We start from the raw sequence: 72,089 nt of genomic DNA, 5'->3' as shown, positions 1-72,089 counted from the left end.
AACTTTCAATTTCCAATTATATCAGTTTTCATCCTTTTTGTCTACACTTAAATAAATTAAGAGTGTCAATGGACCGGTTTTGGATTGTACCCCATTCAGTCCAAAATTAATTTGGATGGATTGGACGGACCAACAAGACATATTGGATTGGATCAATCCGGTCCAAAATATTTATTAGATTGGATTGGACCTGGTCCATCTGTAACAAATTTATATTGGATTGGGTTGGATTAAGCCAATATCTAGTCCATTGATATAAGATAAGAATATATGTGTCAATGGACCAGGTTTGGGTTGAAATCAATCTAAATCAAAATGAATTTGAACAGACTGGACGGTCCAGACATTGAATTGGACTGGTCCAAATTGGTCCAAAACATTCGTTGGATTGGATTGGACCTGGTCCATTTATAATGGACTCACATTGGACTGGACCAGATTGGACCAAATCTAGTCCAATTGACACCCCTAATTACAACCTTTATTTCTTTCCACCTCAATCTTTCTCTTAATCTCTCTAGAGAGAGAGAGACAGAGAGAGAGAGCTTATTGTTCTACTCTCAATTGTTAATTCTTGTGTAGTCTTCGTGACTTTATTAGATGTATGTCAGCATTGTGAGCTTTGGGAAGCTCATGGCCGGTTCAAAAAGATGGAATTGCCACTCATTTTTAGAGGAATGGGCCTTTTTTTAGCTTTGAAAATTGATTTTATTGTTTTGATAGTGATTCAATTCTCCATGGGGAATGAGACACAACCGAGACATTTTGGATTCCAAGGATAGAAGAGGGAAGTTGTTAAGCATTACTTTCTCCAAGCTACTATAGTAGCCCAATACAAGACTTATTTAGGCTTAATTTGTAGTGAAGAACCAACAAAAATGATTGCAGCCTTGTATTTGGGACTATCAGTGCCATAAAGTGTAAATTTGAATCACTTATGACAATTATTTTCTTTTTTCTTGGTTTTAAGTGGGATATCTTTGGGCTTTTTTTTGGCTTTTTAAGTCTACCAGGCCTAATTTCATTGGTCCAGGTATTTGGACAGGTCAAACATGGGTTTGACATAAGCCTTCACCCTTTTAAGGTGCTTAGTTGAGACAAATGAAGTGCCAAATTAATCTAATGCATCAAAATGGAATCTTTTAGATTAATGGTCAAACGGGTGAATTAGATCGTGAAATTTGACATATAGGGTTTTTTGGGTCTTTGAACAAGGTGGTGGGGTTAGATCAATCAAATAAAGCTTGGACGATGGAGATCTACGTTTGTTATGCTTTTAATTAATAAAAATTGTTAAAATGGAATCTTAACTTAATGGAGAATTAAATGAGGGAATTTTAGGATAAAATTTGGTGGGTAGGTACTTTTGAACATCCTGAATCTAATGGAGGTGATGGACCTTTGATTAGAGATGCAAAGAGAAGGCATGCAATTAATCAAGTATGTAGCAATAAGAATAACATCTCCCTAAAATTTAATAGGAACATGGAATGCAAAGAAAAGGCTTCTAGCAACCTTCATCACATGGTGGTTCTTCCTTTCCACCATTCCATTATGTTGTGGAGCATAGGAATAAGAACTTTGATGAATAACCCCAAAGGCATCAAAATAGGATGAAAGGTTCTTTCCAAAATATTCTTTGGCATTATCAGTTCAAAATATTTCGATCTAAGTATTAAACTAGGTAACGATAAGTTCAAGAAATCTTTGCACAATAGTTTGTAATTCATCCTAGGATCTCATAAGGTAAATCCATGTATAGTAAGAAAAATCATCAATAAAAAGGATATAATACTTGTAACCCTCCATTGCAAGTAAATGATATGGCCTTCACACATCAAAGTACACAACATGGAAAGGAGAAATTAACTTTTTATTACTCACTAAATAAGACTGTCTACAATGTTTTGCAAATTCATATGACTTACAATGAAGTGTCAACAAAGATATTCTCCTAAAGGAAACAAATGATTCAAAGCAGAAAAAAGTTAACTGACTAAAATGCAAATGACATAACATGACTTTATTAATTAACTCCAAATCTACTCCATTAGGTGGTCTAAGACCTCTATCAGGTGAATCCAGCAAGTATATTCCATTTGCTTCATGGCAACTCCCAATAATCCTTTGAGGTTTCTAGTATTGGAAAACACAATGAGTAGGAAAGAAAGTTATGTTGCAATTCATGGATATAGTCAAGCTACTAATAGACAAGGGTGTTTAGAGGCTTTGATATCTCTTTATCTAGGGACAGGGGCAAGGGACCCATCATCAAGGGATATCTTCTCTCTATCAGAGAGCAGTTGATATAAGAAAAAGAGGTTAGATATGTTGGTCATGCGTGTTAGACAACGTATGCCCTTAGCTCCAATTAGAATAATGTACATAAACATTTATTTGTAAATCAGGCTCACTTGCCTCATTCAATTCAAGCAAGTTGGATCACATTTTTACGGAAAACAATGTTGTTAACCCGACTTCATCTACAAACTGCGCCAGCTTCAGTGGAGATTGGTTTTAAAACTGGTTTGGGTGTGAATTTTTACCTTGGGATCTATAATTTTGGTATCAGTATCAGGTATAATTCTCCTTTCTTCATTTAGTTTCAAATTTAGTCCGGTTCACTGCAAGATCGATCCAGAAAATTCAGTTTTCAAATTTACCGAAAAATCGATTCTTCATTTGAAATTTTGCCTAGCCGTCTAGCATGGTTTGGTCATCCACAAGATGGATCCTAACCTTTCCAACAATGGTATCAGAGCACATGGTTCAATTCTTGAATTGAACTGAATTAGATTTGAAAGAAAGATCAAATCGGCAAGAACTAGTCTAGCCGATTTGACCTAGTCAACATGAAAAACTGAGAATTTGGTTATCAAATTTTGGGTCAATGATCTGAAAATTAATCTTTCTATTTTATGATATATTATAGAATTATTCTATTCTGAATTCTTGAATTCTTGGATGAAAATGTGATGGAGATCGAAATCTTTGGTGGTGGCAAGATTTATGCGCACCGTTTGATAATTAAATTATTTCTTCTGTAATTAATTCTTTTTCTTTTCTAGAAAAATGTATTAGGTTTTTTCTTATGTAAGCATTAAAAATTAAGGCTTTTTTATTTTACTTATATTGGAGAAATCATTGGAGATCGCAAAGAAAGAGAAAGAGAAGAAGGTCAATCTAGAGATAGCAGTTCGATGGATTCCTACATTCATCCGGATTGAATTCGAACCATCACACTGCCAGCCTTAGTTATTTAATTTTAATTAATTGCTGTTTATTTTCTGATATTATTGTGAATCAAAACTGAGAATTTTCATATAATAATTTATGTGGATTGATGCATGTTTTGGGTACTAAACCCTAGGCCAATTTGACCTAGTTTTGGCCCAAACTTACATGGGCCGAACCTATGGTTGTTTGGGAACTATTAACAGCCCCTTGGATCATCATATAAGTGATCAATTTTGGATCTAGGCTAGGTTTTGATGGGCCATTACATAGACCAATTTGGCCCATGATTGTAAAGTCTAATTGAGTTAGATTAAAGCAAGCTAAGCCCATTTCAGCGTGGATAGTTATATGGGCTGAACTGCCTTTTGTAGTTGGGTTCATATACCAAGATAAATATTATTTGATAATTGTGTCCATTAATGGTCTGATCATGTGTTAATATAATTGGATTTGAAATTTACAAGTTTTTTATTTTGATTTTGATCAAATTGTATGTGATGTGCTATGTGAATGTGATTTGTATATGAACCATAAGTGCTTGCCTATGAAAAGACTTATGTGGTTCCCCATGCCCATCATGGCTGAATGCACATCATTACCATGTTGTTCATGTATCATTGCATGACCTTCCTTTAATGGGTGGGCGGAGAAGCACCATAAAATTAGGCTATCTGATTTAGTAAGACAGTTAGTGTTATTGCTTCATAGGATGATAAGGGCATTATAAACTAGTGGGAGGGGCCTATCCTAAAATGAAAGATTCTTTCACTGTACCTTGGGCTCCCGATATGATGGGTCAACACTTACCAGTTATAAAGGTTTAACCTAAAATGGCAATGAACCTTGTCTGATGAAGGCCAAAGGGAAATCTCATTGGATGGATGAATATGTTATCCTTCATAGAAAGTGGTGGGGTTATCCAACTGAAACAGTTGGCCCCATGCACCTATGTGATTTTCCATATATTCAAAGATATGAAAAATGTCTTCATCCCTGAGATAGAGAGAAATCTTAGAGATGAACAAATGGAAATGAAATGTAGATAAAAGTCATTTTGTGGTACATAACATGAAACAATAATTAGATCATGGACTAATATATCTATGCTATTTGTCAGAAATGGCACATGAACAGTTCACCAAATTGTTAGATGACAACAAACTCAAGGGACCAAACTACGTAGACTAGTTTCGTAACCTTAACTTGGTTCTCACATCAAAGAAATTAAACAAAATTACCACTAACCTAGCACTAGAATGCCTCCTAATAGAGTCTCTGAGGTAAGAATAAGGAAATATCAAGAATGAGAAGAGAAAAACTCTCTTACCCGGTGTTACATCATTACTTCGCTAGACAACTCTATACAAAGACAGTTTAACAAAGTAGAAAACTGCAATGATATCATGAATAGTCTAAAGACTATGTATGAGGAGTAGAATCATTCTGTATGGCAAAAGGTCATCAAATTGTTGATGACCACCAGGATGACCAAAAACCAACTAGTTCATGACCATGTCTTGAAGATGATAGGTTTTATCAATGAACTAGAGGCTCTTGGTTCCAAACTAGATGATGACACCAAGATTGATGTCATCTTAAACTCTTTACCCACATCCTTTAATCAGTTTGTCATGAACTACAACATCAATAAGCTAACAACTAGTTTGCAAGAGCTTGACAATATATTGTAAAGAGACGCAAACTAATTAGAAAGGATAAGCCAATGGCTATGCTTATTGAAGGAGGCAAATATGGTAGGAAGAAATGGAATGGCAAGAAGAGGCCTTAAAGGAAGGGCAACAAAAAAAAGAAGTAAAAGAAAGACAAGTCATAAGATGAATTTCATCTGAATGGGTGATCATTGTGATAGGATCAGCCCCTTTCTCGGACAAAGTGAATACTAGGGGTTACACTCTTTATAATGAAAACCTAAACTCCCAACAATGGATTTCACCTATGTTTGAAATCTGGTTTTGCAAAATGTATTTATATGTTATATACTACTATTTTATAAAAAATGTTTGCAAAAGGTTTTAATCCTGGGATCCATTTGAGCAAAGAGTGTGGCACTGCACCTTGCAACCAAAGGAGAGGTCATTCCCTGTTGGGCAGTGTTTTGATCATTATGGGCCGAGAGGTTAAGTGTAAGAGACCATTACAAGGTTGATTACCTGGTGGGCTTTGTCTTACATGAGTCCATTATCCTTAGGTCTTCATAGGGTGTCTGAATCCAATGATCATTTAGGTGTAAATGTTGAGTCCAAATTGGACCAATACTGATTGGATTAGGGGTTTACTACCCTAAGCAGTGAATTCGGTTTAGCCTCTTTCAGAGGTTGGGCCAAACCCATGTGGGCTTATGTGATATCATTGTGGGGTCCCACACCATACAATATTATGCCAAAAGTGGCTTTGCAACACCTTGGGTTGTGAGCCTTTGAAGTAAATGGGCTTAAGGCCCATAATTAATAAGATTAAGTAAGTTGTCAAGTTGTCATGTGCTCTGGGTTGAATCTTGGCTTGGAAATGGATATGGAGCACCCATCAACTTAAGAGGATAAGGCTTATCTCTTAATAGAGTCCAGATCCAAATTATATTTAGATAATCTCCTAATTTGATTAGGAGAGTATTCCATAAGGAGATAAAAGAAGAAGAGGGTGAACCAGAACAGAACACCTCTCTCTCTTGTTCTCTTTTCTTCTCTTTGTCTCCCAAGAAACCTTATCATGATTTAGGATTTTAAGAACTAATTTTATATCAGTTTTTCTTCTATTTTTTACAAGAAACATTGAAAAAATCAGGCTCACTTAGCTCATTCGATTCAAGCAAGTTGGATAACAGTTTTGCTAAAAACAGTGTTGCTGAACTGGCTTCACCTATACACTGTGCCATTTTCAGTGGAGGCCAAGTTTAGGACTGATTTGTGCATGAACTACCTTGGGATATGTTCTTGTGGTATTCGTATTAGGTAGAATCCTCCATTCTTTATTTGGTTTCGAATATGGTCTGATTTAGTGTAAGATCAATCTGAAAAATTCAATTTTCAAATTTTTCAGGAAATCGGTTCTCGAAAGGGTTAAAACTTTTTTGAAATTTCGCTCAGCCATCTTGCATGGTTCAGTCATCCACAAGATGAATCCTAACCCTTCCAACAATACGGCCTAATGCACTAGAATCAATAATCTAAGGGATTTTATGTTTATCTGAAATAGTAGCATGATTTGCATAAGCACGAGTAGTTGAGTGGGCAAATGCAGATAAAGAAGTATTGCCTAAAGAGTTGGATGCTGTAACAATGGTCTCCAAATGATTAATTAACCTCCATACCTTTCAAATTCTGCATTTACTATTGCCAGCTGCTCCATAGTTGATTTTCACCTTCAGGTACTATAGAAACATTCGCATTCTTAGGCTTCCCTATCTAACCATTCTTCCTAAGATTATTGTTATAATTATTCTAAAACTTGTATGTGATAAGTTCTAGATGAAATTTTCAACAAGTACCCTTAGTATGTTTTAGTTTCTTGCAGTATTCACAAATTACTTCTTCTTAATTGACCCTTTTGGCTTTATCCCAACATATGCAAAATGCTCTGAAGGTGGTCCCTGTAACTATACTTGTCACCTACTTTCTTCACTACTCACCATAGAATATGCTTGTGCAAGGGTGACCTCATCCTTGGCAAGAATATTCTACCTAGCAATGTCAAACTCAAGGTTGAATCTTGTAAGAAACTCAAATCCCCTGTTTCTTTCTACCAATTTCCTAAGGTTGTATTTAGTTTCAAGGAAAAAGTAGGGAAAGGAAAGGTAGGGAAGCCTTTACAAACCCTGTATAGGTTTCCCTACCTTTCCCTACTTTTCCTTCAAACCAAACATAGCCTAAATGTCTCTACATCCTTGATGCTCTCCTACACAACTGTCTCTATAACATCAATCTCTTACCACAATGACTTTAACATGTAGTAGTAAACTACAACACTCTTCTCCCCTTGTCTCAAATTGTTCACATCATTCTTTAACTTATAGGCTCTTACAATATTTAATTTATGAGAATATGCTTCTGTAACATTGTCCTAAATCTCCTTGCCTAAAGTCATCCAGAGGTAATGTTGATTTATGTGAGGCTGCATAGAGTTGACTAACCATCCAATCACTATGTAGTTCTCCTGCATCCATTTTCTTATATGTATGATTAGTCTCTTTAGGTTTCTTCTTATTGCTAGTAAGATACCCCAACTTACCTCTATTGCAAACATAAATCCATATAGATTGTGCCCAAGCTAGGTAATTTGTTCCATCCAATTTAATTGTAGTTACATTAATAAAAAAAGGAATCTTTTGGACCAACCCCAAATATTGAAATCTGCTTCATCTGACTTTCGTATTGTTCCATTAATCAAACAAAAATAAAAAAATAAATAAGTTTTTTAGTTTTTATGGACCTAACTAAGATTAGTCTAGTACTCGAAGACTCAAAATCTAAGGTTTCACTACACCCGACTACTTGGGAGAAAGAGAGAAGAAGTAGCCTCTCCAACCAGAGTTCTCCAAACTTCTTCCAACCTGAACCACCCTCTTCTAGAGAACAAAAGGAACCCCCAAGTCTTGAGTGCCACACCCAATCCTTCTTTTTAACTTGTAACTCTGAATCTCTCTAGTCGGCTAGGGTATGGGCAAAAAAAAAAAAAAAAAACAGCTTCACTTCTTGGCAATCTATAACTAGTTTTGACTCTCCAAATCCTCTATCAACTAGGTAAAAGAAAGTCCTCTGATCAATTAAAAACATATCTCTCCATACACTCTTCTAATCAAAGGGTGTATGGGAAAAGAGAGAAACAAAAAGGGGGAAGGACAGCTCTGATACCAAGATGTGAGTCAGTCATTTAAATTTGATATTAATTTCTCATTACAACAATAAAAAAGGAAGAAACAAAGGGAAATACAAACCCATAAAGAGAGTTTGATAGATCCCTCACTCCCCTCACTAATCTTGTATTAATCTGATTTAATCAATTTTAATTACAAGTCATCCCTTATGTGGGCAGCCAGCTCATCAATAACTTAAAAGAAATAAAAAAGAAGTTAACCGACCCATAAAGAAAAGGCTCATTAACACCTAAAAAGTAAAAAGAACACTACTTAACAAAAAAATAGCACTATGACCCATTCTAAATGAAGAAATATTTCCTTTTCTAATCTAGCACCTTGGAAGGGAAGCCACCCAACAACTTACATCCAAAGTAGTAAGATAAATAAAAATAGCCCTCCTTGTTGGCTAGCTTTTTTATCTGATAGAGGCCAGTAAAGGTCTTAACGTTTAAGGGGAAGTTGTAGTGGTGGTAGAAAAACATGGTACCAACCAAAGTCCGAATCAAGTTCGAGTGAAGCTGACCTATGGTAATGTCCTAATATCGAGTGAAGATAAATAAAAATAGCCCTCCTTGTTGGCTAGCTTTTTTATCTGATAGAGGTTGGTAAAGGTCTTAACGTTTAAGGGGAAGTTGTAGTGGTGGTAGAAAGACATGGTACCAACCAAAGTCCAAATCAAGTTCGAGTGAAGCTGACCTATGGTGATGTCCTAATATCTGAAGATCTCGGGAATCAAGGGGTGAAGTGGAAATCTGAGCTCAATCACCAAAGTCTGCTCAAAGACATAGACCTCAACTAGCTGATAGACATCGGCAACCGACAACCGAGTTGGGTCATACTCAATTTTTTTCTTCTAGGAGGTTGAGGCCCCTTTGTGGGAACTTCACTGTTCTTGGGCCAAGGACCCCTCCCTAGCGCAGCCGACAACCGAGTTGGGTCATACTCAAATTTTTTCTTCTAGGAGGTTGAGGCCCCTTTGTGAGAACTTCATTGTTCTTGGGCCAAGGACCCCTCCCTGGCTGGAATGATCACTTGCTCCTCTCACTCCGACTCAAAACTAGATGACCTAAACATAATGGAAATGAAAATGGGAAGGAAGGGACTCACCAGAAAAAGCTAAGAAATCTGACTAACTCTGCTAACTTCACTGGACTCACCAACAATGTGTCGAGCTCTCTGACCTCTCTACCACGCAACTCTCACCAAAGACTAGTGAAAATGGACCCTCTAGGCTCCACTATATATAGACAAGAGATGCAACCCATTAATGGTTGTGATCGATCTGATTTAATGACTCTAAAGGGCACAATGGTTCGACTTCCATGGCCTAAAAATCAGTTTAGCACGCTTTTGACATCTGTGACACCTAAACTTTGCATCAAGTCCGTGTGTACCTACCACATAACCTAACACACAATCTTGAACAAACGAATCAGACTGGCATGAATCTACAATCTGACGAAATCATACTCGGAGCACCTAATAAAAATCATCTAAGACCAAGCTACTTCCTTCACCCAAACTATTCACTTCAAGCTTAGCTGGATGTTCCTCGATAGATTGGCTTGTGCCACCCAAGATAACATTGACCTTGCTAATAGCATACCAACAAATGAACACGCAAGACCTCTTAGGTAGTCTAGAACAGTTTTGACCTACCTCTTCGACTTGGGTAATAGACGACCTCGAGAGCTCCGACCTATGTGGCACGTCTTCCCTTATCTGTTCACATCACTTGACTCTGAAACACATGGCGATATGTCACCCACCTGGCAACAGTAAGCCCAGTTCCTTCCGCTTCGTAGGGAATTAGATAAGGGTCAATGTGGCGTTGCATTGGAGTACTCCATAAGTAATGGAAGAGTAAGGCCTATCACCTCTGAATGTGTTGGACACGCTTTGGCCGAACCTTACAGTCTATATAAGGGTAATTCCTTGCCCTCCAACGGTACGTTTACACTACCCTCTCTCTCTCTCTAGTTCTTTGCTTTGAATTCTTGTATACCAACTCTCGTTCTTTTCAGCATTTTGGTACTAACTTGACAGTCGGAGTCCCCTAGCCTGGTTCATCCTCCTAGGCTCTCTGACGTGTTCTCTTCTTGTAGAACTGGCTTGCCAACCTCACCAACCTTCATTTGAGTTGTCATAGACAATAGGGACTCAACGCAGTTCGTACATCATTAGAATGTGTTGAATGGTTATAAATGGATTGAATGGTGGATTGGTGGTGTACAATTTTGAATGGAAAAGAAATGGTAGTGAGTGGTATGACAGGTTATGATAAGTTTTTGAATGGTTGCTATTGACTTATTGTATATTTATATTTATTGAGAAATTTTCATAGCTCTTAACAGGTTTTTAGATAAAATAGAGTAGGATACTCTGAGAAAAGATTAATTTTTTTGTGATGATTTCTTGATAATTGTTTAGGTTCTCTTATTCATTTTGCATTCTTTTAGAAAAATTCACAAGTTATGATAGGCTTTTTTGGATACTCAAAGAAAAAAATAAACTCTTGTGGTGATTTCTTTATATTTTTTAGGATGTCTTTCACTTATTGTATATCTATACTTTTTGAGAAAATTTTATAGGTAATGACAGGTTTTAAGCTAAAATAGGGCTGTGTGCTTAGTGAAAAAAGTGATTTTTTTTTATTTTAGGTTGAATATTCTCAATAGGTTAATAATCAGATTCGAATCGAATATCTATTAAGATTAACGGATCGAATTTGAATCAACTTTTATAAAATCCATTGAATTATTAACAGATTCGAATCACTAACAAAAGTTATTGAATCAAATCGGATATTCCTCTCACTGAATATGATTCGATCTATTTACAACCTTATAGGTCTTCTAAGCTAGGTGTTCATATTTGGAGCTTGTGGGATATCTTCCACTACTTTTGAACTCTCCTCATCAAGAACAATTTCCTGATGATGTTTGATTAGAATATAGTCATCTTTTAAGAAATGGGCATTCTAGCTAACAAATACTTTTTGGATTCCAATTTGTTTCCACTTATTTTCTTAAAATGTGTTGGACAATCCCACACCTTAAAGTGTCTAATACATGGTTTCTTGCCAGTCCAAAGCTCATATGGGCTTTAGGGAATTAACTTGGTTGGAATCTAGTTTAGCACATAGATCGCAATCTCTAATGTGTGTTCCCAAAAGGATATGGGCAACTCTTAGTGGACAAAGAGTGATCAGACCATATCTAATGAACTTTGATTTTTTCTCTCTGATACACTATTTAGTTGTGGTGTAGAAGGAGACAGTTGTGACATAATTCCTTTATCCTTTAAGTAATCCCTAAATTTGTTAGAGAGTATTCACCACCATGATTTAATTGAAGTGCTTTGATTTGTCTCCTTAACTATTTCTCAACTTCATGTCTAAATTCTTTGAACTTTTCAAATGATTCAAATTTATGTCTCAATAGGTACAATTACCCATAACTATGAATAGTCATTGGAAAATGTTATAAAGTATGAGTGTGCATTATGTGTCCTAACATTCAAGGGACCACACACATTTATTTGTATTAAGTCAAGTATGTTTGTATTTCTTTCAGGCTTAGCAGTAAATGGCCTTTTAGTCATCATGCCTTGTAGGCAAAGTTTACAAGATGGTAGATCTTCTATTGTGAGAAAAGCCCAAATGATTGTCCTTAATCAATCTTGTGATATGATCTATGTTATGTAGCCAAATCGATAATGCTAGAAGCAAATAGGATTAACGATTTCTCGTGTTCTTTTCATAGGGATGTGTTCTAAAGTTGTCTCGGTCACATTCATTTCTAGAGAAGGGTGAAGTATATAGAGACCATTCTAAAGTTCTCCATATGTAAGGAATTCATTATTTAACTAAATTGTAATCTTATTATAAAATAACCATCCTTACATAACTTAGAAATAGAAATCAAAATTCTCCTAAGCTAGGGAACATGAGGACAATCTTTAAGTTCAATGACACCTTTCCTAAAAACTAAAACTATTGTTCCTATAGCAACATGTGCAATTATTGCAAATGAACCCATTTAGAGCATGACCTTGTCATCATTCAACCTTCTACTTTCTTTGAACCCTTGCAGAATATTACATGCATGAGTAGTAGAAACCAAAGAATCAATACACCAAGAAGTAGAAGTGGCCAACATATTGGTTTCAAAATTACCTTCTTTCTTTTTCTTAAGGAAGTCTAGATACTAAGGGCAATTACTCTTCTAGTACCTATCCTTCTTGCAGAAGTGATGTTCATCTAATGATTTCTCTCTCTTCTACTTTTTGGGTTTGTCATCCTTCTTATGAGGCCTTTTTTTGCCTTTTCATTTCTTCTTGTCAAATTTTCCTCCTTCAAAAGCATGGATATTGGCTTCTTCTTATTTAGTTTCTCAGCTCGTTATAACATATTGTCGAGCTCTTGCAAATTAGCTTTTAGCTTATTCATGTTGTAGTTAAGGACAAACTGATTAAAGGAGGTGGCTAAGGAATTAAGAATGACATCAGTCTTGGTGCCATTGTCTAAGAGCCTAAAGCCTATAATTCTTTTATGAACCCTATTATCTTCATGACATGGTCATGAACTAGCTGATTCTCAAACATCTTTGTGGTCATCAACAGTTTGAGGACTTACTAGGCAGAACAATTATACTCTCTATACATTTTTTTAAGATTAATCTGAATTATTTTGCATGATGCGACTTTCCCAAATTGTCTCTAGATAGAATTATCCAATGATATTATGATGTAACACCACCCAAAAGAATTCTCTTCTCATTCTTGGTATTTTTACTTTTTGGTCTCGAAAACCCTTTCACCAAGAGGTTCAATGCCTTTTTGATGGAAATCTTGTCCAATTCCTTCAATGTGAGCTCGATGTTAAGGTTGTGTATCTAGTCTTTATAGTTGGGTCAGTTGTGCTTATTGTCATCTAGTATTCTAGCAAATGGTCCATGTGTCATTTCTGATAAATTGCATGAAAACTAAATAGCCCATGACCGAATTATTGTTTTATGTTATTAACCATAGAATGAAATTTATCTACAATCAATTTCCACTTATTCATCTCTGAGATCTCCCTTTATCTCAGGGATGGAAACATAATTCATATCTCTGGAAATGTGGGGAATCGTATAGGTGCATGGAGTTCAACCACATAACTCCATCACTTTCTTTGAAGAATAAACAATCCACTCATGTCTCATGAACTTCCACTTTAGCCTCCGCCAGACATGGTTCAAAGTCATTTTAGGTTAAACCTTTCTAACTAGCAATTGTTGTATTATCATATTGGGAGCCCCAAGGTACTGTAAGAAGGTCTTCCATTTTAGGATAGACCCCTTTCACTAGTCTATGATGCCCTATCATCATATGAGACAATTCAACTAACTATCTCAGTAAAACAAAAATGCCAATTTTATGGTGCATCTCTGCTTACTAATTCAACCCATTTTAATGCTAATGATGGAAGGTATTTATAGATATATCTTATGTTAATCTCTATCATTATGCACTTATATTATTCATGAGGAAACCATATTTATAGTCCCTAATTCAATTTTTGGTCTTGTAGAGTGGTTCTCGTTGATTTTCATAAAGTTAGATTTGTATGGGCCCCCGTGTGCCAATTACCATGGGGTTCCCCTCTTTGGAGAGGAAGCAAGTAAGAGGCCCATAGATATGGAGATCGTTTAATGATCTGTAAGACAATGTCAGGTTCCCCTCTTTGGAGGGAAAGCAAGTAAGTAGCCCATAGATAGGGAGATCATTCAATGATCTGTAAGATATCATGGCAATGATGTTCATTCAGCCATGGTGGACGTAGAAAGTTGTCATAGCCTCAACATGGGCTAAGCACTTCACATAGCACAAAACATCATATATAATAAAACAAATCCAATTTAAAACTTATAAAACCAAGGCCCATTTAGATTAACACATTATCAGTCCATTTATCAAATAAATTTTGACTTGGTATATAATACCAACTACAAGTAGTTTGATCCATATACTAGTCTAAACTGAATAGACTAGTATTACTTTAATTTAACTTAATCTGGGTTTTTCAAGCATGGGCTGAATTTGTTCATGCGTTAGCCCATCAAAACCTTGACCCAATTTTGATTTTGATCACTTAATAGTGATCTTTAAGGGATTTTAACGGTCCCCAAACAACCTTAGGTTTGACTACATATTTTGGATGAAACCTAGGTTAATTCGACCTAGGGTTTGGTAGACCTGACAAAAAGTTGCGACAACCCAGGAACTCAACCCCTTCCAACCCCAAAAAAAAATAAACAAGGTTAGTGCCTCATATTTAGCTACATGAATTTGAGAATGACCCGACCCAACCCACTAACCCAATTGCTAGGTCTAATTGGTACTATTTATATATTGTTAGAAGTTTCCACTCTTTAATCTTTACTATTTAGTTTATACTCTTTATCATTTACTCTTTGAATTATTGAATGTTCAAGTTTTTTATTTTATGTTTAGAATTTTAAAGTTAATTCCTTTAATTTTGGCATTTTCATGTATTTTTTCTCTATGTTTTAAAATTCCAATTATTTTTAAGAATGACTTGAGTTGACCTCTAGGTCAACCTCAACCTAAACATTTAGGGTTAGGGTCTAGCATTTGCCATTCCAACCCAAAATTCAACCCCACCTAAAATCAATTTGAAGTGTCTTGATGCAACTCAAACTCGACTCACCAACCCAATTTCCAAGTCTAGGGTTTGGTGTCTAGGACATGCACCAACTTAGGATTTTATGATTTGAAAACTTCACCTCTGGTTCACAGTCAAAATAGTAGAAAAAAGAACATAAACTATATGCAAATAAAATAATAAATGGCTATGGGTGTGGTGGTCTGAATCCGATTCAAGAAAAATGCAACTCCCATCTATCTCTTCTATGTGCATCGAATTTGTACTTTTCCAAGATTTGTGATCTCCAAATGTTTCTCCAATGTAAAACAAAAAGAAAAAAAAAAAACTAGTTTTTCTAGTACTTACATCAGGAAAAACCTATTACAATTTGTCTAAAAAATAATTAAATAAGGGAATTGCCCCATTCAATAGATCTTACAAATAGAAAAGAAAATCATCTCCACCACACTCCAACCAATAAATACAAGATTCTATCATAAAATTATTCAAAGTAATGGCAAAAAATAGAAATATTAAATATTAAAATCATTGGTCCAAACTGAGAATTGAATTCTCAGTACAAATAGTTTCTATGTCAAATTGGCTAGACTAGCTTTGGTTGATATGACTATTGGTTCATATATGCTCAAGTCTAGTGTTAGAACTGAACCTAATGCTCTGATACCACTATTGATTGGGATGAAACTTAGTTGTTTAATGGCCAAACCTATTAGGGTTGATGGCCGAATTACCAAAAGAAATAGCTCAAACCTAAGAACCAGTTTCTCGATATTTGAAAATCTGAATTTTCTAGATCAATCTAGCACTAAACAACTGATTTTGGTCTCCAATAGATATGAATTAAAGCATATGTATGAGCCACTTAATCTCTGATAATTTTTCCCATAAGAAAAGTAGAAATTAAATGAGAAATAGTCCCCTCCTTGGCTGGTTCAAACTAGGGTTTGTTGGAAACTAGAGAGAAGATAGAGAGAGCAAGAGAGTGTCTAGGATAGTGTAGGTTGACCTCTCATTCTTGTCCCTACATATAGACCTCTTTCCCAATTTAATTAGGATTAATCCAAATAAGATTTGGGTTAGGACTAATTCAATTTAATTAAGTTGTCATGTGACTAGTTTAACTATCTAGTCTTATTAGTAATTGGCTAAGCCCCATTTCCTTTAGCAATTCACATACATAATTGTTGCTAGGCTTCTTAGGTCTGAGTAATGTATGGCATGGGACCCACAAAGGTCTTACGTCAGCCCATATGGATTCAGCCCATGTCTAGAAAGAGACAAGTTAAATTTTCTATACAAGGACAGTGAATTCCTAAGCCAATCAAGTTAGGTTCAATATGGGCCCAACACTTAGTCTAAGTGTGATCCTTGGTTTTAGCCACCCTATGAAGCCCAATGATAATGGATTGATATGAGATAAAGCCCATCAGGTTTTCAGCCCTATAATAGCTTCTTGCGCTTAACCTCTCAGCCCTAAATAATCAAAACACTACTTGTAGGAAACGATATCTTCCCTAACTATTAAATGCAGTGCCACACCCACTACTCAAATGGATCTCGGGATTAAAACCTTTTGTTAACCATTTTTTAGAAAATAACATAATACAAGTATAAATACATTTTGTAAAAAAAATTCTAAATAAAATTGAAATCTACTACCAGTAGTTTTAGGTTTCCATTAGAGAGTGTAAACATTGATATTCACTTTATTTGACAAAGGGGTAGATTCTTTCACAACGATCACCCACTCAGGTAATATCCTAAACTGCTCCAACACACCTAGGTATTTGACCCTAAAAGAGTCTCATTGGTTGGCATATCAAAAGCAACTCAATCAAAGACCTAGTGCAATATCATCATCAAGTTTGGTGTTAAATTCAATTTTCTAGTTTTGCTCATCTTTCTCTAAAGACTAGGGCATAAATAGAAATTGGTCTAGGTTCAACTTACAAACACCCATTGACTATACTTAGGGTCCAACCTTAACAACTAAGACAAGTTGCTTCATCAATTTGGTAGCACATTAGTGTCAACCTTGTTAGGATAAACTCCCCAAGTTTATCCAATGACTAAGAATTTTCTAAACTAACACAAACCTCATAACTATCCAAATTAAAGGATAATTCACAAAAACATACCAATCTGAACATAAAACAATAATATACTAATATTATTAATACATAAACCCAGTATACATCAATTTAATTAGAGCTAAGGGCATACATTATCTAACACTCTTTTCTTTTTTTTTTATGGGTTGTATTATTAGCATGTTGTATTTCTCATATATGTTCAAGTTATTGGCAATCCACTCCTTCCTAAATTTGAGGTTCCGAGAGTGCATATTGAAGTACTATTACGAGGCTAAGTGCTTAATGTCTCCAACAAGATCCTTCGAATATGAGCCCAAGATGCCTACATTCTCATTGGCCATAGCAAGGATAATAGTGTAGAAAGATGTTGGTGGTTAAGAGAAAATGATTGCAAATACCTTGCTTGGTAATATAATAATGAATTCAATTCTTGTCAAATTTGGAATTCAACTTTTAAATAATTTTGAAGAATAGCATCTTTGAATATAGAGTTATCTTTTGTTGTTTCTACTAAGATATGAATATAGAGTTCTATTTTTTGTTTCTATCATAGACATCTTCTCTTGCTTTGTATTCTTTTTTTTTCATTTTTTGGTAGTATTGTACTTTTTTATTTTACTTAAGAGAGGAATTTGGTCCTTCCCCTTGTGTCCCATTATAGATGTCTTCACCACTAGCCTACTAGACCATTTTTGCTTAAGAAGGACATGACAATTCACTTATGTGATGATAGGCTTGGGAGGGGAAAGGTTTGGGATCAAGGGTGCTTCGGTGGGTTTGGAAATGGGAAGGGCAAATTCTGTGGGTACCTTATCTACTATCATCCCTAATCAGTGAAGATGCCTAGGCATTAGAAAAGCATAGTCTCTTATTTCCTATCAAACCCAATATAGAGACAAATCTATTAGCCTTTGGAGGCTATAATTTTGGACTAGAAAATTAAATTTTTTTATATCTACAGTGAAATTCCTCATTATGTTAGAAGTGACTGTTTTGATATATAGGAGTGATGTTTTTGATTTCAAATTGTTAACTTAATCATTAACAATTATCAAGGACACTTATTGATTAAAGAAGATAAAGGGTAAGGGGAACATACTACTTGAAAGATGAATGGTAGACTTTAACAATATGAATACATGAATACAAATCAACCTTTCAAGTTAATTGTATTCATTAATTAATATTTTTCCTATCAAATAATTGTAAATATCTATGATATATCAGAATTTATAGACAGAAATTCACAAATAATTACAACATAACATATTTATAAAAATCAACACAAACCTAACTTAAATTTAGTAAACAAGAATAAATTACTTTAAGCAGTAATTTTTGGTTTGATTTGGTTGTCCAAAATATTTTGTTTTATCTATTGTAGTCTTCATTTCATAACATATTTTTTTTTGGAAGTAAAAGAAAATATAGTTTAACCCTTACCTTAGGTTGAAATGAAGCTCCAAGAAACTAAAAATACATGATGGATGGAATTAGTGGAAGATGACAATGATTTGCAAGAAAATAGATTCAACTTAGTAAAACAATGGAAAGATTGGTTCAACACAAACCTAAGTGTACATGTTCTTTGCACATGACAATTTCTATGATGATGATGATAGTAAATAATATATTTCCAAATTTTTTTACAATTTTTTATATTTCTATGTCTATAAAAATTATTCGTATTTGCCACGCACATTTTTGTTTAATATGATGAATATGCAACAATTATTCTTATTTTTGCATATTTCTATGGCTTTTCTTATGATGGTGATGATAGTAAGTAATATGTTTCCAAAATTTTTATTTCTATGTCTATATAAAAATTATTCTTATTTTTCACACTTATCTTTTTATACTTCCATGAAAATTATTCTTTTTATACTTCCATGAAAGTGTAGGAGTTAATACCCTAAATATAAGACTTAATGAGAGAACTGAATTAGGAGAAATGTAGTAGTTCAAATTACATTTTGTTCCCTCTCAATAAATGTCAATTGAAGTTTTTTTTTTCTTTTTTTGGTAATACTCAATTGGAGTTAATACCTTAAATATAAGACTTGATGAGAGGGATTTGAATGAGGAGAAAAGTGATTGTTCAAATTACATTTCTGTCCTTACAATTAAGAGGGACCAAATTCAAAAATTGGGGTATTTTAGTCAAAAGTTCCACGTTCTTATTCACACATACATTGATTTGAATTGAATGGAAACAATGACAAAATTATAAGACTGTTACTTCAATTGAAGTGGGAACAAATAGAGCCATTCATTTTAAATAGAAATAACAAAAATAAGTAAAATATAATATCTAGATAAAATCTAAAAACTAATGGAGCAATAAAGAGGAAAAGGGAAAACAAGAGAGATTTGGGCGTCTCTTACCCTGTTCAATCTCTTGAAGCCTTTGTAGCCAGAGGGTTGTGAAATATAAAATAATAATAATAATAAAGATTTGAATTGTAGTAGAATACAAGGAAACAACTAGAAGGAAAATAAGGGAAAAGAATAACCAAATTGGATAAAATCAAATCTACAAGAAAGACCTTGCCGCCAATTGCAACTGGAATAGAAGCTTTTCAATTGAATTTTGTCATATTTCTTCGTTGTTTCTTGGAAGTGCACGGATTTTTGGCTCTCTGTTCTTTGGGCAGAATATTTTTGAATGACATAAAGCTCCTCCACAAAAATGGGCTGAGTATGTTTGGGCGGTTAAGTTAATTTTTTTATATATTTTTGGGTTGGAAAAAGCATAAAAAGAAGTAATGGGAGTGTTAACTCCATTACTTTTGCATTTTTCCCTGGTTATGTTTGGTTTAAAGAAAAAGGTAGGGAAAGGAAAGGAAAAGTACAAAAACTTATACAAGATTTATAAAGATTTTCCTACTTTTTCCTTCCTTTCTCTACTTTTTCCTTCAAACCAAACACAACATAAAAGATCACACGGATGGGATTGTAGTCCTCACTGTAACTACAATGTGTAGCCCATCCAAACTCGTTCAACCTAATTACATGTATGAATGGATTATCACAGTCCAAAATAATCGAATTGGATTTTGTACTCAGACAATTAGTGGGAAATTGGCAGCCCTATGTGCCCCATCTATTTTCTTCTTAAAACCCTCTAAAGAAAGAGAAGAAAAAAGAAAAAAAAATGTACTACCCATTCTAATAAAAGATTTATATATCTAAGATGCATAGAAACATCTAGTGATCTTTTCCAACTTATCAATTATCGTATACATGGGGCGGAGCCAAGTTATTGGATGGGGGGTCCTTCCCCCCAAACTTTTCCCCCACCCTATACCTTTAATCCCATATACCAATAACCAGGTTGGGTTATTATTTGGTCCAATGTCATTGGGTGGGCAGAGTCACATTAATACTGATTTATCTCAATCATGATCCAATCTGATTTCTTGAAATTCTAATTCTAACATTAACAAAATCCATTATTTTTTCCTATGTCAATTTAAATTGTTTGAATTGATGTTTTCAGTTGGGCTTGAATTAGAATGACTTATTTACTTATATAATATATAGGGTCGGATTGAACAATGTCTCAATCTTAACTCAGCCCAAAATTTAATAGGGTTCATATTTTTTAACTTTAACCTTAAACCTTAATAAAAACTTTGAACTGAACTTTCTGATTGGATTTTAGTTGTAGAATACATTTCATAGGTGCATTATAGAAATTTTCACCTAATCCCCATTCTCCATTCCTCCTCATCTCCCGTTCTCTTGGCCCCCCTAAGAGAAAATTCCTGGCTCTGCCACTGATCATATTGTATTTTCAATCATTTAACCTTTCTTCAACATAAAAGGGTGAAAAAGATTTTCATTACGAAGACATTTTAATTTTATCTCACTCCTTTTATGCTGAAAACAAAATTGTCCTCCAATTCAACTCAACTCAACAAAGCCTTTTCCCAACTAAATGGGGTCAGCTGCATGAATCCCTGTCCCACCCTTCCACTCTTTTCAATAGCACAACCATTAATTGTTAAATCATGATTCTTTCTTTTATTGCTACTTCAACTAGTGTCCTTTTTCTGGTCTCCCACTTCACTTCTCACCGGTACCGGCATCTAGTCTTTTACGATCATGCATGTTTAATTGTACTTCACTTTACTTCAAAATAAAGGCAACCTAAAGTGATGCCTAGAACATGAATTCTCATATGGAGGTTGTAATGTAAACCCTAATGTGTTTATTACTCCACTATAATGTTTTAAAAATTCATGGATGGTTTCATATCTCCAATATATATGATTATACAGTTATCAACTCCACCGGTGTGAGTTTATCTTACACCTCCATTGTAAGTTTGTACGGTTGTCAACTCCAATATTATGAACTTATCCTACACTGTAGGTCCCAAGCCCAGATAAAAGAAGAGGGTTGTGTCAGGTTGGCAGCAAACAGAACAGAATGGCAAAACAAGATTCGTGTAACTGACCCCATATAGTTGGGATAAGGCTTGAATGGTGATGAGGAATACAACCCTTCAATTTCTTTTAACATTTCTTCATAACTCTTTCATTTATCAGAATTCCATCACATTGGAGGGTGTGATTGTGGATCAAATTGTAACCAATGTTCATTAATTTCCTTCTTGTTTTCATTTTTGGTACAATGAAAGAAAAGGTTCAAACACACATGGGAAAGAAAAGGTTCATTGTTGTCAATATGATATATTGATATCTCCCGAATGGCCTAGGTTGTAAGATAGGCCTATTGGCTTCTTTCCATGGAAGCATATGCTTGAATCGGATATTCATTCCACAAATATCTACAATCAATTGGATATCATGGATAATGTTCGAAATGTTAATGGTGTGTGATCTTTCAACTTCATAGTTCTCCGGTCCGCCACTCTCCCACAATGATCTCAAACCACCCATCCGATGATAGCCGATCCATTTAACTTTGAGTTGGCTATCATTAATCTTTGGTGTTTGTTTTGGTAATTGTTTGAAAAAAAATTTGAGACAAAAAAAAAAAATATCTTACATTGGCATATTTTGATGGCATATTGAATCCCATCGATCATGGATTGTTAGTCAAAAAAAAAAAAAAAAAAAAAACCGATGGTATCTTGTGCTCAAATAATTAGGCTCTATTTGGGAAGAGTGCAAATACAAATATGTTCAGCATCATTCATATTTGTATTTCTAAATTCCATCTATTTGTACTGAATATATTTGTATTTGCAGTCATTCCAAACAGAGCCTTGGGGGAAATTGGAAGCCATATGTGCTCGATCTATTTTCTTCTTAGAAACCTTTAAGTTAAGAACAAAAAAAAAAAAAGAAAAAAGAAAAGAGAAAGAAAAAGAAAAAGAAAGTAATTGGGCCCAATGCACCATCCATTCTTTTATAGGGTAAATTGCTTAAACCTCTCCAGAGTTTCTGATTGTTGCTGAAACTCCCCCCCCCTTTCCCCTTAATTTTTTTTTTTTTTTGGTATTTGGTGTCATGCACCATTAATAACTTCCCCCTTCACCCCTTTTTTCCCAAAATTCTGTTTGCAGGATTCGGTTCTGCACTGGAACAAACCAGCTAATACACCAATGAGCCAGCCCTCGATTGGTCCTCCCCTTAAGTTTAGTAATTGTAATCACTTCCCCTAAACTTTCTGATACAGTTGCAGTTAGAACTTCTTTGGTAAAATCTTCTAAAAAAGACATAAAATGTCCAAAATACCCATAAAATTACTATTGAAGTTGGTTCCTATAAGAAATAAACAATAAAACTTTATGAACAACAAAAACAAAGAGAATTTAAAGTTGCAGCTTTACCTTTGAGTGATTGATGATATGAAGGACATATTTGAAAAAAAAATGATCTTAGAAAAGAGATTGGAAGGGTTTGGGATAGTGATCCATATAAAGAGAAAACTTGAAAAATAAACATTTTTGTTAAAAATAACTACACGGGTATTGTAGATATTTTTGTGCCTCTTTTTAAAAGATTCTACTAGAGAGAATCTATTTGCAACTATGTCAGAAAATTTAGAGGAGATGATTACAATTGCCAAACTTCAGAGGAGGTTTCAGCAACAATCAGAAACTTGAGGCCAGGTTTCAGAAATTTACCCTTCCTTGTACAAAGATTTAATAATATTGTTTCAATATTGTTTAAGATGTAAAGAACCGACTTTATCATACAGATGCATTTTCAATTATTAGGCCTCTCTTTCAACACGAAAGGGTGAAAACTAGTTTCATTACGAGAACAAAATTAATTATCCTCAAGTTCAACTCAACTCAACAAAGCCTTTTCCCAAGTAAATGGGGTCAACTCCATGAATCCTATAACCCACCGTTCCACTCTTTCCAGTATCACAACTAATGTTAAGTCATGGTTCCTCAAATCATTTCTTGTTATTACAACCGACGTCCGTTTATTTTGTCTGCTATAAATCACCTCTCCGTAGTGCAAGCAACTAATATTCTATACACCTCCACTCCACTTTACCTCAATAAAAGCAACCTAAAGTGATGCTGTGAACATGAATTCCCACATTGAAATTGCCATGAAAACCCTAAGGCCCCATTTTAAAGGAGTACAAATACAAATGTATGCACAAAATCTTATATTTCGTATTATTTTTATATATATTTATATTTGTACTTTTTTAAACTAAGACTAATATGTCCAAAATTAATGGATGCATAATTTCACGTCTCAATTATGGTTATACAGCCTTTTACGTAGTGCTTTAACTTTTTCTTCCTAACTGTTTCATTTATCAAAGTTCCATCACATGGGAAGGTTCGATTGTGGACAGTGGACACCAAATCCCATCTGACACCACAATTAATGTAGCGGCCAAAACTTGTCTTTCATTTTTGTGAGATGGATTTGTCACTGGATTCTGATGCTTATAATGTTGCTTTTCAATTCCCCATCCCTCCAATTCATTACAGTCCAAACGTCCAAACAAGCTTTTTGGGCCAATGCTAGCTTCTTCCAACATTATGGCTAGTACCAGAGGTGTCAACACAACAAGTATGGCACCCACTAAATTCCCATATATAATTTCATCTAAGATGAATTTATCAACCATCTTTGTAATGGTAAGGTTTGAAAAGCACTCCCTTCATTGAAATTCTAAATTATCTTAATTAAGATTGTGACAACCTACTAAATTAATTATTTATGTCCAATAAGTTGCTTGTACCAAAATTAAGTCTATAATCTAATTCAACCATTTCATTATTAGCTTCTATTTCGTTAGAAGCTTTTCTCTCTAAATTTAATTCATTTGTATAGGATCCATAGCTACTTACAAATTTAGTTCGTTATACTTACCACAAATCATTTATGAAATTGAATTTTAAACCCGATAAGATCTCTAGTGCTTTTAACTCAAATTTAAATCTGGTAAGGTTTTCGAGGGTTTGATCTGGATAGGATCGAATCTAACTTCAGTTACATTTCACTTTGCCTCAAAATAAAGGCAACCTAAAGTGATGCTTTGAACATGAAATCTCACATTGAAGATGCCATGGAAGCATTAATTTGTCCAAACTCATCATCCCTGTAAAGCTTTAAAAGTTCAAGGATGATTTCATGTCTAAGTTAATGTTATACAACCTTCCAAATGTTTTAACTTTCCTTCATAAATACCCATTCATTTATCAGGTTCTTTGAGAGGGTTTGATTATGGCTTTCAATTCCAACTAAGAGTCATTTAACATGTATTAATTTTCCATCTTTTGTAAGCATGAATGACATATGACACCAAAATGTAGCCAAAACTGCTCTCTCATTCATTTATCAGGTTTCCATTACATGGGAGGAGGGTGTTTGATTGTGGATTTCAATTCCAGCTAAGAATCATTTAATATGTATATTAAGAATGAATCCCAAATGACACCAAAATGTAGCCAAAACTGCTCTCTCATTCTTGTGAGTATGATGACATCTCATTGAATTGTGACCCTTATAACATTACTTTTCAATTCCCCATCCCTTCAATTCATTACAGTCCCTAAAGCTCAGCCTGGAAAGAGTATAAAAGTTGTATATTTTATTATTTTGTATGTATTTATACTGTATATATTTGTATTTATAGTACTCTTTCCAAACTGAGCCTAAAACGTCTAAACTAGGTTTTTGATCCAATGCTTGCTTCCAACTTGAAGGCTAGAAGAGGTGTCACACCAAGTGGGCATCCAATGAAATTATTCCATTGTTTAATTTATCACCCTGGTTATATTTGAAAATCACTCCCTTTCTTGAAATCCTAAATTAACTGAAGTTTTAGACCAACCGCTAAATTATTTATCTGATAAATTGTTTCTACCAAAAATAAGTATATAATATAAGGTCTCATTTGATAAGTCTTTTTTAGGAACATCTTCAAACAGCTTTAATGACCAAAAGATGTATTGCACTTTTTGGGTATTTTCTTTAAAATTAAAATCATTTCAGAAGTTGCTTGGTCTACCAGGCTTTCAAAAACATCTTTTGAAGGCTATTTATCATGTGGAAAAGACCTAGAATTTTCATTTAAATCTTTTCGAGTCTTTTACCAAACAGAAAAGACCAATTTTCCGTCCGCACAGGAAAACTTTTCAATATGGTTTTGAAAATTGGACCGAATTAGACAGTTGGCCCAGAAAAACCAGGAACTGGTCAGGTGATCGGTTCCGTTTTACCCCAGAATCATTATTTCCCCCAAAACCATTGATTTGGTTAGAAAACCGCTGATCCGAGCGGTTGAATCGTTCAATGGTTTGGCTGATTTTTATTTTTTTAACTTTTTAATTTTTTTGTCAGAACGGGCCATCCGTTCGGTTCGAATGGTCAGACCATTCGACCCAGGAACCAGACCCCTGACCGGTTCGTTGTCTGAATTAGTTTTAAAAATTAATTATTAGCTTCTATTTCTTTGGAAACTTTTTTCTCTAAAATTAATTATTCTTTTATTTTTTTTTCATACAATGATTCTTATATGAGCATTTTTTGTTGAAAAAAAAAAGATTTATTCAAGGTCAAAGAGCTGAGGAGAAGCACCTATGGGCAATTAAGATCTTAGGTTAGACCCATTTAGAAAGGGGTCCTAGTCTCCCAGTCCTCTATGCATAATGTACGCAGGAGTATCTCTAGGGTTATTGGGTTGAATTTGGACAGGAACCATATCTACTTCCAAATTAAAATTCTATCAATTAGTACAAATCATCTATCAGATCAAATTTTAAACTTGATATCTAGAGCTATCAAGTGAAGTTTAACCTAGGCCAATTACTCTAACTTTTTAAAGGTGAAAACAAATGTTTCTATAAAAATATATACATAAATTTATACACTTGGAATTAGTTTACATAAAAGACTAAATTCATGAATTATAAATTCTATACAATTGTACGTACATGTATACATCTTGTTGTTGTTGTTGTTCAGATCTTGAGCTCAGAAAACCCCAAAAAATGAAAAGAAAAATAAAAAAAGGTAATTGGGCCTAAGGCACTACCCAAAAAGATTAATTCAGTGTCTAAGATAAAAGGATAAAGAAGTCTTAATTTCTTTCTGAGACATTTCCACCACATTTCACCTCTTTTATGCTGACAACAAAATCATCCTTCAAATTCAACTCAACTCAAAAAAGCCATGTTCCAATTAAATGGGGCAGCTGCCTGAATCCTATTCCACCATTCCACCCTTTTTAGTATCACTATCACAACTATTGTTAAATCATGTCTCCTCAAATCATTTCTTGTTATTTCAACCATTGTCCTTTCTTTTTGTCTGCCACCATCTCCAATGGACCCTTCAATTTTTGACAAATCATTTTTTCTTACTTGTATAATCAGTGCACCTCTTCAGCTGCACTCCACTTTTACCTCAAAATAAAGGCTATCTAAAGTGATTTTGATCATGAATTCTCACAATGAAAATGCCATGAAAATCCCTAATTCATGGATGATTTCATATCTCAATTATGGTTATACAACCTCTCAAATGCTTTAACTTTCTCTTCTCAACTCTTTCATTTGTCAGAGTTGCATCACATTGGAAGGAGTTTGATTGTGGACACCAAATTGCAATCCATATGCTCCTTTCATCTCCAACTCTGAATGATTTGACATGAATCTTCCATCTCATGCTAGCATGAATCCCATCTGAAACCACAATGTACCCAAAACTATGCTCTGGTTCTTGTGAGAGTGACATCTCATTGGATTAACCCTTTCGATGTTGCTTTTGAATTCCCTACCCCTCCAATTCATTAGAGTCCCCAAACGTCCAAACAAGGTTTTTGGACCAATGCTAGCTTCCAACACATCAAGTGTGACCCAATGAAATTATTCCATTTGGTTTTCCCCATAATTTCATCCAAGATGAATCTATCACCTATTATTGTATTGGTAAGATTTGTGAATCACTCCCTTTCTTCAAATCCCAAATTAGCTGAAGATTGTGACCAACCACTAAACTATTCATGTGTAATAAATCGCTTGTATGAAAAATAAGTATATAATCTGATTTAACTATCTTAGTATTAACTACTTTATTAGCTTCTATCTCTTCACAAGCTTTTCTCTCTAAAATTATTTATTTATTTGATTCTAAGGGCAATTGAGATCTTAGGTGAGGCCCGTTTACACATTCGTCCCATCCCATATATAAGACAAGCATCAAAGATTCAGTGGGGCTGGCCCAAGAGGTGTGGGCCCTTCTTTGACCCTGCCATCATTTCCCTTAAACAAAGAAATCATAGAACATACAATTTGTGATTATCCAATCAGGTTGACTTCTGATCTAAGAAATTTGCCCCATAAGAAATTAACTATATATATGAGAAAATTCATATATGCCACGTGTCATAACATAATACTTAATTATATATAGATATTAAATTAAAGAATTAATTTTATTATATTAATCTTTTTGTTTGCATCTTCTCCAAACTGATGATCTGGAACCCCAGTATTTTATAACCTTGATGGCCCTCCATTAATATTAAGACAATGAGATTCATCACCCACACCTAGCAATTAGCTCAGTGGACTCCACCCAGATATCTCATGTGTCTAACCTAAGCAACAGCCTAACACTTCAATAACTTATTAGAACAATGACAGGGTCACCACTCACCAGTGGGTGGGTGGGGTCACTCACAATGTGACGTTACCAAATGCATCGCTTGTGGCAAATGAGAGCCGTTGGAATGGAAGGAGGCTCTTTGAGTAGGCAATTTGTAATATTTGGGCCCAATGAAATACTGCTGTCAAATTTGGACCGGATCAAGGTTCAAAATTTTGATATGTATCGGGGGTTTTTCGATACAATCTTATAGGGGGTGTTTTGAGGTTTTGACCAGTTTAGGGGGTTGATCGACTTTAAACTGGCCTCTCTGAATTAGATTTGAAAAAAAAACTATCAATATTGCCCGATTTGCCTCTATCGGCCGGCATATCAGATATATCAATATTTTGAACCTTGAACTGAATATAAAATTAACTGTTTTTGTCACTGAGGCTTAGTTGGTTTGTAGTGAGAAATTATTTGCATTGGTGTAAATGCATGATGGTGCAAATAGACTGTGTATACGTTCACTTCAGGTTTTACTTAAAAACAAATACCAAATATATAATATAAATACAAATATAAGATTTAGACAATAGTGAATATAAGGTTTTGCTCTGTCATACTTGTATTTGCACTTTTTCCAAACTAAAAAAAGGAGGTAAGAGAAAGGTTATTTGGTTGAAAATGAGGCAAGAAACATGATATCAAAGAAAACTTATGTAGGAAGAAAGTTTTGCAAATTTTGTATCCCTTTTTTGAGATGTAAAATTTGCACTGATATTGAAGTGGGACAAAAAGTATATATTTAATATATGTAATAGTGCAAATCATAATTACAAACAAATAGGTGCAAAACTGCACTATGAATATAAAGTTTGCATCCAGTTCAGATTTATACTACAAACAAGCATGTCCTGAGTCACCAGTTGAACATTTTGAGATCATCCGGTCCGATCGTTTGGTTAACTCGGTCAAAATTTGTAAAAAAAAGAAAAAAATGACAAATAATTCCATATTATTTATTAAATAATAAATGAGTCAATGTTTTCAAGAGCCAAGCAGCTTCAGCCTTCAAATCCATTTTAGCTGCTTATTTTCCAATTATATTGGTTTAACCGTCTGAACCGGTCTGCATAATGTGGCCAACGTCAAGCCACCGGTGACCCACGGTGACACTATCATTTTATTGTTGCTATTGTGATTGTGGACTTGTGGCTTGTGGGTTAACAACGCAACCCACCGGTGACCCACGTCCCACAAGATTATTGGGACGTGAATGATCTAAACCCTCTATGAATTTCGATTCTTTTTGGACGGTTAACAACGCAAGTCTCTGGAGTGAGAATTTCATCAAGTGGTGAAGTGGGTCCCAGATCTCCTTGTGTAAAACGTGTCAAGATCCCAGATATTTATATTGTAAATGATTTCCGTAAATAAATCCAGTCAATACTTCTTCTTTGTAATTAATAAAAATAAAAGGGTTCGACTATGTGATATGAAAAAGATACGAAATGGGAAAAACGTTTCAACAATGAAGTAGAATCATAAAAAAGCTATATAATGTATATAAGGGTAGAATTGGAAACTACCACGTAATTAACCTACTACGAAAGAGATTGACGGAGTCGGGCCTACAGTTATGATGCTCCAAAAAATTCATGCCACATCTAAAATAGTCATTTGGCGGGAAGCGGACTTTTGCTGGATGCTTCTCGTAAGCTGTCGGCAAACGACGCTTCGCTGTAAGTGAGAACCAGCTGCTCGATTGACACGTGGAGAAACATCATTGCTTAAAATAATTCCTATTATTTTCCGTCATGTGAATCCAGCGACACACGACTATATAAACAACCTGGAGAGTGGAGAGGGTGCGTGCATGTGAGGGCTCGAGGGAGGCGGGGAGAGAGAGTGTGTGTGTCGGCAACGAATGCCGTAGAAATTCTTTTTGCAGGGAGGTAGAGAAGAAACCGCCGGAGCCGGAAGCAGCTAGATTTTGGGAGTTTCTCCGGCGGAATTTAGACCGGAAATATAAGAAAGATGATGAAGAAAAAGAAGAGCTTTAATGGTAAACTAAGAGAGAGCTCGACGACGACGACGACGACGTCGTCGACGTACAAAGAGGAAGAAATAGAGTGGGAGATGCGGCCGGGTGGAATGCTGGTGCAGAAGCGATGCGAGAAATCTGAAGTTTCGGCTCCCACCTTCCGGGTTCGGATCGCTTACGGCGCCTTCCGATACGATATCTCCATCAATTCTCAAGCTACCTTCGGTAAGACTCTCTCTCTCTCTCTCTCTCTCTCCCTCTCTCTCTCATCTTACCTAGGTCTGAGTTTCTCAGGATTGGCGTCCCTTTGCTTATTCCTCAAATTTTACAAGTTTGTGGCAAAAAACGTCCAAGTTTTCCAAATTTTAATACGAATATGCATCTGAAAAGTGAAAGTGGTTAGGAGTAAGATCATTTTCGGAAGTTTTGGTAGAAATTGGAATTTTGTTTGTTTCGGAAAAGTATCGATTACCAACCAAATATACTTTCTTCTGTGACCATAATGCCTCCTGGTAAATCGATTGTCACGAAGACATCGACCAAGAAGGTTGCTGAGATGGGCAATATGTCAAGATGGTTTTTCTGTTAATGGCAGGGGAACTGAAGAAGCTGCTAGCGGCGGAGACGGGGCTGCAACCGGGAGAACAGAGGCTGATATTCCGGGGCAAGGAGAGGGAGAACAGCGACTACTTGGACATGTGCGGAGTAAAGGACAGATCGAAGGTGGTGTTGATCGAGGACCCGTCGAGCAGGGAGAAGAGATACATCGAGATGCGAAGGAACGCGAAGATCCAGAGCGCCCACCGAGCCATCTCCGACGTCTCCTTGGAAGTCGACAAGCTCGCAGACCAGGTACGTCGAAGTCACTATTAATCCAGTTTTTTTTTTCTTTTTTTAATCTCCAACAAATTCGTTCTGTTCGACTGGCGACAGCCCAAATGCTTCTTTTCAGTGCCTATGTAGAAGAGTTAACGTAGGGGTTTGTTTGGGTTTCGCTTTTCGTTTTTATTGCATTTTTTTTTGACAATGGAATGCAAGTATGCAACCCATTTAACCTATTTGAGTTCCAGACTTCCAGTCTTCTATCTTCCACACGCATGCATCTATGTGAAGTTGGGTAATTTGGGTGAACCCAAGCCGTTGATGGGTCTGGTCCCACATCAGACCCTATCAATTAATTGATTTGTTTGATTTTTTTGATCAATAGGAGAGGCTTTTCCCATGTGAAACTGTAGTGGTTGATTCTTTTTCATTTTCTTTGGAGAAAGGGAACATAAATGAGTTGTCACAAAGATGCAAAACACGGTCCTTCTGATCCCACCAACTTGTGGCCGCTAGTAAAGTCTTCACTCCCACATTAAATAGAAAAAAGAGAAAAAGTACTTTTAAGCTCTGTTTGGAAAGATTACTAACATAAATATAAATATGTACAGTATAAAACCTTGTATACTATATTTTTGAACCTTATATTTTCATTGTACATATTTCTATTTGTAATCTTCTACAACAGAGTAAAGTATTTTTTGGGGTGATGCAAATTTCAATCAGATACAAACTTAGCATCCAGTTTAGTTTTGCATCTATTTGATTGTAACTACAATTTGCACTCTTACATCATAAAATTTATACTTTTGTTTCATTTGCATTTTACTGGTAGTGTAAATTTTGCATCTTAGGCTCCATTTGGAAAGGGTACAAATACAAATACGTAGAGTGCAAAACCTTGTATTTTATGTTATTTTATATGTATTTGTACTGTACATATTTGTATTTGTACTCCTTCCAAATTGAGCCAGGCTTAGTTTGGAAGAAGAACAAATATATAGAGTGCAAATACATTCAAAATAATACAAAATACAAGGTTTGCACTCTATTTGTATTTATACTCTTTCCAAACTGAGCCTTATGATCTAATGCAAAAGTTATTTCAATTTTCTCTCATATAAAGTGAAATCGCATCATCTTGCATTACTTCATACCTCACTCTCAAACAAATAAGGTGAGACACACTATTTTGTTTTTTATCAAATTTAAAGTGAAAGTTATCAGAATTTATACAATCTATTTGTACTCATGCATTTACACCAAATGAAATTCCCTCTGGACCTAAACACATCCTAAATAGAGAAAAATGGGTTACTTTGTTTACTTATTATCTATGTATTTTTTGGAGGTAAAAAAGGTTGTGGGCCATGTGGAACAGTTTCTACTTAACATGAAATCTAAGTTGTTGAACGAGAGAGAGAGAGGGGTTTCCTTATATTAAGTTGACCGACATTGTTGTCCAGGATGCCACCCAATGTACAGGCATGTCGCAGTTGTGATCATTAATAATGGTAGTTGGATACATCAAAAAAAAAAAATAATGGTAGTTGGATCTGATAAAGACAACATGGTCCCATGAAATTAATGAATCATTGCCACCATAATTTAGTGATGATGGAATTACTGCTTCTATATTTGAGAAGGTGGGGCTTTCATTCTTCCTCTTAGTTCTTATTATCTCTTGTCTCTTTTTTTTCTCTTCTCTCAACAGGTTTCTTCTATTGAGAAGTCTATAGAAAATGGGACTCAGGTGCCAGAAGTTCAAATAACAACTTTGATTGAGATGTTCATGAGAGAAGCAGTCAAGCTTGACAGCATTGCCACAGATGGTGAAGTTTCTGTCCAAAAGAATTTGCAGGTAATATGCTCCTCCATTCATTCATTCATTTTGTGTCTCAAGTGCAAACTAAATTAAGTGATTTATAGTCAATGTCTTTTTTGGTCTCTGGTTTCACTAGTGCTACAATGGAAGCCCTCCCTAATTCATTGGTTCATGAAATTATGCAGAGCAAGAGAGTGCAAAAGTTTGTTGAAACCTTGGATGTGCTCAAGATAAAAAATGCCAGAGTAAATCCTGTAGTTGTCACAACCAAGTGGGAGACATTCGACCCCCCAGCCACAACAAATTGGGAATTTTTCGATTGATTTCCTTTTATTTCCTCTTCTTCATTCTTTTTCATGTACTTGTATTGAAAAAAAAAAAGAAAGGAAAAGCGACAAATGTAGTTGCATTTATAGATTTTCTCATGATACACTTACCAAATAAGCGTACTCTGCTTGATTGGTTGGAAACAGAGTTTTGTTGAGCTAGATTTAATCATATTGCTAAAACTAAGATGTAGACCTCTCTAACGCATAGGGATGGTAACAATGCGGGTCAGGGAGGGTTTTGTAAATTCTACACTCTACCTGTCTCCCTAGACCTCCCAACCCCACACCCTCTCCAATACCCATGGTTGGTTGGATTTTTAGAACCCAAACCCTTTCCATACTTGGAAATGCAAAACCCTCCTTGACACTACCCTCCCCACATTAGAAGGTGAGGTGGGTTGGATTGGTAGGCTGGGTCTAAAAATCTACATCTAACTTTCTATTATTTCTTATCATATAATAACTAAAATAGCATGAAGAGCCACCAAATTTTCCAATTATTTGATTAAATATGTAAAAAGCACATAAATTATAAATTATCTTTTACATAAAATTCAAAATAGTAATACATTCAACACCTTATATATAAGTACATATGCCTTCCATCAATATGCGGGTTGGGGAGGGTTGGATTTAGCCTAATACCAATATCCCACCCATACCCATATCGATTGTGAAATCACAAAACCCCTTCCTGCCCCAAGATTCATTTTTAAGGGAACCGCCCCCCACCCCACACACACACACTGGTAGGCTAGAAATTGCCATCCCTAATACGGTTTTTAATTTGATAATGAGGCAAGGAAAGGTAAGAAAACCTGATCCAGATTCCCTACCTTTTTTCTTTCTGAAAGCCTAACGGCTAAATTCACTAAACAACTGAATTCATCTCACAACTGATTAAATGAAAGATGAGGGAGAGGACCAAGTAAAAGTTCGATTACAGGATAATGCAAATTTTGCTAAGTTATGAACAACGTTATTTGCTCCTCTCTGCACATGGGTAATAGTGTGAGATGGAAGGTTGGATAAAAGACTCCTGCAACAGTAATAAGTGTTTGGATACGCCACGGAGAGACAATTTCTCTCCAACAGAAGCGAACATACAATTTGAGAGTCACCTTCAATGATTAAAGGGGAAAAAGTAGGGGTGATCATTTCAGCGTCGCCCAGCCCGACCTACACAAGTTCGGCCCGGAAATTTTGGGCTTGGGCCTAGGTTTTGTGTTTAGCCCCGGCCTGGGCCCACATTAGGCCTGCAAATAAATGTATACATGTTATTTTATATTTTATTATATATTTTATATATAAATATTATAACATGACATGTAATATTTTATATTATATAATGTATAAAATAAGTTTATACGCATGTTATGTCATTTAATATATAGATATGTAATGTTTTATATATGAGTGACATTGGCCCGGAATTAGGCCCGGCCCTGTCCGAGCCCGTATAGACATGGGCTAGGGCTTATGTTTCAGGCCTGGAACCCTGGGCCTAAGCTATAGCCCTTATCATAAGTGCAAAGCCTGGTCAGGCCCATGATCACCCCTAGGAAAAACCCATTTCCACTAAGGCCTCGTTCGTTTTTCAAACCCGGGTAAATGCACTGACCTCAAGTGTTCCCAGAAAATATTTACCTAGGTAAATACATTTATCCATGCACATAAGTGATACCCAAGAAAATGAATTTTTCCTGATTCCCACATAAATCTAAAAAAAGAATATGAATTTCTTGGTCAATCAAAATCAAAATCTCATTGACCAATTTTCCCCCCTCTCAAAATCCAAAAAAAGAACGCCCCCTAATAATTTGAAATCTTTTCAAACAGAATTTGTTCGACTCCAACGCTATCATCAAGTCCAAGGGAAATCGATGGAACAAACAGTAAAAAACCACCGTGATCTCCGATGAAAAAACCAGCACCAACTTTTGTGTTGCTCATTGCACCGTCAAAATTTAGCTTCACTAAGCCATAGGGAGGCTTCAACCATTGATGAACTGGATCCATGATGGACGGGGTGATAGAATTTCCCAAAGATGTCTCAAAGGTGCTCTGGAGGTAGCTATAGTATGCATTGCCGCTCCAAAGATATTACTTGGGTGAAACGGTTCATGTTTAAAAATCTGTTCATTTCTAACACGCCATATACTCCACACATGACTGTACCATACATGAAGGGATACATGAGAATGCCATGGTTTTCTAGCAACATCATTCACCAAGAATATAGCCAGTCCACCAGATAGATGTCTATTACTATATGCCTCCATACATATGTTCATCCAAGAGCCAAACTAGATGGCTCTGGAAGTAGGGGTGTAAACAGATCGAATTCAAATTGGATCAAGCAATATTCGAATTCGAATTCAATTAAAAAATCTGGTATTCGAATTTGATTCAATATTTGACGGATATTGAAAATTAATATTCGAATTCGAATCCGATTAAATATTTGATTCGATTCGAATTCGACTAATTAATTATTTTAGGTAATTAATAAATATTTTATTTATATAAAGTATATAAATATATAAATTAATTATTATATATATATATATAAATTACATAAAGCATTTAAAAATTTTATATGTTATATATAAGAATTAAATAATCGGTCGAATTTGGATATTTATCGAATTGAATCAGATCATATTCAAATTCGAATCTAATTAGCTATTCAGTATGAATAGAATATCCGAATTCAAACAATTAGATATTCTAATTATCCAAATTCGATTCGATTATGCCAAATCTAGAATTCGAAATCAGATTTTCGAATACTATTAACACCCTATCTGTAAGCTTTACAATAGAACATTATATGATTTAATGATTTAAATTCCTTTTTGCATAGACAACAAGACGGATCAATCTAAGTTACTTTATTGTGGAGGATGTCTCAAGTGGGAATTGCTTCCATGACCAATTCAAAGCGATTATTTCTACTGTTGAGGATGAGACATACATATGACCCAACCATTTCATTCCCAAAGAAGTGTATTTTCCATGAGGGGTGTGCATCCATACAAGTTTGTCTTGTGCCTGAGAACCTGGCCAAGGTAACCTTGTCTTTCAAACCAATCATGAAATTCAGCACCGTTTTAATCCATTCTTTAATTATAAGTTTATTTAAAAGTCTTACTTTATACACCTATAATACAACAAAAAAAAAAAAACCTAACATTTTATCTACCCTTTTGTCCATGCTTTATTTTTACTAGTAAGTGTGTACATGCTTTGCATGTGACAATTTTTTATAATGATGATAGTAAATGATATGTTTCTAAATTTTTTTATGTTTTTGTTATATTTCTATGTCTATAAAAATTACTTTTTTGTTACACTTGTTTTTGTTTTAGATGATGCACGGATATATGATATTAGAGATGTGCCCAAATGTTTTCTACAAATTTTATTGTATTTTCTATACTTTTGTGTGTTTTCATATTTTTTTAATTTTTATTATTTAATTATGACATCAAGAGTTGACACATTTGACCTAAAAAGTTAAATTCTTGATTCACTACCAAACAGGAAAATAACTCACTTTTTGGGTTGATTTAAAATTTTTATTTTATTTTCGTCATCAATAAAACCAATTATTCTTTGTTAAACTTATTTTTCTTTAATATGGTTAATTAATATAAAGTATTAGATATGCCCAAATGTTTTCCACATAATTTATATTTTTGTGTTTTTATCTTATTTTAATTTTTATTATATATTTAAAAATGACATTACAGGTTGACACATTTGATCTAAAAGATTGAATTGTTGGTTTACAACCAAATAGGAAAACAATTTCACTTATGGATTAGTTTCAAATTTTGTATTGTATTTCCATCATGAAAAACAATTTTTGTTTATCGTGTTTAATTTTTAATATGATTAATATAAAATATTAGAGATGTGCCCAAATGTTTTCTACAAACTTTCTATATTTTTTATAGTTTTATATTTTTATCTTTTTTTAATTTTTATTTAATTATGAGTTCATAGATCAATGGTTGATACGTATGACCTTAAAAGTTAAACTATTGACTCGCCATCCGGAAAACAATTTCATTTTTTCTTCAGTTTTACAATTTATATTTTATATCCAACATCAATAGAAACAAATTATCATTTACCACACTTATTTTTTGTTAAGGTAATTATTTTAAACAAAATTTAAATTAATAAAAGATAGTTTAAAAATTAATAAGTTTCTCATAGCAAAATTAATGTTATAAGGTTAGTATTTTTATTAATTTTATTTATAAAACTAATTGTATTATAAATTAATTTATATATAATATTAGTAATTTAATTGAATTTTCAATTTATAAAAATTACTATAAATTATTATTATTATTAACCAATTTTATTTAATTTTTACAATTTTTGTAATTTTTAAATATGACTTAAATGGACTAAAATTATAGCTTTTATAGTTTTATTAGTAATAACATTTATTAATTACGCTACCTAATTAAGTTAGTTAGGATTGCTTCACCACATAAATAAGTTACCTAATTAAATAGGTAACTTAAAGCACAGGCTTTGTAAAAAATTTGCACTTACAACTATTGTATAACATATAGATTAACTAGCGGGGACCTGTGCAATGCACAAGATGGGGCACCCTTCCTTGTCCCTCACTCCCATAAGTCATGACACTCTACTCCATCCCCACCTTAACCCCAATGGGAGGGCGGGTTTGGGGCGAGGCACCCATTCCCTATCGGGGATGGGGAATCCCCAAATTTTCCCATCCTGAGGTAACCACCTAAAATGTCTAATTTATGGATATTTTGTAAATAGGATTATGGGAATTTAAGGGTATTTTAGGAATTGGATTATGACAATTTGGTGGTATTTTATATATGAAATTATGAGATCCTAGGATTATAAGAATATGAAGAAAACTTAGAGATATTTTAAAAATAAATATTAAATCTATGGATATTTTACTAATTTATCATCAGGTTCGGGGAATTATATTCAAATCCCATCCCTAATTTGGTGCAAAAATATTTTCCTTGCCCTCACCTTGTCTCTGCCCCGTCCTCGTTTAAGATTTGAGAAAACTTGGGAGGGGCAAAGTAGGGCCTTAGTTTTATAGGAAAAATTGTCATCCCTACAATTCTAATAATTTTCTATAACTAATTAACTAACAGTAAATTAAATAATAATAAATTACAATGTTTTATGATAATTTCCAAAAAACTTTTGAAATTGCTATTGATTAGTAGTAATATATAGTAAATTAATTATTTACAATAACAATAATGATAATAATAAATTAATGGAAGATGCCATGAATATATAGGAAACTTTGAATTCCCCTTATTTCCCTCTCTTTGCTTGAAATCATGTCTATAGATATAAATATTGTTTGATTTGGAACACTAAATCATAATAAATTATGGCCTATTTTTATAGGAAAGTGGAGAGAATAGAGGGAAATTAAAGATAAATGTGAAGGAGATGATAAAACATATATTGAGCTTTTTAAGGAGAGAAGCTAGGTTGTTATAAAGAGTGAGAGGTGTGATGTGTGAATTGTGGGGGGGAAAGAGAGAACCCAATGGGAAGGGAGAGGAATGAAGAGAGAAAGAGAGAGATAGAGATAGATAGATAGATAGAGAGAGAGAGAGAGAGAGAGAGAGATGAAAGAAGGCTAGATCCATCATATGGATGGCCGAACCATTCTAGATGGTTGGGCAAAATTTTAAAAATTTCTTGCAACCTTATGGGAATCGCATTCCCAGTTTTAGAAAAACTGTATTTTTCAATGATCATTCTTGCACTGAAACCGGACCAATTCTGAAACCAAAAGAAAGGGAGAAGTATACCTGATACAGATTCCACAAGTGTAGCTCCCAAAGTAGTAGTTCACGCCCAAAGTGAGTCCCAAAACCAGCCTCCACTAAAGATGGCATAGCTTGAGATGAAGTCGGTTCAACAATGCGGTTTTCAGCAAAACTACAATCCAACAGAGTGGATTGAACTGGGAAGGTGAGCACAGTTTTTCTCTAATATTTTCCTGAAAAATTTAGAGGTCAAACTGATCAAGATCAGTCACGAGAAGGGGAGAACGAATTAGGGTGTCTGGGGCGGCAAGAACAGAGAGAGAACTAAAAGCAAAATGTGTAACTGGAGTAGTTCGATCTCTTCTTTTATAAGCCTTAAGTAGCACCACTCCTAATCGAATTAGGAGGTTCCTAATCCAAATCTTTATTTGGATTTGGACTCTCTAAGTGGATAAGACTTATCCTCTTATCCTAACGGGTGCTCCATACCCTTATCCAAACCCATATTTGCCCAAGTCACATGATTGCTTAAGCTGTCATGTGACCACTTGATTAATCCAATTAATCATGGGCTTTAGGCCCATTAAGCAAGTGGCCCACATCCCTAGGTAGTTGCTGGCCCATTTAAATTCACTTTATATGGTGTGGAACCCCAACAATGACCTTCCATAAGCCACATGGGTTCAGCCTAGCCCCTATAATAAGGCCTGGCCGAATTCAATGTCAAGTACAGTGAACCTCTGAGTCCATTAGTATGGGCTCTTAATGGGCCCAACATTTACATTAAACGATCATTGAGTCTAACCATCTTATGAAGGCACAAGGACAATGGACTTAAGTAAGATATAGCCCATCAGGTATATAACCTTAAATGGTTTCTTACACTTAACTTCTAAGCCCATAATGATCAAACACTACCCGATAGGGAAGAACCTCTCCCCTGGCTACAAGGTGCAGTGTCATATTCTCTGCTCGGATGGGTCCTAGGAATTAAAATTTTGCAAACCCTTTTTTCTTAAAACATAATATATATTATCATATAAATATATTTTGCAAAACAAATCTCAAACACGGTTGAAATCGACTATTGGCAATTTTGGTTTCCATTAGAGAGAGTGCAATCCTAATCATTCACTTTGTCCGACAAATGGGCTAATCCTATCATTATGATCACCCACTCAAGTGAATTCTCAGACTGCCCCAACATACCTAGGTTTTGACCACCCCCAAAGGATCTCACTGATTGGCATATCAAAGGCAGCTTGATTCGACACCCAGTGCAGTACCATAATCGAGTCTAGTGGCTAGGTGTAACTTTCCAGTTTTGCCCATCAGTCTCCAAGGTCCATGAAATAGAAATTGGTCCGGGTTTAGTGTTTCAAACAATCACACACTACATGTGCTTTGGCTCCAACCCTGGCAGCTGAAACAAGCTGTCCCAACCTTCTTGGCAGCACATTAGTGTCAGCCTTGGCAAGATAAACTCCCCAAGTCTATCCAACGGCTAAGAACATTCTAAACTAACATGAGTCTCATTAGTGTCCAGTTTAAGGAGAAATTATAGAGAAACACACCAATCATAACATGAAACAATTATGTGCTTTTACTCATTTACAATAAATGTATCCGTACATCAATTTGATTGGAGCTAAGGGCATACACTGTCTAACAGCTCTCACTTGCACTTAGGTCCAATCTTTTACAAGCCTTAGTCCCATACTGTCCATGTGTTTCTCAAAATCTTTCTTTGTCAGTGACTTAGTTAATGGGTCTTCCACATTCTCCACTGATGCTACCTTCTGAATCTGGACGTCCCCTCTATCAACAATCTCCAGAAGTACATGATACTTCCTCTCGATGTGCTTTGATTTTGAGTGGGCTTTTGGCTCCTTAGCCTGAGCAATGGCTCCATTGTTGTCGCACAACAGTTGAATGGATGATGTGCTGAATGGAATTGCTCCTAATTCGTGAATGAACTTCTTCATCCACATTGCTTCCTTGGCAGCTTCACTTGTAGCAATGTGCTCGGCCTCAGTCGTGGAATCTGCTATGAACCCTTGTTTGCTACTTTTCCAGCTAACTGCACAGGACTCCATGGTAAAGATGTAACCAGATGTAGACTTTCTATCATCTGGGTTTGACTAGAAGTCAACATTAGTATACCTGACCATTTGTAGCGAACTAGCACCAAAGACAAGACAATACTCTTTAGTCCTCTGAAAGTATTTAAGTTTGTTTTTCACGGCAGTCCAATGCTCTTGTCCTAGGTTTGATTGATATCTACTTACCACACTCACAGCCTGAGTAATGTCTGGCCGAGTGCACAATATGACATACATGATGCTCCCTACGGTTGAGGCATAGGGAACCTCTTTCATGCCCTCAATCTCTTCAAGGGTCTTAGGAGACATACCCTTGGAGAGAGTGACTCCATGTTTGAAAGGGACAAATCCATTTTTGGAGTTCTCCATGTTGTACATGTTGACAATCTTGTCAATATAAGTAGATTGGGATAATCCTATTATCCTCTTCGATCTATTTTTATAGAGTCGAAGTTCCAAGATGTAGGAGGCGTCTCTAAGATCTTTCATGGAGAATTGTTGTGAAAGCCATACCTTCAGCATAGTCAACATTTCTACATCATTCCCAATGAGTAGAATCTCATCTACATACAAAACAATGAACGTAACCTTATCTCCCACTGATTTTTTGTAAATATAGGAGGTTTCATCCGGATTCTACTCAAAGTCAAACTGTTTAACCGTAGAGTTAAATCGGATGTTCCAACTTCTTGAAACTTGCTTAAGTCCATAAATAGATTTATTCGGTTTGCACACCATATGCTCCTAACTAGATGCAATAAAGCCTTGTGGCTGCTACATATAGATATCTTCAGTTTTTAACATATGCTAGGCAACCCCAAATCTTCAAATGTTTTACACTTGGTTTTATATTGATCCATAGCTCATAGGAAGTCTTAGGAACGGATTTGGTTGGAAACCGATTCAACACGTATATAGCAGTCTCCAATGCATGTACCCAAAAGGATATAGGTAGTTTTGAATGCACGAGAAGTGACCCGACCATATTTAATAGAGTCTGGTTTCTCCTCTCTAAGACACCATCTAATTATGGTGTAGCAAGAGGAGATAACTGTGATACAATCCCATTATCCTTTAGGTAGTCCCTGAACTTTTCGAACTGTTTCTCGACTTCTTGTTTAAACTCCTTGAACTTTTCGAAGAATTCAGACTTATGTCTCATTAGGTACACGTAACCATACCAAGAATAATCATCGGTGAATGTTATGAAATAACAATGCTGGTTGTATTTCTTAACATTCATGTGATTACATACATTAGTATATATCAGGTCAAGTGTGCCCATAGATCTTTCAGGCTTACCCGTAAATGGCCATTTTGTCATCTTACCCTGGATGCAAGTCTCACAAGTCAGTAGATCTTCTATAGTTAGAAAGTCCAAAGGATCATCCTTCACCAATCTTGTGATATGATTTATATTTATATGACCAAGTCGGTAATGCCACAGGCACGCGGGATTAACCGTATCATGTGTTTTCTTTTTGGGGATAATTTCTGACGTAATTTCAGTTATATTCATTTCTAGAGAAGGACGGAAGACATAGAGACCATTCTCAAATTCTCTATATGTAAGGAATTTGTTATTCAATTTAATAGTAATCTTATCACTGAATAAAATAGAATAACCATCCTTACACAACTTGGAAACTGAAATCAAATTTCTTCTAAGTAACGGTGCATAAAGACAATCTTTAAGAGTTACATTTCCTTCTTCGAGAACTAAGTCTATTGTTCCCATAGCATTAGCTACAACTATTGCAGTAGTCCTCAAGTAGAGCACTGTCTCGTCGTTGTATGTACACAGTGCTCGCTCAGTCCTTCAGAGTATAGGGGACACTAAATTGATATCATATGGACGCTTGCGATTAGTTTATAGCCTATCGGTCACCTGCAATGAACTTACGGTGCATCGCGAGTTTACGATGAACTTAGGGTGCATCACAGGTTTGCGATGAACACACGGTTCACCACATATTCCTAATGATCTTACACTTAACACGAACCTAGAACAAATATTAATTAACCCGCAATGAACTTTATATGCATGTGGTCTTGCGATGAACTCCGAAGGAGTGTGGTCTCACGATAAACCCAAGATCGTTACAAAGCCACGGTTCGTTAAGAACCGGACTTAAGTATTGACCGCACGTGTAATTTTAAGTTGCACGCGTAATAGGACGCCACATTGGATTATTAAAGGGAAAGAAAACCCTATCTTTAAAGGATCTCACTAGATACGTGGCGAAATCCCAATAATGTCAAACATAAAGGAAATATCCCCTTTCCTAATAAAAAAGATCTTCTTTCCTAGCAGGAAAGAACTCCTTTTCTTTATAGCCTTGACTAGTAATCTCTCCCTTCTCTCCTCTCTTCCTCTCTCTTCCTTACATCCCCTCTCTTTCGTGTCACTTTGCAGACTTTCGTGTCACTATGATTTAGGTTGTTTTTGGTTCAGACTTCGAGGTTGTAGCTTTCGGATGTATGACAAGGCGAACTGCAAAGGATTTATTCCCCTTTGCAAAGGAGAACATGGAATTGCCATTGGAGGCTGATAATTCAAATGTCCATTCAAGATATTGGTTGGCCAGACTTGATCACAATTCCCTCTTATGAGAACTGCGAAGGAGAGGCTAAGGTTTCTCAGCGACCTCATCCAGGTATCGATTACACTTCTCGCTTCTCGCTGTGCTGTTCCAATCGTTTCAATCTCTTCTCTATTTCGATCTCCGTAAATTTGTTCTTTGATCCTTCTCGCGAGAATCTGGCATTTCTTTCGATCTATTTTATTTCTTCGGACCGGTATTGATATGCTGTGTTTCGATCTTCTCTCGTTGTTTTATTGTTTTTTTTTTTTTTAAAGCAACGATAATATAGTGTGAATGTTGTCAATGGCCATATACGTACCGAGTAGATGAGGAATTCTGAGCAAGAAATTTGTAATATGCGTAAAATCCACAATAGTCAAATTGAAGATGAGGAATTCTGAGCTGCACTTTACAAAAAGCACTAAACGTAGTATACTAAAAAACCCAACGGCCAACGTTAGCGAAATTGAAGATTAGCAGCAGCAACGAAAATAAGTAAAGTAATAGCAATACAAGATAATGCAAGTAATAGTAAAACCAAGTCATATAATGCGTTTAACATGAGTAAAATATAAGTAGATATGATAAGATGTAAAATAAAGCTTAAATCCATAACAATAAGAACCTTGCATTAAGCGGAGATAAATAGCTCACCCAGTTGATGACTTGAAATACATAGTTTGTCGTAATTTCACTAAATTTTAATTGATTCATCTTTTGTGCAAGTAATTTTCTATTTTATATTATATAATACCAAGCTTACTTTGGTTTATTTTGTTAATAATATATAATATTTTTAGTTAATTTACTGATATTAGTCAATTTCAAATTAATAATTTGAATTCAATTTAAATATAAATGAATCAGTTTTTTATCTGACCCGTCTACAACTTCCTCTAAGAACGAAATAAACTAAAATAAGATTAAGTCAAATTTGGTAGAGAATGATATCATTAGGAATAAGTGAGCTGTTGTTAGAAGGGCTAGGGGTGCACTATAGGACATGGGCATATCCTTGAAAGGACAATAGCCATGTGTTCTGTATGGAAAATGTATGTTGTATTCAAAACATAGTGCGTTTTGAGTCTTTCTGAAATAGGAATGTGATTGAACTGTGTGATGTAGACATGATTTCTCATTGTTGATTTCAACTTGCGATGAATTTCTGACAACATATGTTAAGACTTTACATTTTGCGATAAAGTTTCTTTCACAGTTTCTTCCATAAAGCCTTGATGTATCCATGTATTTCGATGATGTGACATTTAAAACTCTCTGTTTTGATCAATACAACCTGTATACTAACCCTTGGATATGTCTTCAATATATACTCCTATCTCCTAGCAACCCCAAGATTGCACTCAAATTCCCTGGCAACTCCGGGAAGGCTCTAGCAACCCCAGGTGCGCTCTTATCTCCTGATAACCCCAGGATTGCACCCACATTCCCCGGAAACCCCAGGCGCACTCAGATTCCTTGCCAACCCTAAGAAGGCCTTGGCAACCCTAGGCACACTCAGATTCCCTGGATACCCCGAGAAGGACCTGGCAACCCTAGGCGCACTCAAATTCCCTAGCAACCCCAGGAATGCCCTGGCAACCCTAGACACACTCAGATTCCCCGGCAACCCCAAGCTCACTCAGATTCCCCAGCAACACCAGGAAGGCCCTATCAACCCCAGGTGCACTCACATTCCCCAACAACCCTAGAAAGGCCTTGGCAACCCCAAGCATGCTCACATTCCTTGGCAACCCCAAGCACACTCAGATTCCCCGACAACCTTGGGAAGGCCCTAGCAACCCCAGTCGCACTCATATCACCTGGCAACCCCAGGCTTGCACTTAGATTCCGCGGCAACCCCAGGAAGGCCCTAGCAACCCCAGGCACGCTCATATCACCTGGCAACCCTAGACTTGCACTTACATTCCTTGGCAGTCCCAAGGAGGCTCTAACGACATCAGATATGATTTTTCTCCAATCTATGAATACAAATGCTTTACCTACTTAGAAATGCAACGGTCTAAGTAAGAGCAAAGTGAAACCATCTCACACATAGACTATAATCATTTGTTGGTAGCAACAACTTATTCCGACTATTGACATCTTACTTGCGTTAAAAGTGCTCAACTAGTTTTCTCATGCCACAACCAAAACCTTACCATAAACGTAACAGAGCTCTGAAGCTCATAATTAACCTTTAGGGCTAGTTGACGTGATTGCAATGAAACTCTGACTTATGCTAATTATTTACACTGACTGAACCCCTACTATATCGCCCATAAAGAGCCTCGCCGTCTCAAGACATGACAACCCTCAATCCTTGCATGGGTAACAAAATTGTATTTCTCTACAAAGAAATTCAACTTCTCTTTCTTTGAACACGTTAATTGCCCACCTATTTACATAATTTTATCTGGGATAACTCCTTCGCACTTGATAGTATCTCAAATATCAAAATAACACTCTATTCATTTTTTTTCTCTCTAAACGATCTGCGATAAAGTTCACTATGCATGTGCTAATGCTTGGTCGCGGTAGAGTCCAACAGGTTCCCAACACTAAAATACTTGAATTCCATTATTTTTGATGTTACCTAAACACATGCGAAGTCCTTCCCCATATCATTGGACACTTACAACCCTCTTTCTTCTCAATGATGTTTAACACATGCGCTAGCCTCCAAACTAAGGGGTCCCACAATTTCCTTTTTCTATAGTAGTTCAAAATTAAATGTCGATTATACTTGCAATGGTACTCGATTGCGACTAACCTCCAGAATACGTACGAAAAGTACTTATTTGTGACGGAATGCACAAAATGACCAACTTTAAATGATTTGATTATCATTTGGCATTTTAACTAATACAAGTTGTGATAAAAATTCACAGACCACGTGACTTCCAAACTTCATTTCACAGAACTTTGATTCAGACTCTTTCCTACAAACTAATATGCGATAAAGAAAATTCTTAACTAGTGACAAAGTTCTCTTAAAAATCTTTGCGAAGGATCTCTCATACGGAGCTCTAATATAATGGGAAAAATTTCCTCTACGTTTAAATTCGTTGTGCATCAAAACCCGAATGTAATATGCCAAGGCCGATAGCCCACTGGCATTGCGAAATGAGTGACTGCGGGTGTGCACATAAAAGCCCAATCCTTCTTCATATCAACTATATTTTCTAAAGCCATGCCCACACGCCTCGAAGTCCATCAAATCCTTCGCCTTCACTTCATATCTGGCCTCCACCTTCCGCTAGTGATCACACTCCTCCATGAAGGCTTCTAGCTTCTCAGTAGTCTTCGAGAGACTGGCCTTGACCACCTTAAGGCGAAGGTCACACACCTAGAAAACCTCATCAAAGTTTTTCTCGATAGAAGACATTCAATCAAGATACAGGGGGCTGAACATTAAAGAAGCCAACTATTCATTTCACTTGTCTCTTGATACAATGACTTCTATCAAGAAACAGGGGGGGCTAAAGTACAGAAAGTATTGATCTATACCTTATAAAATGCTCCTATGGTATTTTTTGTCAATTACACCAAAAAACTCCGATAACCCAGAAAGCAAGTATGAGTCAACACAACACCCTGTAAAAAAGATAGAGGGGCTAAATCACAAAATGGAAAACTCTTGAATCCCATTCAAGAACATTACTAAGTCGAAAGCCACAATGCTTATTGACAAGGGGGCTATCAAACATATCCAAATAAAATTTTTTGCACGTAAAGTTCGCAGAGCATCTCATCAAAAACAGAAATGATCACCAGACCTAATGCGAAAAGATCAGGATGCCACAACATCTGCAATTCTCCTCTTGCTTACAACCCCATCGCAAAACCCCGAAGCAAACACGATGACAAAAATGCTTATCAATAAGCTCCCACTTACCGATAAGCAAGGGGGCTAATGTAGGTACATAGTGGTCGCTCAGTCCTTCAGGGTACAGGGGACACTAAATTGATACCATATGGACGCTTGCGATCAGTCTATATCCTATCGGTCACCTGCGATGAACTTATGGTGCATCACAGGTTTGTGATGAACTTAGGGTGCATCGCAAGTTTGCGATGAACACACGGTTCGCCATATATTCCTAATGATCCTACACTTAACATGAACCTAGAACAAATATTAATGAACTCGCAATGAACTTTATATGCATGTGGTCCTGCGATGAACTCTGGAGGAGTGCAGTCTCACGATAAACCCCAAATCATTACAAAGTTGCGGTTCGTTAAGAACCAGACTTAAGTATTGACCGCACGTGTAATTTTAAGTTGCACGTGTAATAGGGCGCCACATAGGATCATTAAAAGGAAATGAAACCCTATCTTTAAAGGATCTCACTGGACACATGGAGAAATCCCAATAATGTCAAACATAAAGGAAAGATCCCATTTCCTAAGAAAAAATATCTTCTTTCCTAGCAGGAAATAACTCCTTTCTTTATAGCCTTGACTTTCTTCTTTATAAAAGGGGAGAGCAATTCTTCCCCATAGAGACAACACAAGATACAACTTTGACCTAGGGTTTCTCTCCCTTCTCTCCTTTCTTCCTCTCTCTTCCTTACATCCCCTCTCTTTCCCGTCACCTTCTTTAGACCTTCAGAGACTGACCGACCCCCGCCTTACCATGGTACTTGCAGTCGTCATTCAGCCTTCTGCTTTCTTTGAACTCTTGCAATGTATTACATGCATGAATAGAAGTCTCAAAGTCAATACACCAAGATGCAGAGGTGACCAACATATTTGTCTCTATGACAAGAGATCCAAAATTACCTTCTTTGTTCGTAGATTCTAAATACTGAGGACAATTCCTCTTTCAGTGTCCGATCTGTTTGCAAAAGTGACACTCATCTAATTATTGTCTTTCTTCTGCCTTTTTGACTTGCTTGCTTTCTTTTGAGGCCTCTTCTTGCCCTTCCTCTTTCTTTTTCCCAGTTTTCCACCTTCAACAAGCATGGCTACCGGCTTGAACTTGTTAATCAATTCTTCAACATTCTACAACATATTGCTAGGTTCCTGAAGGCTAGCCTTTAGCTTGTTTATGTTGTAATTCATGAAAAACTGATTGAAGGAGGGAGGTAGAGAGTTTAGGATGGCATCAGTTTTGGTGTCATCCTCTAGTTGGGATCCAAGAGCCTCTAGTTTGTTAATATACCCCATCATCCGCATTGTGTGGTCATGGACCTGCTGGCTCTTGGTCATCCTAGTGGTCATCAATAGCTTGAGGACCTTTTGTCTAGCAGAATGATTCTGCTCCTCATACATAGTCTTTAGACTATCTAGAATATCTTTGCAGATTTCAATCTTATCGAACTGCCTTTGGATAGAGTTGTCTAAAGATGCTACGACATAACATCAGGCAAGAGAGTTCTTCTCCTCCCACTCCTGATATTTCCTCCTACATGCTTTAGAAGCCCTATCACCTGGATGTTCCGGAGCTGATTTCTTGGCAACCTTGTCCAATTTCTCGAACGTAAGGACCAGATTAAGGTTACGGTACCAATCAACATAGTTAGGTCCCTTAAGTTTGTTGTCGTCCAACAATTTGGCAAATTGTCCATCTGCCATTTCTAATAAAAGGCAACAGATATTAGTCCATGACCTAAAATTGTTTCATGTTATCTTACATAAAATGGTCTTTTATCTATGTTCCATCTCCATTTATTCATCTTCGAGATTTCCCTCATATCTCAGTGATGAGGACATGGTGCATGTCCCTAGAAATGTGGAAAATCACATAGGTGCATGGAGCCAACTATTTCAGCTACAAAACCCCACCACATTTTGTGAAAGATCAAGTATCCACCCATCCAATGAGCTTTCCCTTCAGCATCCATCAGAAAAGGTTCATTGTCATTTTAGGTTAAACCTTTTTGTCTAGTAAGTGCTGACCCATCATATCATGGACCCCAAGGTACCGTGAAAGAGTCTTCCATTTTAGGATAGGCCTCTCCCACCTCGGTCTATGATGTCCCTATCATCTTATAAAGAAATCCCACTGACTGGACCGGCAAAATAGATAGCCTAGTTTTATGGTGCATCTCCACCCACCGATTCAGCCTGTTTTCATGCTAATGACGGAAGGCCTTTAGAGAATTCATCATATGAAATTACCTATCTCTTTGCACTTATATTAATCTGGAGGGAACAAGCAAGAAAGTCCTTAGGTCTGGTTTAGGTCATTCCAAAATGGTTCCCACTGACTTTCATAAAGTCAGATTCAAATGGGCCCATATTTGGCTAGGGTTCCGCGAGGTGGAGGAAGCTGATCAGGGGCCCATTGAAAAGGGATATCATGCAATGATATATGGGAATCTTGGCAGTGATGTGCATTCAGCCGTGATGTTTGCAGGGAGCCACATATGTCTAAATATGGGCCAAGTACTTATGGCCCATGAATGAATCACATTCAGCACATCACAAGCACAAGCACAATCACAAATTGATCCAATCAATCAAAAGGTTTGTAAAACCCTAATTAATTTAAGTTAACACACAATCATCCCATTAAAGGCCCAAAAATTAACCAATAACTAAATCTTGGTATATGGGCTAAACTGCAAAAGCATTTCGGTCCACACAGCAGTTATGCTAAAATGGGTTGATGTTGCTTTAACTTAACATAAACTGGGTTTTCAAGGGTGGGCCAAATTGGTCCACGACATGGGACATCAAACCCTTGGTCCATAACTGATTTTGAGCCACCAAAAATGTGACCCATGGGGCTGTAATCAGACCCCATTGTACTATTGGTTTGTTCCAACCAGTTTAGACCAAACTAGGTCAAATTGACCTAGTGTTTGGTGTCCAAAACATGCAACAATTCACAATAATTTGATCTGAAATTTTAACAGTCGAAATTGACAATCAATAACAGAAAAATAAATAATAATCTAGGGCTGCAAATGTGATGGTCCAAATCTGATTCGGATGAACTGCAAACCTACAAAAAACTGTTAATCGCAGATTGTAGATTTTCTACAAAATCTTCCTTCTTCTTCTCTGTGCGCTCTAGCAAGTCTTCAAATGTAAAAAAAATATAAAAACCTAATTTTCTATTACTTACATCAGAACAAATCCTAATACATTTTTTTTAAAAAGAAAAAAATTATTTACAAACAAATAATCAAATAAATAATTCTCGGGTGCGCAAATCTTGGCGCTAATAAAGAATTCGATCTCCACCACATAGATAGCCCAAGAACCAAAGAAAATACAATAGAACAATTCTATAATTATATTAGAATATAATAAAATTAATTTCAGATCAAATCGCCCAAAGTCTGAGAACCAGTTTCTCAGAGAACTACAAACTGCGCAAATCGGCCAGAACAGTTTTGCCAATTTCAGTCATGTTTCAGATTTGGTTTATTTCGGTTCAATACTGAACCTGACTCTGATACTAATGAAGAAATGCTAGATCCATCTTATGAATGGCTGAACCATTCTAGATGGTTGGGCAAAATTTCAAAAATTTCTTGCAACTTTTCAGGAATTACATTCCCAGTTTTAGAAAAACTTCATTTTTCAAGGATCATTCTTGCACCGAAATCAAACCAATTCTGAAACCAAAAGAAAGGGAGAAGTATACTTGATATGGATTCCACAAGTGTATCTCCCAAAGTGGTAGTTCACGCCCAAAGTGAGTTCCAAAACTAGTGTCTGCTATGTTTTCAACAAAACTGCAATCCAACAGATTGGATTGAACTGGGGAGGTGAACACGGTTTTTCTTTGATATTTTCTTGCAAAACTCAAAGGTCAAACTGATTAAGATCATTCACAAGAAGGGGAGAACGAATTAGGGTTTCTGGGGTGGCAAGAATAGAGAGAGAACTAAAAGCAGAATGTGTAACTGGAGTAGTTTGATCTTTCCTTTTATAAGCCTCAAGTAGCACAACTCCTAATCAAATTAGAAGGTTCCTAATCCAAATATTTATTTGGATTTGGACTCTCTAAGTGGATAAGACTTATCCTCTTATCGTAATGGGTGCTCCAAACTCTTATGCAAACCCATATTCGTCCAAGTCACATGACTACTTAAACTGTCATGTGACCACTTGATTAATCCAATTAATCATTGGCTCTAGGCCCATTAAGCAAGTGGCTTGATAAACATACAATTTATCTATAATTTATGAGGTCTTTGCATGGATTGTTATGCCGTTTTTATTTAATTTTGCCCTAATTTAGCTTAATACTAAGAAAAGATTTCAGGGGTAATCAATCCAAGAAAAAGAAGGCAAAAGGTAAGAAAAGATAGACCAAAAAAGACCAAAATCAGCCCAGCCTAGTTATGGAAGCAAAAGAGGACACTTCGGCCCAAGAAGTACAAGTTAATTCCTTGGAAAAAACCCAAGAGAAGAAGCCTAGCAAGGAGTAAATTTTGGCCCAACAAGAGAAGGCCCATTCTCAGCCCAAAAGAGCAGCCTAGAGTATAGCTAACATGTGCTAAGAGGGAGCCTAATTGCAGCCCAAATAGCAGCCCAAAGAGCTAAGGGTGGAAACCCTTAAGAGGCTCTTAAGAGAGCACTCTAGAAAGTTCAAGAAGGGGGTGTAATACACCCCATTCTAGAGGCTTCAAGAAGGGGCAAGAGCTCCCTTGAAAATCTATATAAGGAGTCCTCTAGAGGGGGGAGAGGTGTTCAATTGCTTGAGATCAAGGCTCTCCCACTCCTTAATGTTCGAACATCTTAAAGAGAAGGGGAAAAGGAGAAGGGATAGGCGCAAGAAGGAGAAGGAGAAGGGCTGAAGGAGTTCAAGCTATCAAGAAGAGAAGGTGAGTTCGAAATTGGGGATTTTGATTCAGAGATCTAATGTAATTAATTCCTTTTTAGTTTCAATTTTTCTTTGATTCGAATTCAGCTTCCTTTGATGTAAATTTCTCTCTCTCCCTCTTCCATTCTTTCTTGATGTAATTAAGTTTGTAAAATTTCAAATCAAGCAATCAATTTCTTTTTGTTCATTCGAATGGATGTGATTTGTTCTTGAAGTTTCTTGAATAGAGGTTAATTGTAGATCATATCAGCCAATTAATCTTTCAAAACTCATATCTGAATTCTCAGATTTGAGATTGTAAGATCTGAATTGTTTGAAAGAGAATTCAGATATGCAATTTTCATATTGGCCGATTTGATCTAAAGCTTGAAATTATTAGAGTGCTTGAGAAAGACTCCAAGAATTCAGATCTACTATTCAAGAACTGAATTGGATGCAAGGTTAGAGATAACTTGCACAATTCAGTTGATGATTAGATGTATTTAAAGAAATGCATGCTTGAATGATTAGATCCTTGATAGAAATATAAGAATCATCATTCATGCATAGGATGAACATGCACTTGAAAGAGATTGTTCATGACCTTGGGGTTTCATTAAACCAAGGCTCAATCATGATCTATTCGAATTAGCCAATCTGATTGATTGTTGAATCTGAAGATTGATTTTAATTGATTACCCTTCTAACCTGAATTGAAGGCAATTGGGCCAATAATTTATATAGATTTTAGTTTAGGATCTTTAGCTTTTGAATAATGTTTTGATTTGTTGTTGATCAGATAAGAGTTGACTAAATTAGTATAAGTAATTATTTCCTAAATCCTCGTGGGAACGATACTCTATTCACTACTTTACTACTTGAACGGCTAGTGCACTTGCTAATGCCACAATGATCCGATCAAGTTTTTGGCGCCGTTTCCGGGGATTTTGGGAAGCAATATTAGGAAACATTGGGCATTCTTAATCTGGTCTCAGTCATCATTGCATTCATAGATGGTTTTAATTGCTTCATTTTACATTTTAGCTTTGAATGCAATAGTTGTACTGATTTAGTTATGTTTCTTCTTTCTTCAGTAGATTACTTCCTTTCCTTGTTTCAGTTTCATTTTAATAAAGGTAGATCTGATTTCCTTTCAATCTTGGAGCTGTTACCTTCAAAAAGAAAAAAAATAAACAAGAGAAAAAAATTGTTTAAAACATGAGTGTTGCAGATCTAAGCTGCATTCAACACTCAGATATGCAGAACTCAAACCTGCAACACTTAGTCGAAAAGATTTAGTTGTGTTTCAGCCTTTTATTTTTTTACAAAAAAAGAAAAAAGTATATATAAAATGAAAAGAAGAAAAACGGGAGATCTTTTAAACAACAAGAGGGGCAATTGAGAATTCAGATCAGAACTTAGATTTGAGTTCAGATCTGAATTCTGCTATTGCAGACCTGCAATAGTTCAGATCTGTGTTCATAGGAACACAGATCTGAATTGATGCAAATTTGAGGAAAACTGGGTGTCATAACCACCCCAATTCACCCTAGGGCACTTCTGCTATTCCGCAAAAGCAATTTGGTAGCAATAACTGAAGAAATTTAGATCTGAATTGATACAGATCTGAACTACAATTGAGAACAAAGCTGATGTAAGGTATACTGTGTAATTTGTTTTCTCTGCTCTATTCACTTGTAACCGAGCTATTGTAGCTGAGGGGATGTATGTTTGAATTGAAGATTTTGATGCCTCAGAGATCTAATAAAAAACAACACTTCCAAAAGCTTTTTTTTTTTTTTAATTCAGACCTGTAGCAGACTTGCATCAGGACAGGTTTGAGGACATGTTTCTATTAGATTTAGCAATACTAATTTGGCATTGTAGATGTTCCTTGGTACTCCTTGAAAATTTTCAAACTAGCTAGCTTTGACTTCGGCTATGAATGAACAAAAGGTATGATCAAAAATTTAGAATTCTGCTCTGCAACTTTCTACAATGCAATAGAAGCAAGAATACAAACCTGAATTCGAAAGTGTGTGGAATGAATGTTTTATCTTACTTATTCTTGTAAGCTATGGGTTGATATGGATGATGTTAGCCTTGGGACCGGACAGCAGAAGAATAGGGCTGAACCCAAGGTAGAAACAAGCCTTGGGACCGGACAGCAGAAGAAGGAACAACCTGAAGCACAACAAGAGATGCACCAGTAGCCACAAGTTCTATTCCCTAACAGGCTGAAGAAACAGAAAATTGAGAAGGAATTTGGTAAGTTTCTTGAAATATTTAAAAGTTTATATATTAATATTCCTTTTGCTGATGCTTTAGCCCATATGCCACAATATGCAAGATTTTTTAAGGAATTATCGACAAACAAAAGGAAACTAGGAGATGTGGCTACAGTTGCTTTAAATGAAGAATGTTCTGCTATCCTTCTGAACAAGTTGCCTCAGAAACTTAAAGATCCAGGGAGTTTTACTATCCCTTGTACCATAGGCAGTTTAAAAATTGAAAAAGATTTATGTGATTTGGGAGCCAGCATCAATTTAATGCCATATTCTATCTTCAAGAAATTGGGATTGGGGGAGCCCCAACCCACTAGACTGGCATTACAATTGGCTGATAAATCCATCAGACATCCTAGAAGGATCATAGAAGATGTGTTGGTTAAAGTTGACAAATTCATTTTTCCAATTGATTTCATTGTGTTAGACATGCAAGAAGATGTGGAGGTCCCACTTATCCTAGGGAGACCCTTCCTGGCTACCGAGAAGGCGATGATTGATGTCCAACAAGGACAACTCAGCCTTAGGATACAAGATGAGGAGATAATTTTTAAAATGTCTGATGCCATGAAACATGCACCCTCTAGTAACGACTCTTGCTTTATGATTGATGCCATTGATGTTGCAATAAATGAATGCTTCCAGGTGAGTAGAATAGCTGATCCTCTTGAACTCTGCCTCCAGTAGGGAGAACTTGAAAAGGGAGAAAATGAAGAAATAAACTTCATGATAGCATATCTGAATGATAAGCCTCAATTCAAGGGGAAGGGGTTTCTCAAATTAGAGAACTTAGGCAAATCTCCTGGACCATCAGGTAAGCCATCATCCCAAAAACCCCCCACCCTTGAACTGAAGCAATTACCTTCTCATTTGGAGTATGCTTTCCTTAAGGAACCATCAACTGTCCTTGTAATAATTTCCGCATCATTGAACCCATTACAAAAAGAAAAATTGTTAAGAGTACTGCAGGAACATAAAAATGTTATAGCTTGGAAGGTAGAGGATATCAACGGCATTAATCCATCAATCTACACTCAAAGAATTTTGATGGAAGAGGACAGCAAGCCTTTTGTTCAGCCCCAAAGGCGCCTGAACCCTGATGAGAGTAGAATTTATCATATTTTTATCCCCAAATATTCTGTCTTTCATACCTAATTAGTACATAATTGGACTCATATGTCTTGTATTTCGGTTCAGGACATGAAAAGAAGGCATCAGGAGCAAAAGGCAATTCGGATGATTTTTCACAGTTTTGGCACCGTTCAGTAGTTTGGGCCTAACTCGCGTATACGAACTCCGATTGGGCTGATTCAAGACCCACTGCTAGAAAGATAAGAGAAAAAGCCACAACTTTCATGTTTTGGGCTTTCGTAGATTCGGCCTGCATCGAAGTCAAATCTGGGCCTGAAGTCGGGGCAAATTCGTAGGAAGGCCCAATCCGCAGCTGAAGCCCAACTTGCAAAAAAGCCTAGCTGAAGCCCAATTTGCAGAGGATGTCTAATACGAATCCAAGAACAAGAAACTGAGAAGAGTCTTACCAGATCTAAATTTATGATGTAATCCCAGAAAGATAAAGAGATTGAGTTCATTAGATAAAGAGATAAGAGTAGGATTAGACTAGGACTTTCTAATCTTAAAAGATTAACTTCAAGAGAGAGTAGGAGACCACCCCCTCCCCTTTAGGCTATATAAAGAAGTAGGGGGCGGACTAGAGGATCATCAATCAACAATTGGAGGAATTCCTAAAGTCCCTCTAAAGTGAATCAAGAAGGTCTTCAAGAATTTCAAGAAGGAGATCAATAAAGCTTCAAGAAGGAGGTGGCGGCAAGAAGAAGAGGAGATCTCAGCACCCCGGGCGAATTCATGAGTTCTTTCTTTCATCTTGTTTGCTTTATTTCCTTTATTATGAACTGATTTGTTTTTAGCTAGGGCTGTGGAAAGCTGAACCATGATAATGAATATATTTTTATTATTATGATTTATCCAAGATTGTGATTTCCATCTAGTCTATGAATTATTTGCTTAATGCGATTAGGAGTGGCCATCTCTTAGTTGATTCGGTGTATATGAATGAATCGGGAGAGGAACTTATATACTCGACCACATAGTTCATGGTGTGAATTGAATAGTATATAGGGATATATACACATGATTCATTTGAATATATGAGTTTTTCTTGCACTTCATGCATTTCTATTATTGAGAACTCTAGTCGAGGGATTGAGGGGTTACTTGATAGAAATAGGTTTAATATATCTTGGGAAAGATTAATAAAATTGGGAAAAACTTCAGCTTATGGGAATAACAATTAATCTTGGTTAATCGTATCCATCAATATTCATTAGATTGGTTGGGTGGACCTAAAGCCCTAGCGATTTCATCCTTTGCATATTCGATTGTTGATTGTCCTTGCTTTTATCTTCTTTTCCTAGTTTTTATTTTCAGTAGTTCTTACTCTTAAATCTGAATTTCGATTGTCCAAATAATTAGGGAAGATTGTAGTTCTAATACTTATTTTGTTAAATCCCCGTGGGAACGATATTTTTATACTACTTGATAACTAGTGCACTTGCTAGGGTTATATTCATAGCTATCAAACCCCAACATGAAAGAGGTGGTAAAGGCTGAAATCATTAAGCTATTAGATGTCGGGATCATTTATCCTATTTCTAACAGTTCTTGGGTGAGCCCTGTGCAAGTCGTGCCCAAGAAAGGGGGTATGACCGTTGTTCCAAATGAGAAAAATGAACTCATCCCGACTAGAACTGTCACTGGGTGGCGTGTATGTATTGACTATAGAAAATTAAGTGAAGCTACCCGTAAGAACCACTTCCCTCTCCCATTCATGGACCAAATGTTAGAGAGGCTAGCCGAGCATGAGTATTATTGTTTCTTGGATGATTATTCAGGGTACAATCAGATCCTAATTGCATCGGAGGACCAAGAAAATACTACTTTCACTTGCCCTTATGGTACCTTTGCATACCGAAGGATGCCCTTTGGGTTGTACAATGCCCCAGCAACCTTTCAGTGATGCATGATGTCCATATTTTCTGATATGGTTGAAAATTTTATTGAGATCTTTATGGATGACTTTTCAGTTTTAGGCTCTTCGTTTGATGCATGTTTGAATAATCTGGAACAGGTGCTTAGGAGATGCGAAGAAACCCATCTTGTGTTGAACTGGGAAAAGTGTCATTTTATGGTGCAAGAAGGCATAGTGCTTGGACACAAGATCTCTCAAAAAGGTATAGAAGTCGACAAAGCCAAGGTGGAGGCAATTGAAAAATTGCCACCCCCATCATCTGTCTGTTCTGTGAGAAGTTTCTTAGGGCATGTCGGATTCTATAAAAGGTTTATTAAGGATTTCTCAAAAATTTCCAAGCCACTACCTTGCTTCAGAAAGAAGTGCCTTTTGAATTTTCAACTGAATGCCTTCATGCTTTCAACACCTTGAAAGACAGATTGATCCATGCACCTATCATAGTAGCACCAGATTGGACCCTCCCATTTGAATTAATGTATGATGCGAGTGATTCTGCTATAGGAGCTGTTTTGGGACAAAGAGTGAACAAACATTTTCAGCCAATTTACTATGCTAGCAGAACCTTGAATGGACCCCAACTCAATTACACCACCACAGAAAAGGAGCTGCTAGCAGTAGTCTTTGCACTTGACAAATTTCGTTCATATATGATATTGTCCAAAGTTATTGTATGCACAGATCACTCGGCATTACGGCACATGCTTACCAAGAAAAATTCAAAACCAAGACTGATCAGGTGGACCCTTCTACTGCAAGAATTTGATATTGAGATTAGAGACATGAAGGGTGTTGCAAACCTGGCTGCTGATCATATCTCCCAGTTAGACAAGGTAAGCTCAAAAGAGGAAATAACCAGCAACACTCGAGAAGAATTTCCGGATGAACAACTATACTCAATTCAGGAATATTCATCTCCTTGGTATGCTGATTTTGCAAATTATCTAGCTACATAAGTCATTCTTCCTAACCTATCATATCAACAAAAGAATAAATTCCTTTCTGAAGTAAAATACTATCTGTGGGAGGAACCCTTTTTGTATAAATTGTGTGCAGATCAGATCATAAGGAGATGTGTCCCCAAGGAGGAGATGGAGTCGGTACTCCAATTTTGCCATGATAAAGAAGCAGGAGGTCATTTTGGAGATAGCCGCACCATAGTCAAGGTTTTGCAATCAGGTTTTTATTGGCCTACATTATTCAAGGATGCCCACAGGTATGTGTCCACATGCGACAAATGTCAATGATCGGGAAACATTTCCCGACAGAATGAAATGCCCTTTCCAATATTTTGATCTGCGAAGTCTTTGATGTTTGGGGTATAGATTTCATGGGACCCTTCCCGAATTCTTTTGGGAATAAGTACATCCTCGTTGCTATTGATTATGTATCTAAATGGGTGGAAGCCATGGCTTTACCCACAAATGACTCTAGGAGGGTAGTACACTTCCTGAAAAAGCTATTCACTCGATTTGGCACTCCTCGAGCTATAATTAGTGATATGGGAACTCACTTCTTCAATAGCCATTTTGAGCGGTTAATGCAGAAATATGGAATTACACAGATCTGAGATTGCAAGATCTGAATTGCTTGAAAGAGAATTCAGATTTGCAATTTTCAGATTGGCCGATTTGATCTAAAGCTTGGAATTCTTAGAGTGCTTGTGAAAGATTCCAAGAATTCAGATCTACTATTCAAGAACTGAATTGGATGCAAGGTTAGAGATAACTTGCATAATTCAGTTGGTGATCAATTCAGATTTGAATTGATGTCTTAGATGTGTTTCAAGAAATGCAAGAATGAATGATTAGATCCTTGATAGAGATATAAGGATCATCATTCATGCATAGGATGAACATGCACTTGAAAGAGGTTGTTCATGACCTTGGGGCTTCACCAAACCAATGCTCAATCATGATCTATTCGAATGAGTCAATCTGATTGATTGTTGAATCTGAAGATTGATTTTAATTTCTTACCCTTCTAACCTGAATTGAAGGCAATTGGGCCAATAATTTAGATAGATTTTAGTATAGGATCTTTTGCTTTTGAATAAAGTTTTGATTTGTTGTTGATCAGATAAGAGTTGACCAAATTAGTATTAGTAATTGTTTCCTAAATCCTCATGGGAACGATACTCTATTCACTACTTTACTACTTGAACGACGAGTACACTTGCTAATGCCACAATGATCCGGTCAAGGCTCACGTCCCTAAGCAGTTACTGGCCTATTTAGGTTCACTTTGTATGGCAAGGGACCCCAACAATGACCATACATAAGCCCACATGGGTTCAGCCCAGCCTTTATAATAAGGCTTGACCGAATTCATTATTCACTATCAAGTACAATGAACTCCTAAGTCCATTAGTATGGGCTCTTAATGGGCCCAACATTTACATTAAATGATCATTGTGTCCAACCATCCTATGAAGGCCCAAGGACAATTGACTTAAGTAAGATGTAGCCCATCAGGTGTATAGCCCTAAATGGTCTCTTACACTCAACCTCTCAGCCTATAATACTCGACAGGGGAGGACCTCTCCCTTGGCTGCAAGGTGCAGTGTTGCACTCTCTACTCGGATGGGTCCCAGGAATTAAAACCTTTTGCAAACCCTTTTTCTTATCATATAAATATATTTTGCAAAATAAATCTCAAACATAGTTGAAATCGACTACTAACAGATTTGGTTTCCATCAGAGAGAGTGAAGTCCCAATCATTCACTTTGTCCGACAAAGGGGCTGATTCTGTCATTATGATCACCTACTCAAGTGAATTCTCAGACTGCCCCAACATACTCAGGTTTTAACCCCCAAAGGATCTCATTGATTGACATATCAAAGACAACCCGATCCAACACCCTGTGCAGTACCATAATCGAGTTTAGGGGCTAGGTGTAACTTTCCAGATTTGTCCATCAATCTCTAAGGTCCATGGCATAATTGGAAATTGGTCCGGGTTCAGTGTTTCAAACAAGCACACACTACATGTGCTTCAGGTCCAACCCTGGCAGCTAAGATAGGCTGCCCCAAACTTCTTGGCAGCATATTAGTATTAGCCTTGGCAGGATAAACTCTCCAAGTCTATCCAACGGCTGAGAACATTCTAAACTAACACGAGTCTCATTAGTGTCTAGTTTAAGGAGAAATTATACAGAAACACACCAATCATAACATGGAACAATTATGTACTTTTACTCATTTACACTAAATGTATCATTACATAATTTGATTGGAGCTAAGGGCATTACTATTAATTAATATTAACTTAAGAATCAAAATTAGTTGTTAATTAATTAAAACTATTCAAATTTATTGTTAATATTTAAAATTTTAATAATTGTATTTTTCATTTAATGTTGATTTACAGAAAATAATTATTGTTAATTTAAGATGAATAAATATTTTTAATAAATTTAGTTTTAGTAATAATTTGTAGTAATTTTAATGGGGTGGTTTCAGGGTGGAGCACCCCATCCCTATCTTTGCCCCATAGTCTAGACACTCTACTCCATCCCCGCCCTGTTCCTAGTGTTAGGTAGGTTCAGGGCAAAGCAACCACTCCCCAATGTCGGGTGAGTTTAGGGGAAAGACACCCAACTCTTCATTAAGGATGGGGAATCGTTGAATTTCCCTACCCCGTCACCAGTATTGGGCGGGTTCAAGTAGAAGTGTAAATCAAGTCGTGATGGGCTGACACGACACGACCCACATGTGGCCTACACAAAGTGTGAATCATGTTGTGTTGGCCCACGGGGTGTCCTAGGTCGTGCCTCCCTTCCCTGGGATAATTTGGGGGGGTTGGTTCGACATAACCCATGGTCCGAGCCCGCACGGGCCCGTACTGTGCCATGTGTTGGGTTGGGTTGGTCCATGGGCTTAGCCATGGGCTAGGCTAGACTGTGGACCAGGCCAAACTATGAGAGGTCCATTTAAAAAAAAAAATTGAAAAAGATGTTTAAATTTTTATTTCATATGATTTTTGATGTATACAATTGTTTATATATACAATTAGACCTATTAATGGGTCGAGTAGCCCGACGGCCCAGCCCAGCCTGACCCATTATTTTTCAAGCTTGGATAAAATTTCAGACTCGTGGGCTTGAGCTCGAGCTTTCTTAAATAAGCCTGACCCGATTCTATTACATATATAAAAAAGTACTTTTGTTATATATAATAAATATAATATATATGCTTCTTAAATTATTAATAAATATAAATTAGTTTATTAATTTATTAAATTATTACTAAATTAATATAATATTAGTTTATAAAAGTATATTGAAAATAAGACATTTTGTGTACAATCGGGCTTTGGGCTTGGTCTCGAGCTTCGGGCTTTATGTAAGGGTTGGGCTCTAGGCTTGATGGTAGGGTCAGGCTCAGGCTCAGGGTCAGGCTTAAACATTTTTTGTTGATAAAGAGGCTCATGTTTTAATTATAAAACTATAATTTTTTACAAATTAAAATTTTTATTTAATTCTAGTCTAGTATAAAAAAATATGTAAAATTTCTATATATGTTAATACAAAATTTGTTATTTAAATATTCTATAATAATATTTACCATATATGCATAAAGTTTAGCTTAGGGGTTATTCAGCTTGGGCCTTATCCGCTAAAGCGATCATTGGATTCTGATAGCTATAAATATATAACCCTATCAAGTGCACTAGTTATCAAATAGTATAATAATATCGTTCCCACGAGGATTTAACAAAATAAGTATTAGAATCACAGTTTTCCCTAATTATTTGGACAATAAAAAATCAGGATTGAACAAGAACTACTGAAAATAAAATTGGAACAAAGAAAATAAAAACAAGGGTGATCACTAATCAAATATGCAAATGGTAAAATCGCTAGGACTTTTGGTCCACCTAACCAATGTAATGAATATTGATGGGTCTGATTATCCAAGACTAATTGTCATTCCCATAAGCTGAGATTTTCCCAAATTTATTTAATATTCTCTTTCGAGATATACTAAACCTACGCCCATCAGGTAACCCTTCGATCTCTCGAGTAGAGCTCTCAAGATGGAAGTGCATTAAGTCCAAGAAAACCATTAAATTTAGATGAATCACGTATATATATCTTTATATACCATTCAATTCACACTATGAAATATTCTGTCAATTATGTGAATTTCTTTCTCAATTCATTCACATAACCCAAATCAATTAAGAGGTGACCAAGCTCTTAATTGCAATAAGCACAATAATTCATAGACTATATGGAAATCACAATCTTGGATAAATCAAGAAGATAAAAATATATTCATTAGCATGGTTAGGCTTTCCATAGCCCTAGAAAGAAACAAATCAGTTCATGATAGAAGAATTAAAGCAAACAAAGGGAAAGAAAAAACTCTTGAATTCGCTCATGGTGCTGAGATCTCCTCTTCTTGCCACCACCTTCTTCTTGAAGTTTCTTGAATTTTTTAACCTTTCTTAAGCCTTCTTGACTGATTGCTCCTTGCTTCTTGATTTAAATCAAAAATTGAGTGATTCAGTGATGCCCAAAGCTGGTCCGCCCCCTCCTTTATATAGCTTAAAGGGGAGGGGGTGGTCTCCTACTTCCTCTTGAAGTTGATCTTTACAAGAATAGAAAGTCATATCCTAATTCTAATCTTATCTTTTTATCTAATAAACTCAATCCTCTTATCTCTCTAAGATTACATCAAGAATTTAGATCTGGAAGGACTCTTCTCAGTTTCTTGTTCTTGGATTCGTATTAGACCTCCTCTGCAAATTGGGCTTCAGCCAGGCTTTTCTACAAGTTGGGCTTCAGCTGCGGATTGGGCTTTCCTATGAATTTGCCACGACCTTGGGCCCGGATTTGACTTTGATGCAGGCCGAATCTGCGAAAAACTAAAACATAAAAGTTTTGAATTTTTCTCTTGTCTTTCTAATGGATCTTGAATCAGCCCATTCGGAGTTCGGATACGCGAGTTAGGCCCTGATTACTGAACGATGTCGAAACTGTGAAAAATCATCCGATTTGTCTTTCTTTGCTCCTGATGCCTTCTTTCATGCCCTGAACAGAAATATGAGTCCAATTAGATGCTAATTTGGTATAAAAGACATAATAATTGGGGATAAAAATATGATAAATTCTACTCTCATCAAATCCCCCACACTTAAATTCTTGCCCGTCCTCGGGCAAGACAAAACTCAAGCAAGAAATAAAGCAAGAAAAAACTAACTTTCCTACTGATTTTTAAACTCAACTCTCCTTCCTCTTTCTCCACAAAAATTCTAGGTTAACTATTGCAAACCATTAAATCAACACAACCAAGTTATACTCAACTCATCTATCAGCCAAACCAATTTTTGCTACTACAAACCAGATAGTAAATCAGGGAAAAACCTCTCTTTTTTATTTTTTTTATTCTTTTTTCGGGAGTGAGTGCATTTTATGCTCTGTCTCACTTTTGGATCACTCGGCCAATAGGTGCATTTTATGCTCCGTCCTACTGTTGAATTTGCTGGATAGTAGGTGCATTTTATGCTCCATCCTACCATTGAATTACTTGGTTGGTAGGTGCATTTTATGCTCCATCCTACCAAATGTAGCAATGGTAAAACAACTACCCCATTTACTTAAACCTAAATTTCGGACTAGTTTAATTGGAAATGGCTTTATATAAGTCACGTATGCCTTGATCGTACCTCATTACTAGGTTCACAAAAGTTTTCCTAGAACATTGTTTCAATTGATTTCAAAAGAGTTGAGGTTTTGATTTTTTTTTTGTTTGAATCATAAAAAAAAATGACCTAAATCAAAAAAAATTCTAACCTAAATCCAAAATCCTAAATCCCCTCCCCCACACTTAAAACATACATTGTCCCCAATGTGAGGTTAAATGTAAAGAAAGGGCTGCAAAACTAAACTAGAAATGTTAAAAAGAAAAAGGAAGAAAAAATAAACTTTCCTATCATGAATCAGATCCTCTAACTCTCGTGGTTTCAGCTTTCGGTGTGCTCCCCCATCCATCATGGGTGGGTTTAAATATAGAACAGGGGCCTGCAAAACAGAGGGTAACGGTCTCTTATTAGAAATCGACAACATAATATAATGAGCATTACCTTGTCCTTCTTGACTGTCCTCCAAATAGTTTAGAACCTTCTTAACTTCCTCATCCAAGTTATCTTTCAAAACTCTTTCAGGGTAAGGGAGAGGAAGTTTAATAGCATCTAAACTCAATTTAGGTGTACTCCCTATGATCTCCTTTTGCAGATCAGCCACATCAGCTTCCTTATCATCCTTTTGGGTCTCACCAATTGTCTTCCCGCTTCCTAAAGCTATGGCATTTACTTGCTCTTTTGCATTCTTCTCCGTATTGCTGGGCAGCCGTTCCTCTTTTCTTTCCGACAACATATGCACAATCTGCCCCACTTGAACTTCTAAGTTCTTAATCAATGCTTCAGTGGCATTAATGAACTTAGAGATTATTTCCTCCAGATTGTTTTTTTTTTCTTGTGGGGGCGGCTGTGGTTGGAAACCCATCGGTGCCTTTTGCTGATTGTTTCTCCATGAAAAGTTCGGGTGATTCCTCCACCCTGGGTTGTATGTATTGGAGTATGGGTTGAAGTTTGACCTGTCAGCATGAGAGATAAAATTAGTATTCTCATGGGAAAAAAAAGGACTATTTAATTGACAATCAGAATTAGTATGTCCTATTTGACCACATAAATCGTATGAGATGCTAGATGGTGTATTCATGGCTGCAATACTGAAATTATCCAGTCTCTTATTTAGGTTGGCAATTTGTGCAGATAGGGATGCAAAGGAATCAATGTGGTGTACTCCCCTCTGATTGGTTCGATCATTGCTCCACTGGTAGCTGTTTGACACCATCTCCTCTATTAGGTCATAGGCTTCCTCTGGTGTTCTTCTCATGATAGTGGCCACCTGCGGCTGCATGAATAATAGATCGATAAGGGGGGGTAATGCCATTATAAAAGGTTTGATTTTGATACCAAACTGGTATTCCATGGTGAGGATACTCCCTAAGCATCTCTTTAAATAAAGAAGGGTTCTTTCTATTTCAGGATCGAATCTTGCTAGTCCTTCTCTTCTAGTGTGTGTCATGCACTAATAAATCTGAACCAGCAAGAATTCGAATAAATAAAAATAATAACAGAAATAAAAAGAAAATAAAAACAGAAATAAAAGGTCCAAACTAATCAAGGTTAACAAATTCTAATATTATTTTAGGATTAAATCCCCGGCAACGGCGCCAAAAACTTGATAGCTATAAATATATAACCCTAGCAAGTGCACTAGTTATCAAATAGTATAATAATATCGTTCCCACGGAGATTTAACAAAATAATTATTAGAATCACAGTTTTCCCTAATTATTTGGACAATCAAAAATCAGGATTGAGCAAGAACTACTGAAAATAAAATTAGAACAAAGAAAATAAAAACAAGGGTGATCACTAATCGAATATGCAAATGGTGAAATCGCAGGGACTTTTGGTCCACCTAACCAATGTAATGAATATTGATGGGTCTGATTATCCAAGACTAATTTTCATTCCCATAAGCTGAGATTTTCCCAAATTTATTTAATATTATCTCTTGAGATATACTAAACCTACGCCCATCAGGTAACCCTTCGATCTCTCGAGTAGAGCTCTCAAGATGAAAGTGCATTAAGTCCAAGAAAACCATTAAATTCAGATGAATCATGTATATATATCTCTATATACCATTCAATTCACACTATGAATTATTCTGTCAATTATGTGAATCCCTTTCTCAATTCATTCACATAACCCAAATCAATTAAGAGGTGACCAAGCTCTTAATTGCAATAAGCACAATAATTCATAGACTATATGAAAATCACAATCTTGGATAAATCAAGAAGATAAAAATATATTCATAAGCATGGTTAGGCTTTCCATAGCCCTAGAAAGAAACAAATCAGTTCATGATGGAAGAATTAAAGCAAACAAAGGGGAAGAAAGAACTCTTGAATTCGCCCATGGTGCTGATATCTCCTCTTCATACCGCCACCTTCTTCTTGAAGTTTTCTTGAATTCTTGAACATTTCTTGAACCCTACTTGACTGGTTGCTCATTGCTTCTTGATTCAAATCAGAAATTGAGTGATTCAGTGATGCCCAAAGCTGGTCCACCCCCTCCTTTATATAGCATAAAGGGGAGGGGGTGGTCTCCTACTTCCTCTTGAAGTTGATCTTTACAAGAATAGAAAATCCTATTCTAATTCTAATCTTATCTTTTTATCTAATGAACTCAATCCTCTTATCTTTCTAAGATTACATCAAGAATTTAGATCTGGAAGGACTCTTCTCAGTTTCTTGTTCTTGGATTCATATTAGACCTCCTCTACGAATCGGGCTTCAGTTGGGGATTGGGCTTTCCTATGAATTTGCCGTGACTTCGGGCCCGGATTTTACTTCAATGTAGGCCGAATCTGCGAAATCCTAAAACATGAAAGTTTTGACTTTTTCTATTATCTTTCTAGTGGATCTTGAATCAGCCCATTCGGAGTTCGGATACGCGAGTTAGGCCCAGATTACTGAATGATGTCGAAACTGTGAAAAATCATCCAATTTGTCTTTCTTTGCTCCTGATGCCTTATTTCATGCCTTGAACAGAAATATGAGTCCAATTAGATGATAATTTGGTATAAAAGACATAATAATTGGGGATAAAAATATGATAAATTCTACTCTCATCAGATTCCAAAAGTTTGATACCCAATTAGACTTTGAATCTGATTATCCCTGATAATGTGTGGGCATGGTGCATCTCTCAGCTAGACCTAACTCAAAAGAAAATAGTTGCTTGGGCCTACAAATTTATAGATCTAATAGTTGCTTATATTATAAATGATTTGTTACTTTTTACTAATTATTAAAATATTGTTAGCTATTAAAATATTGTAAATATTAAATTTCTATATTTATTTAAAATATAGTAATTTTGAGAAATTATATATTTTTAGAAATATGGCTAATTTCTTGGCTAAAACTAATTAAATGTAATTTTTTGTAATTAAATATAACTTTTTGGTAATTAAATGTAAATTTTTACTATTTATAGATAAAATTATAATTATTGTCAATTATAGTCTAAAAATAATTATTGTTAATTAAAATACTATTAATAATTATAATGCATTATTTTTTAATTATTATTCAGTATTTTTTGCAATAAAATACAATTAATTTATTTTTTAATTATTTTTAGTATTTTAATTAAGCTTTAGGTTTTTCAGAATTTTTTTGACTTTAATTAATTTCTGGTGTTTTTTCATTTTTATTCAGTAATTTTTTCATATGAGTATTTTTCAATAATTTTCAGCATTTATTTTTGCATGTTAGTCACTATAAAATTAATTTGCATTTGCTTTCAGTAAAAATAAATTAAATAATTATATAAATACCATAATTAATAACAAAATACAACTAATTTTTAATATTTTTCAATAATTTCTACCTTGGGTATTTTTTAATAATTTTTGGTAATTTTTAATAATAAAATACTATTAATTGCACTTTTTAATTATTTTTAGTAAATTCCCTTATTAATATAAAATATTGTTAATTTTCAATATTTTTAATTACTTTTAGTATTTTAATTGTGTTTAGTTTTTTTATAATCATCTGGACTTTTAATTAATTATTGGTATTTTTGCATTATTACTCAGTAATTTTTTCATATAAGTAATTTTGCAGTAAAATAATGTTAATAAAACATGTTCTACATTTTAAGTTTCCATTAATTTTTATCATTTTTAATGTTTTCATTATGCACAATAAAGGTCTCAATACATAAAAATTATTAGTTAATTAAAAATGCATTAATACAAAGTTATCTATTAATATTATTAATACTATCAATTAATATGTTTACATTTAAATTTCTTATTTTAATTAATATTGATATTTTTTTGTTATTATTAGGTAATTTTTGCAATAAAATATTGTTAATAAAATGGGTTCTACATTTTAAATTTTCATTAATTTTTATCATTTTTAATGAGTTCATTCTGCACAATAGAGGTCTCAACTCATAAGTTATCTAACAATGTTATTAAAAGTTTAAAACTATCAATTAGTATTTTATATTTAAATTTCTTATTTTTATTATTGTTTATTAAGTTTGATTTTTAAGTGGAATTGAAACACATCTATAATATTTACTAAGTATTGCTAATATTTATTTTTAGTGAAAGTTTATTGGATATTAAATTAATATATATATATTTTTATTTTTTAACCCCAACCTATTTATATTATTTGATTTATATTATTACTATTCTCTCTCTCTCTCTCTCTCTCTCTCTCTCTTTAATAACATGCATTAAAATAAGAGGCATTGGAAAACCCAAAGGTCTCTCTCTAATAGTGTGTAGCTTTATTAATCTAATAAAGATAAGCAATGATTACTGTTTTATATTTTTAAAACAAAAAAGAAAAAATGGAGAATATATATCGGTATGAAACTAATGGACCCATATGTAATACGGGTCTAAACTAAAAAACTGACCAATATCTAGGGGTGCAACTTGAGCAAGCCTAGCCCGAATCTGGACCGACCTAACCCACAAATTGACATGGGTTGACCCATTTAATTAGATGATTTAACTACTTGCCATCTGAATTGAATGTTGGTTTTGTTTCATGTAAATTTTAAATACATAAGTTTTGTATTGTTAAAATTATTGGATATTAATTTAATTAGTATAACTTATTAGTGAGAAATCAAAAATACCTCAAATAAAGTTTATGATCATAGAGAATGAGAATTAGCACCTTAAATATAGGACTTGGAAAAATCCCTTGTGGAGTTCAATTGCATTGGATTGGAACTACTTTATAATAGCCCTTTTATTTCAATTAAGAGAGACAATTTAAAAGGGGATGCCATGTTTCAATGAAATTTCTCAAAAAAAAAAGTTATAATGATGCATAATTTACCATATTTAGATTTGGTTGCTTTAATTATTATTTATTGTCATATGTTTATAATTAATTTTTCTATTTGTAAATTTTGTTCCCTTTGAATTGGAGGAAAATTTACATTTAGAATGGTGTATGTGAAGGTGAGGGTATATTTCTTTTTAATTGGGTGAATCTTAATGGGATGATGGGATAGCATCTATCAACATAAATGACTTTTATGGTTCACAATGACTACTACAATATTAAATGTCTTAATTATGGTGTTTTGTCATAGTACACATTTGTCCCCAAGAAATTTAGTGTAATTTATGTCCAATGAAGATTCCAAAAAATTAGAACCTATTTGCACTTTTATAAATGGTATTTATTTTTATTTTTGCATTTTTTTCTTAGCTCAAGTAGGTCCTTTGTCTTCATTTTCGTGGTTTGTTGGGAATAGTAAGATATTGATGTGGGTGACATGAGAACACTCAATACCTTAGCTCAGAAAACAACCTCGGTCTCATTGACTTTATCATTTCTATGAAGTATGCTGACAAGATCAGCTCGGGTCCTTCGAGCACATCAACTTTGTTACAGAAGATGCTAAACCAAGAAATTCGAGTAATGGTTATTATAGCAATTGTCGTTTCTTAGGCTCAGTTTGGAAAGAGTATAAATTCAAATACTTAAGAGTATAAAATGTTACATTTTATATTATTTTGTATGTACTTGTACTATATATATTTGTATTGTACATCTTCTAAACAGAGCCTTATGGAAAATTCATGCATAGTGATTGTATCAACAAGGCACAAGTCAGCTGCTCAATCTCCTTGTGTCAAGCCCTTATTTTGGGTCTTAAAAGAAATTATGTAGAAACAACCGCTGTCTTTTGTCATGCAGTATCCATAATTAATATCTTAAATACTTATATTACTAACTGCGGCTAGAAGAAAAAACAAAAATCAAGTCTTAACATTCGAAGAGGTTTTGATCTAACTAATATACAATGTGTAAAAGGACAATTATAACAATTTAGTGCATAGCAAGTAGGGGGGAACTGATTAGACCTTCCAGTTATTAATTTAAATCTCTCTATGATCGGTGACAAAAAAAGAACAATGGTAACTAAAGCTATTACATAGTGTATGCTTAGCTCCAATCAGATTGATGTACATATGCATTTATGTGTAAATGAATAAAGTACATTGTTGTTCAATGTAATACTATTATGTTTCTATGTATTACCCCTTTAAACTAGACACATAAGAAACTTGTGTTAGTTCAGAATGCTCTCAGCCATTAGATAAACTTTGAGAGTTTATCCTAGCAAGGCTGACACTAGTGTGCTACCAAAGAATTGGAGTAGCTTGTCTCAATTGCTGGGGTTAGACTCCAATCACAACTAGTAGGTGTATATTAAAAGTATTGAATCCAGACCAATTTCTAGTTATGCCCTAGACCTTGGAGATAGATGGGCAAAACTAGAAAGTTACACATAACCTTGATTATGATATTGCACTAGGTGTTGGAATAGAATGTCTTTGATATTCCAACCAGTGAGATTCATTAAAGGTCAAATACCTAGGTATGTTGGGCCAGTCTAAGAATTCACCTGAGTGAGTGATTATAGTGATAGAATCAGCCCCTATTTAGGACAAAGTGAATATCAGGGTTTACACTCTCTAATGAAAACTAAACTAGCTATAGTGGACTTCACCTATGTTTGAAATCTGGTTTTGCAAAAGTATTTATATATAATATACACTACTATTTTATTAAAAAGGTTTTAATCCCGGGATCCATCTGAACAGAGAGTGTGGTACTACACCTTGCAGCTAGGGAGGTTCTTCCCAGTCGGGTAGTGTTTTGATCATTATAGGCTGAGAAGTTAAGTGTAAGAGACTATTACAAGGTTGATTACCTAATGGGCTTTGTCTTACATTAGGTCATTATCTTTGGGTCTTCAAGGGTGGCTAAATCCAATGATTATTTAGGTGTAAATGTTGGGTCCAAACTGGACCAATGCTGATTGGGTGAGGGGTTCATTGCTCTAAGCAGTGAATTCGACCTAGCCTCTCTCAGAGGTTGGGCCAAACCCATGTGGGCTTGTATGAGATCAGTGTGGGGTCCCATGCCATATAATATCAAGCCTAAAATTGCCATGCAACACCTTGGGTCGTGAGCCTTTGAAGTAATTGGGCCTAAGGCCCAAAACTAATAAGAGCAACTAAGCTATCATATGACAACTTAATTGTCATGTGCTTTGGGTTGTATCTAGGTTTGGTATTGGGTATGGAGCACCTATCCTCTTAAGAAGATAAGGTTTAGAGTCCATATCCAAACCAGGTTTGGATAATCTCCTATTTAGATTAGGAGATTGCTCCATAAGGATATAAAAAGAGAAGAGGGCAAACTAGGATAGAAGTCTTCAGACTCTTGCTCTCTCTTGTTCTCTCTCGCTCTCTCTTATCTTCCCAGAAACCCTAATTCGACCTAAGCTTCCAAGAACTGATTTTTATAAGTTTCTCTTCAAGTTTTTGCAAGAAAAACATTAAGGAAGATCAAGCTCACTCACCCCTTTCGATCCAAGCAAATTGGATAGTAGTTTTAGAGAAAACAGTG

The 72,089-nt window shown here is 35.6% G+C and overlaps 2 protein-coding genes across 2 annotated transcripts; both read left to right on the top strand.

The window, feature by feature from the left end:
* Positions 1–29,786: 29,786 nt before the first annotated feature.
* LOC104588793 (BAG family molecular chaperone regulator 3-like) lies at positions 29,787–33,100 on the top strand. The gene is made up of 4 exons (XM_010246877.3): positions 29,787–30,193; positions 30,564–30,820; positions 32,505–32,651; positions 32,801–33,100. The coding sequence occupies exons 1-4, from the start codon at positions 29,962–29,964 to the stop codon at positions 32,936–32,938; spliced, it is 774 nt and encodes a 257-aa protein (XP_010245179.1). The 5' UTR covers positions 29,787–29,961; the 3' UTR covers positions 32,939–33,100.
* A 21,438-nt stretch (positions 33,101–54,538) lies between these two features.
* Positions 54,539–59,103, top strand: LOC148801372 (uncharacterized). Its single transcript, XM_088900388.1, has 6 exons — positions 54,539–55,135; positions 55,178–55,304; positions 57,592–57,806; positions 57,893–58,455; positions 58,739–58,749; positions 58,859–59,103. The coding sequence occupies exons 1-6, from the start codon at positions 54,539–54,541 to the stop codon at positions 59,101–59,103; spliced, it is 1,758 nt and encodes a 585-aa protein (XP_088756514.1).
* The last annotated feature ends 12,986 nt before the right edge of the window (positions 59,104–72,089 follow it).

Source organism: Nelumbo nucifera, chromosome 3 (assembly GCF_055504915.1).
Source record: "Nelumbo nucifera cultivar China Antique chromosome 3, China Antique-T2T, whole genome shotgun sequence".
NCBI classification, from domain to species: Eukaryota; Viridiplantae; Streptophyta; class Magnoliopsida; order Proteales; family Nelumbonaceae; genus Nelumbo; species Nelumbo nucifera.
This window is presented reverse-complemented; position numbering and strand designations above follow the sequence as displayed.

What these genes read in the sequence shown, in the direction of transcription:
- LOC104588793 (XM_010246877.3), top strand. Translation starts at nt 29,962, where the DNA reads ATGATGAAGAAAAAGAAGAGCTTTAATGGTAAACTAAGAGAGAGCTCG. An exon ending in CAATTCTCAAGCTACCTTCG is followed by an intron (nt 30,194 to 30,563) that starts GTAAGACTCTCT and finishes TGTTAATGGCAG; the next exon opens with GGGAACTGAAGAAGCTGCTA. An exon ending in CTGTCCAAAAGAATTTGCAG is followed by an intron (nt 32,652 to 32,800) that starts GTAATATGCTCC and finishes GAAATTATGCAG; the next exon opens with AGCAAGAGAGTGCAAAAGTT.
- LOC148801372 (XM_088900388.1), top strand. Translation starts at nt 54,539, where the DNA reads ATGCCACAATATGCAAGATTTTTTAAGGAATTATCGACAAACAAAAGG. An exon ending in CAAATCTCCTGGACCATCAG is followed by an intron (nt 55,305 to 57,591) that starts GTAAGCCATCAT and finishes ATGACTTTTCAG; the next exon opens with TTTTAGGCTCTTCGTTTGAT. An exon ending in CCCCATCATCTGTCTGTTCT is followed by an intron (nt 57,807 to 57,892) that starts GTGAGAAGTTTC and finishes ACCTTGCTTCAG; the next exon opens with AAAGAAGTGCCTTTTGAATT.